Source organism: Phascolarctos cinereus, unplaced genomic scaffold (genome assembly GCF_003287225.1).
Source record: "Phascolarctos cinereus isolate Bilbo 61053 unplaced genomic scaffold, phaCin_HiC Scaffold_726;HRSCAF=1367, whole genome shotgun sequence".
Lineage (NCBI taxonomy): Eukaryota > Metazoa > Chordata > Mammalia > Diprotodontia > Phascolarctidae > Phascolarctos > Phascolarctos cinereus.
Window position 1 is genome coordinate 9,347,141 of NW_027556098.1, and position 72,089 is coordinate 9,419,229.

A 72,089-nucleotide genomic window follows, 5' to 3' on the forward strand; every position below is an offset into this window, starting at 1 on the left:
AAGCTCTCTCTATGTCCCTCTTGATCTCTGACTTTATATATACTGTTATAGACAGACATCATATAATGCAAGGCCTAGACATGCGATTTCATTGTTATGTGGCATTCCCAGGTGATGAAACTCCCTAAATCAATTTAGGTGCATACCTTATCTGAAACGCAAAGTATTAGAGAGTTTCTAGAACAATAAGAGTTTAAGTGACTTTCTCAAAGTCATGCAGCTAGTATATATCAGAAATGGAGTACGAACCCGGGTCTTCTTGACTCTAATCCCATCTCTCTCTGCACTAAACTATATTGTCTCTCAATAACATTTAACATAACATAGTATATATTATATAGAATAGAATAACATTATATATAATATACTATGCATACTTTTATATTTCTATGGATTGTGTGAGCATTTCAATGCATTTATTCCATCTGGTGATGCTAATTACAATTGAACCATGCCATCTCATCTCATGTTACTCCTATCCATATTGTTTTATAAGTCCTTCACTGGGCGGGGAGGGGAGGGGGAGAGGAGGAGGGAAAATTCCTCACCAATGTTTTTTTCTAAGTTTTTGAAAATGAAAATTATGTAAACAGTGCAAAAAGAAGGCTGTCCATTTGTTCTCTATTTTTTAAAAGTATATTAATTTCAGTGCTTCTCTTCAATTTTGTTAATGTATGGTTTTAGACACATAATTACCCCCTGAGTACTGTTTTAGCTGCATTCCAAAAATGTTGGCATTTTGTTTCATCATTATCATTTTCTTTCACATTACTATTCACTGTTTCCATGTTTATTAATTTCTTGTTCTTTGGCCCACTAATTATTTAAGATTTCATTGTCACAGCTCCATTTGGGTCTATGTCATTTGTCTATGATCCCTGAACTGATTACTGTTTTATTATGTTATGGTCTATAAAGGATATATTTATTATTTCATTTTTTTAAAGATTTATTTTCAGCATAATGCCCTAACACGTGGCCAATTTTTGTACAAGTTCCATATGATGCTGAGAAATGTGGATATTTTTAGCAGGCCCATTTAAACGCCATAAGTTTTGGGGGTTTTTTGTTTGTTTTTTGTTTTGAGGCTATGGGGTTAAGTGACTTGCCCAGGGTCACACAGCTAGTGAGTATCTTGTGTCTGAGGCCATAAATGCCATAAGTTTTTTAGATTTAGTTTATTTAGTAATTTGTTCAATTCTATATTTTCCCTTTTGTTATCTTTCTGTTATTTTTGTCCAAAACTGAAAGAGAGGTGTTTCTTCTCCCAGTGTAACTACTTTGTCATAAACCTCTTTGGCGATTCCATTTATTTTACCTCTTACACACAATTCATCATTTATAATACGCTGCAGCCTATATGTATACATCAGGTATCTCTCCATTGTTCTTTGCACAACCCACAATTTGAATCTCCTATGTTCTGGTCTCCAGCCCAGGTAAAGACCTCTCTAATAAGCCTCTAGAAATTCAAAGCCCCATACAAGACCCTTGTCCAAGTGTTACTTAATGGGACCCAGGGGCCAGCTAGATAGCTCAGTGGATAAGAGCACTGATCCTGGAGTCAGGAAGACCTGAGTTGAAATCTGGCCTCAGATACTTACTAGCTGTATTACCCTGGGCAAGTCACTTAAACTCTGTTAACTCTGTTGACAATGTGGTCCATGGGGTCATGAAGAGTTGAACATGACTGAACAACAACAAATGTGATCCATGGCTTAATTATTGAAACTCTGTGACAAGCATGTACATATTTGAACAGTTTAGATTTCCTTCCGCAGTTATTTAAAACCATCATGATATGAATAAAGCAATTCTGGTATCTGTACAATGATGACATCAAACTCTACTTCTGACTAGATGTATCACATTCTTATGGTTTCTCAACATGTCATCAAATTATTCCCAAACTGCAACCGGAGTTCAAACTTTGCAAACTCATTGCCAAACGATAATCAGTTGCATATACATATACATACATATGCATTATTTGCATTCTGCCACTGCAACAGAATAGCTCTCTCATTCTCTGTTACCCTATAATCTTCATTAGCTATGTAAAGTGACCAAGATATGAACATTTGCATTCTTGCAGCGCAAATGTCAAGACAGCAAGCTACATTTTTAATCTAATTGAGTAATTATTTATTGCTTAAGTCACCATTAAAAAAATTTTTATGGTGAACCCTTTGGACTATCATTGTGAACTCTCAAGGGGTTCTTGAACAACTAACTGGAAACCACTATACTATAGCAAGTGTTCTTTTTGTGGCCCCTATGGCAATCTGGTGAAGTCTATGGGACTCTTCTCAGAATAATGTTTTTTAAATGCATAAAATAAATCAGTTTACAAAGGAAACCAATCATATTGAAATAGAGTTATTGAAAAAAAATTAAAGTTTATAGATTCCAAGTTAAGACCCTTAATCTACAAGAAGAGACTCATTACTTAACATCGATTGCTAATCCTTCTTTTCTTTCTCTGTGTCATATTTTTCTATCCTGGAGCCTGCTAGCATAGGTTGGAATTTTCAACAATCTCTTCATCACTCTGAATACTTGTTGGAAGCCAAATCCTCATTCATCTATAATTTTTGCTGGTAGATTAAATGGATGAGTCTTTCAGCAAACTACTATTACAAATATCTATTTAACACTTTTATGTACTGACCTGAGAAATTAGCCAAAGTCTCCTAAGGAAGTCTTTCTTTAAAAAAAAAAAAAGCAAGCTTCCTACCTTATCTCTCCAAAGAATACTAACTTGCTCACTTACTTTTGATTGGAAATTAATACATTCTTGAGAAAACCCCAATGAAAAAAGAAATTGACTAAAACTGTTGTAAAAAGGTATTAAAGAAAAACAACCCATGTGTGTGCCTCTCCTACCTATCCTGATCTTAATTTTTTTTAATCCTTCTTTTTAAACCCTTAAAGTTGTTTCATTACTTTCCTGGAAAGACTGTGCCAAAAGAATGGCCAGGAAAAGAGTAAGAGAGGAAATCCTTGAGAGAATAAGGAAGCTTTAGAGACATTCTGTCCCCTACCCAGGAGTGGCAAGCAGAGATTATCAAGTGAAGAGAAGAGTTTGTTGCTTTTTCTTGGTGGGGAGGAAGAGCATAGTGAGGGACTCATCTAAAATGAGGGTTCTAAGATATAAATACTGTTATTCTGGGGATTTTCAATGTGAAACCCTTGGGACCAATAGTTATTCATTCAAGCATTTCTGTTTTGTTTTCATAGCATCCTGCATATAGAGCTTGAAGGGACCTTAGAGGTCGATCCAGATCCATTTTACAGATGAGGAACTGATGCTTAGAAAGGCTAAGGTACTTCAAACCCAGGTCTTACTGACTTCAAGTCCAGCATAATATCATTACACCACACTAATTCACATAGTGTGAAAAAAAAGTCTATGATATTGAGAACTTTTTGAAAGTAAAAATGGTCAGCCTTGGGATTTGTTTAGATTTTCTTGGTGCTAATTTACTGATCAATAAAAGAAGGTAGTGTGCTAAAGTGAAAAGAAAATCGAATTTGGGGTCAACGTGCCTGAGTTTGCATCTCACTTCTGCTACTTATTGTGTGACTTTGGGCAAAGCACTGTAAAATCAGAGATAAAAGCCAGAGATTATTGACCTGGAGTCTATAAGCTTTTTTTAAAAATATATATATTTTGAAAACTGAATTTCAATATAATATGCTTTTAAAAAAAAATTATGCACTTGAAAATTATTCTGAAAAAGGGTCTATGCACTTCACCAGACTGACAAAGAGGTCCATGGCACAACAAACATTAAGAACCCCTAGTCTAGATGATCTCTGAGGTCCTTTCCATTTCTATGATCTTATGATGAGCAAGAAAGTTACCCAGAGGGCATGTAGACTTTCATTGGCATGACAGTCCCTCATATAAGAGTTATACACACACACACATATAAAATAAATACAGAATAATATAAGACAATATAATATCTTATAGTGTTGGTAAAATGTGTGCTATTTGAACTATAAGGGTTACAGAAAATCAAGGCAGGGAGAGATTGATGTTCAGGAAGGCTTAACATAAATCACATTAGTTAAGGAAGGTTTTATGGTAAAGAACAAATCAAGCTACTAAAGGTGGGGTCTGGACAGAAAGATGCAGTCCAAGTACACTGTGAAGGAGTATTATCATAGGGTTCAGCATGGCTGAAAATTTGTCCCTGTTCCCCAATCTGAGAAGCTTCTGAATAAATAATAATCTCTATCATTTGTTTTGCACTCGTTGCAACCCAAGCTTCAGACCTTTGGAACATCAGAATTTGAGCTTTTTCTAACTCTGATCTAGGGTACTTGGCTGTCCTATAAACAACAACTTAAGGTTAACAAGACATACAATGAAAGTATGGAAAGTTTTATTAAAACAAAACCACAAGTACAGAAAGAACTTGTGTCCAAATCCATACACGGTTAAGAAAACTTTCTCCTTTAACAGACTCCAGCTTCCCCCAGTACCTAGATAGTCATTTCAGACTTTCAGTACTAGCCTGGGGTTGAGGCCCTCCCTCTTCTGAATCTGAATGGTAATGCAGCACTGGAAATGAGAGAAAACGATCTCCTCACTTTGTTATGTATGAAAAAGATAAAATGTTGCAAAAGCAGCTAGGTGGCAGTTGAGAGAGGGCTGATCTTGGAATCAGAAAGACCTGAGTTTCAGTCTTGCCTCAGATACTTAATAGTGGTGGGACCCTGGGCAATTATTGAACCTCTATCTGCCTCAGTTTCCTCACCTGTCAAATAAGAGTTGGACTCAGGGACCTCTTAGGTCCCATCTGGCTCTGAATCTACTACTCCTGTGAAACAGCCTGTCTATCTCTTAAATTGCTCACCATAATCAAGGCAGTGTGGACATGTAGTATACAAGGTGATGAAAGAAACTGAAGACACAGCTCACACTTTCAAAGAGGTTATATTCCAACAGAGAGAGAGAGTACACAGAGAACAATCTCATAAATAAGTAGAAATAAATAAATAACTCTCCATAAGGGACTTGCCCCCAAAGCTTTTAAACTAATAGAGGGAAGAGCAGCTAGGTGGCACAGTGGATACAGCACAGGCCCCGTGCTCAGCTCAGGTCAGGAGGACCTGAGTTCAAATGTGGCTTCAGACACGTACTAGCTGTGTGACCCTGGGCAAGTCGCTTATCCCCAATTGCCTCAAAATTTAAAAAAAAATAATGGGGGGAGAGGGAAGGTATAAGCATTGTTTAAGCACCTACTATGTGCCAGGCACTGTGCTAAATGCTTTACATTGTCCTATTTGATTTTCACTATTAGAGTGAGTAGAATTACAAAAACAGCATGAAGAAAAGAACCTTCAATTTTTAATATGAGAATCTATTCATTGAAGCAAGAGGTTTAATACCAGGGTTAAAAAGATCATTGACATTTGAAGCAAATGATATAAGGAGTAGTGCACTGCTCCATCGATCTCCCGTTTATCTATATTGTTGTCTAAGTATCTAATCTCTCCTCTCTCTGTCTCATTGTCTCTGTTACTGTCTTTTTCCTTTTTTTTCACTCTCTTATTCTCCTATTTTTCTTTTCTCTCTTCTAAACCACTTTCTCAGCTTTGAAAAAAAGGAAAGCCAGAGCACAGCAAGGTACACAATATATGGTAAGTGGAAAGCAAAGAACAGAGCACAACTCTGACTTTTTCATTGTTGTTTAGTCCAACTCTTTGTGATCCATTTTGGGGTTTTTGTGACCCCATTTTTGAGGTTTTCTTGGCAAAGATATTGGAGTAGTTTGCCATTTCCTTTTCCAATTCATTTCACAGGTAAGTAAGGAAACTGAGGCAAGCAGGGGTAAGTGATTTGTCCAAGGTCACACAGCTAGCAAGTGTCTGAGGTTGGATTTGAAATCACAAAGATGAGTCTTCATGACTCCAAGCCAAGCACTCTATCCACTGCACCACCTAGCTGCCCCCAGCTCTGACTTACCAAATATTTTTAAAAATAGAATAATGCTCATGAGTTCTGTAACTTCGTTAGTTAATCCACCCACTTAAATATCTTAACAGATGTACCCCACCCCCCAGAAATGTAAAAAGTACTGAGATTTTTTTTCTTTGTACTCACCTTCCTTTCAATTTCCTAAATGCAAAAAAAAAAAAGGGGGGCAGGAGGAGGTAAGAAAGTAGCTACTACTTGGCATGGCACTACTGTAAATGAAAAATGACAGATTCTTTTCTCACATTTTGTATTTTAAATATTGCTGTCAGACTAAAGCTTTGCCAAGTTTCAAACCAGAATGAAATGTTAGAGGGGAAACTAAGTGTGTAAAAAATGGAACTATCTAAACCTAAACATATATGTTTTTAAAGGGTCATTACTACTTCTTGAAAAAAATAGATAAATTATTAGCCATAATTATATTTGTATTTCCTATTTCTTTCCTAATTCCTTTTATCATGGATATATATATATATACATATATATATATATGTGTGTGTGTATATATATATACATATATATGTGTATATATATACGTATATATATATATATATATATATATACATGTATGTATGTATGTACGTATGTATGTATATGCCAATAGAGGGGGAAGGGTGTGATATTTTATCATTTGAAACCAGACAGCATAACTACAAGGATGTTGGTGTTTTTGAAAAATGGGTTTAGGGGAGAAATTTGGAGACAGGGAAAGCATCTTGAAATTTCCCAAATTCAAGCCAGCCCTATTCTCTTCCTGTGTAATTCTGGGCCCAGTTTACCATCCACCTTCTAAGGTTACCATCCACCTCGTCTAAGACAAGTGCACTAATGGACCAGTTCTATAAACTGTCCATCCAATTATGTATCACAGTCAGGACAACAGGCTTTCATCAACTTGTTTGTTTGTTTTTTCTTGTGTAGATTGTTAAGCAAAACTCTTCAAAGATTGTGAATCTCTTTTCATAGACTCTGAAATGTTCTCGGGCTTAATAATTTAAATTAGAACAGTATCATAACGTCCTACACAACTGGAATATTTTAAAGTCCTTACAAATTATAGGAAATCCCTTTTCAACTTGGATATTGCATTGAATCTCCTCCGTGAGAGGGGCAAATACCTTTGCTGGGTATAAATTTTTTTTTATACCTCACTTAAAAATCAGAGAATTGAAAAACAAAATTATTTGTAGTGTTGCATCTTTAAAGTAATCTTATATGATCTAAATATATTCAAACTAGGAATTTTATTTGAGTAAATGTTTTCAAGGTTAAATTTTGTTCCACCTAATTATTATTATTTTTTAGAATCACACAATAAACTGACTAGGATTTTGGGTTGTCTATACCAGGGGTGGGGAACCTGCGGCCTTGAGACCACATGTGGCCTTCTAGGTCCTCAAGTGTGACCCTTTGAAATTTGGATTCAGTCAAAGGTCCACATTTGAGGACCTAGAGGGCCACATGTGGCCTCAAGGCTGTAGATTCCCCACCCCTGGTCTACACCTTTCATTCAACTATGTGACAGTAAAAATATAATCTACTGTAGGTTATAGTTTGAAAAAAATCTGCTTTTTCCCTTCTCATTTTCATCAAGTATACCTTCAAAATGTGTGTACATTATTATGATGTAAAGGTCCATGCTCTGGAGCTCCTCTCTGAGTTCCCACTTTCACAATGGCAGATTGGATTCCCGGAGGGTGGTCATTACTTCTGCCTTCAGGGTTCTAGGTATAACTCCTTAGAGGTTCAAGCTCTCACTCTCTCTCTCTCTCTCTCTCCTCTCTCTGAAAATACATATATGTATGTATATATACACATACATATATAAAATACATAGATAGATACATGATAAATTCCGCATAATCTCAGGGAAAAAGCACTAAAATTAAGGAGGACTGGGGGAAATGCTTTATGCTACTCCTAAAGTTCAATAATTTTTTTCTCTCTGTTGTATTCTTTTTCATCCCAGCCTCCTTGCAAGCAGAGATTAGACTTCCCTTCTGCCCCCTTTTCCTTTCTTTTTTTTTCCCCATTGAAGTAGTCCTTCCATTCTTTCAAGGGACGCTTCATCTTTCCTGGTTCTCTGGAGAACAGAGAGGTATACCAAGCCACTCTCTCCCAAACTCTTCTACTTTCTCCTCTAGCAGAAGCCAACTTACATGTTGTAAACATGTCATTGTGAGGTGTGAGAGATTTTTTCAAAGTCCGATAACCCCAAAGTTGGGATATGGGAGAACGAAAGTGGTGAACAGTAGTGCCACTAATAGAAATTAAGAAGTCAGAAAAAGGAGCAGGTGTAAATGAAAAGATAACCAGCTTGATTTCAGACATACTGAGTTTGATATGATAGTTAGTCATCCAGATGAAGATGTGCTGTGGAGCACCGTCTTGAGTGTGTGGGATGGAGGAGCCCTTGTCTCTCCCAAAACTTCAGCTCAGGCTCTGATATCCTCTGGCTGCCTCCCATCAGCTTTGATGACACTTTTAGTTGGCTGCTGAGCTAGAACTCTGTGGATATAATAAAGCAACAGGCCCTGCCCCTCAGGCCTCTCCCTCCTGCCTGCCTTGAAGTGTGGGGATGATTCTCTGAGTTCCAGAGTATCAGCCTTTCCCCCAACTGGACTACCAGCCCCTAGCTCATGGCCTCCTGGACAAGCCTATGTCTGGGATGGGACCACCTGCTGTTTTTCCTTTGGCACAGAGCCTTGTGGGATCTCAAATGGTAGCTGGCATCTTTCCTCTTCCTGGGTACCGGAGCAGTGAGGTTCCAGATACTGTGAACGTTGTGATAAGAACAAGATGACTGAGATGGAATGAAATGACTAGAGGGAAAACCCACATGGGAAAACAAAAATGACCAAATTAGTATTGATCAGACTGAGCAATGGAGGTGAATTGTAAAATGGCCACCCAGCAACACTGACCTACTGGCATTTCCTCAACCACAATACTTCATCTCTTGTCTCGTGATTGTCCCCCATGTCTAGAATTCTCTACCCCTTCACCGCAGTATCACAAGCTTCCTTCAAGTTCCAGGTCAAATCTCACCTACTGCAGGAAGTCTTTCCCAGTCCACCCTCACCCCCTAGCTGTTAATGCCTTCCTTCTTTCAGATTACTTTCATGCACTCTGTCAATAGCTTGTATGTACCTAGATATTGACTTGTCTCTCTTATTAGAATGGATAATTCTTTGTTTTGGCTTGTACTTATATTTCCAGAGCTTAGCACAGTGCTTGGCACATACAAACACTTAATAAATATTTGTTTTGATTTGACTGACAAACATCTCCCCATGAAGCCTATGTCATGGCCTGTCAACTGATTATGATCATTCCATGATTCTTTATTATTTGTCATTCCCCTTTCCGTGTGGGATAATAGAACTCCCTGTTCAATATTTGATTCATGTTTGTATTCTGGGTACATTTACTTCTCGTCCACCCACTGGGGAGGATCCCTTATATCAGAGCCCAAAATAGAACAAATCCTCAGGAACCTGAGGCAGGAATAGAATTGGAACACTGGCTAACCTAGCTCCCCCATTGTGGAGACAGGCAGCCCTAGAGTAATGATTCCATAGCAAACCTTGAGGACAGGTAAAGGACAGTGATTGGGAATGTCTCCAGCCTCTATGGCCACCACATAGTGGTGTCTGGCTAGCAGCCTCTGTGCTAATGTCCTGCATTCAGCTGAAAACGCATGTCAGTATCTCAAATAAGAGTCAGCTTTTAAATTGTTGCCTACACAGACTAATTCCAATTTATAGATTATACATTGTGTAACAACCTACCTTCTTTCATTAATCTAGAGAAATACACATTAATCACTATTTTCATATTTCTAGTATATTAATATTTTATTATATGACATTTTATTGTTATATCATTACATATTTTAATTTATTATAGATTATTATTTCTCAGTTAAAAGTTGTTATGTTATTAATAATTATTATTATATATGTGGCTCCTCCTATCTATATATACATAATACATAATATACAATATAATAACATTATATTTATGTAATACAGTACATTTCTAAGCAGTGTATTTCCATAAAATGCAAAAAAAAATAGATCTATAAGGTATAACCAGTCAAAAAAGAAACCTGAAACTAAAATAATTAGAGAGTAGTAGAAATAAAGTAATCACCCTATTTCAACATCTAATCCATCTGTTCTGACTTCATGAACTTCTAGTCTAACATAAAGACAGGAGGTAGGGGAAACAGGCCGTTTAAAAATCTTTCCTACTTTATTTAAAGGGATATGACTGTTATGCTTTCCCATCTAATGACATTGATTTTTAATCTTTTAGTATGAGAGATTGATTTTTTTAACCTTTATGTTAGAAACATTTATTAAATGGCTTCTCCTCAGTAGGATGGCCAAATGAATAAATAGGAACTTCAAGTAACCTTCCTTCAGATCCACTTTGAAACAACTTTATAAAATGGCGACAAAGCCAGAACTCACTGGAGATACCATAAAACAAAGACTGAGACACCCTGAAGCAGAGAAAGTAAAGGTTAGGAGCTATATTTCTTAATCAATGACACCTTTATTATTTCTACCCAAAGATCTCTCTGCTTTTGTCTTCATTTTGTCAATGCCTTGAAATAGATTTTTGATACGATGTCAGCTCTTCGAGAATAAGAGATATTTCATTCTCTGTATGTGTATCCCCAGCACCGAGCACTAACCTCGTATATGATAGTAATGGTAATGTTAGTGTAACAGCATTTATATATCACTTTAAGGTTTGCAAAGTGTTTTACACATATTCTTCCATTTTGTCCTCACAACAACGCTGGGCTTGTTGCTTTTATGATCCTTATTTAACAGATGAGAAAAGTAAAGCAGAAAGCAGCTGAGGCATACTGCAAGTAAGTGAGACTGGATTTGAACTCAGGCCTTCCTGATTCCAGGTCTATTTCTCTATCCACTCTGCCTAGTAGTGGTTCATAAATGTTTATTCAATGAACATTTGAGAAATATTTTGAAAACTAGATAAAAAAAGAGAAAGGAATTAAAGTGTTCCCAGATAAGCTATTTTTCATTGATCATTGTTTCTTTTTTAATATCTCTTTGAACCTGTAGGTTGTGTTCTGTTTATTTGTTTTTCAATCACCGCTTCTTGTCAGCATTTATTAAGTGCTTTATTATTGCCAGGAACTATGTCAAGCACTAGGGACATACATATAAAAAGAAAACAGTCCCTGAGCTACCATATCACACCTATCAAATTGGCTTACATGACAAAACAAGAAAATGATAAATGTTGGAGATGTGGGAAAATGGGAACACTAATGCATTGTTGGTGGAGTTGTGAACTGTTCCAATCATTCTGGAGAACAATTTAGAACTATGCCCAAAGGGCTATAAAAATGTGCATACACTTTGACCAAGCAATAGCACTTCTAGGTCTGTATCCCAAAGAGATCATGCAAATGGAAAAAGGACCTACATGTACAAAAATATTTATAACATCTCTTTTTGTGGTGGCCAAGAATTGGAAATTAAATAGATGCTCATCAATTAAGAAATGACTGAACAAGTTGTGGTACATGAATATAATGGAATACTATTGTTCCATAAGAATTGAACTGATGCTGAGTGAAGTGAGCAGAACCAGAACATTGTACACAGTAACAGCAACATGGTGCAATGACTGACTTAGCTCTTCTCAGCAATGCAATGATCTAAGACAATTCCAAAAGACTCATGATGGAAAATGCTATCCACATCCAGAGAAAGAACTATGAAGTCTAAATGCAGATCAAAGCACTCAATTTCTTCTTTTTTGTGTGTGATTGTTTTTTGTTTTTTCTTTCTCATGGTTTGTCCCTTTTGTTCTGAGCCTTCTTTTACAACATAACTAATGTGGAAATATGTTTAGTATGATCATACATGTATAGCTTATATTAGATTACATGCCATCTTGGGGGGGAGAATTTAGAACTCAAAATCTTATAAAAGCAAATGTTGAAAACTAAAATTAAATAAACGAAGAGAGAGAGAGAGAGAGAGAGAGAGAGAGAGAGAGAGAGAACAGCCCTTGCCTTCAAGGGGCTTACATTCTAACAGGGGAAGATGACTCATGGAGGAGAGTTATGGAAAGAGAATTATGGTTTAGGGAGCCATGGAGATTGAAAGTTGATATTTGTGGCAATTAATCACAAGCCCTTTCCAGATGCAATGGATTAAGGTGGCGCGCTAGCCTAGAGAAACCATCATCAAAATGCATCTCTTCCCACCACCCCCAACCCAAGGAGCACTCCATATAGTGAGATTAAAGAATTTTGAACTCTGGAGACATGCCTCACCCCTCTTCCAAAACATCTGTATCTTTCTGGTTCTCAACTATAGAATGAAGGGGTTCAGCTATATAACCTTAAAACTCTCTTCCTTTTAAACATTCTGTTGTGCTAAGTGCAGCTAATAGGGAATACTATTCTTACTCTATTAATCCTCCAGGACTCATTTGTTTGGCCAAACCCAGCTCAGAAAAATCTGAGCAAAGACTTGAGCCTCAAGCATTAGTAGAATAGCTAAAATGTTATTTGATGCCCCCTCCAAACTCTTACATGACCCCAAATTTTACCTATATACTAAACCTTCTATGCCAGTATAATCCCTCCTTCAGAGGAAGATGCTGATTACTTCCTGAAATCCATTATTAAAATGAAAATGTATCACCTAGTAAAGGTAACATCTTAAACCATTAGAATGCATTACCACCCACATTAACACAGATTATAGAATCAGAAAATTTTAGAGTTTAGATTTTTATCAGATTGCCTGAGAATTACACTTAAGTTTGTTGAGGAGGAAAGGAAGGTTTGAGAGCATAATAAGTATGGCTCTCCAAGACGAAAACTTTGGGTATGTTGCGATAAGGAGTCCCTGGTCACTAAATTTTTAGCAAGAGGATCCAGGCTACCTGAGGTTGAGTTAAAGAAAGTAAACATGTTCACATCGCAGTTGTGTATAGGTCTATCCCTCACCTCAAACTTTACAAACAGGGTAGTCTTTTTTTTTCTCTGTAATTCTTTTATCTTTTTTTTTAGCATTTTTGTTTTAAGTGAGCCTTTACTCAAGGATGTCGTTTTAATTTCTCTTCTAGGTTCACTCATATAGAAAGGAATTGATATTTGACTTGAGAAGAGAGACACTGTCTTGATTTCTCCTGGGCAAGGCAAAACTAGGCATAGCCGTGCCTGAGCCAGGTTAAAATGTAATTGAGAAATGTTTAACAAAATAAATAAAGATACAGTATAACATAGACAATATTAATTTGTGGTTTTCTAGGTTAATATGTTACCCATAAGGAACTTCTATTTGAGTTAGACGCTGCTGGCATAGTGCAAAGAGTATTAGAGTGGGGCCAGGAAAACTGGATTCTAATAATACTACTAGCTATAGCTGGTATTTGTATGCTTTAAGTTTTACAAAATTCTTTACATTGTCTCCTTTTGTGCTGTACAACAATCCTATAAGGAAGGCACCACAGGTAGTATTTTCTTAATGTTATGGATTAGGATTAGGCTAAGGAAGATTAAGTGACTTGACCATGAAGACACTGTTAGTAAGTTTCCCACTTTGGTCATGCATTGGGTAAGTCATCTACTTTTCCTGGCCATCTGCTTCCTCATCAGCAAAACACAAGGGCTGAATCAAAGGATCCAACTCTAAAATTTCACAATTCTATAAGTTTCTTCTTGCTTCAGTTTCATCTAAAAATGAGAGGTTTCTCGTAAACACCAAGGTCTCTTCCAACTCTCATATATAACTCCATGATTATGATATATCTGGTTATAAAGATTATGTTATCAGACTCCCAATTTCTTCCATATTCTCTTTCCTTCTGAATTGATGCTGGCTCACTTACCCCACGTTATGTTTATTCCAGCAGGTTGGGGTGGTTTCCCGTGGGACAACCACATAACTACAACTCACTCTAAGGATCCTGCCTAGATTTGGGGACATACACCTCTATGCTTATGACTCTAGATTCAGAGCTCCCATCTGTGTACTTCCCATTTACACAAATCAGGAACAATGATATTTAACTCCTTTTAAAAATTAATTTATTTATGTTTAGTTTTTAACATTCACTTCCATAAGATTTGGAGTTTTTAATTAGTCATGTTATAAAGAAGAATTAGAATGAATGGGAAGAATGACAAGAAAGAAGAAACAAAACAAAAAAGAGAGCAAAAAGCATGTTTCACTGCATTCAGACTCCATAGTTCATTCTCTGGATGTGGATAGCATTTTCCATCATGAGTCTTTTGGGAGTTGTCTTAGATCCTTGCATTGCTGAGAAGAGCTAAGTCTGTCAAAGTCAGTCATCGTACAATGTTGCTGTTACAACATTTAACTCTTAAAAATGAAACATTTACTAAACAGGAATGTAAAAGTAAGAATAATCATAATAAAGCATAGACTAAATACAAAGCAAAAGCAGAAAAATTGAGACATAAGAGACTATTCACAAATCTGAGACACACTGTGCCACCAATGTACACAATGTCTATGGATGGGAGTCGGCAGAAAGTCAGGCAGCAATAAACACCTGAATGGCAAAACCTGTACTCCTGGGCACACTGTGAAGTGTGCCTGTATGTATTCACCTGGTCTCAGCTTCTGTAAGCCTCCTGGCTCATCAGATTTTCTCTCTTTAAATCTCTGTGCTCTTGCTTCTGGCTTCGATGTCTTGGGTTCTATGAGCATCTTCTTTCAATGCTTTCTCTAATCTCCTTCTCTGCTCAAATTCTTTGTTTGCTTATTCCTGGTCTGACTAATAATCTCCCAGATCAGGGTCTCCTTGTATCAGTGATCTATCTCAAACTTAGGTTAAAAACTCCAAATCCATATTTATGCCAGATATTATCAGGGGAAAAGCATTTATCTGACGCTAATTTATTTCAGGCACTATGCTAAGCACTAGGGTTACAAAGAAACCTCAAGAAGGTCACATACTAAAGGTTGAGACAACATAAAATCAAACATATAAGAAAAATACAGGGTAAATAGAAAGTAGTTATAGAGAAGAGACTCTAGTCAGAATGAGAAAAAGACTCCTGATGAAGGTGGCATTTGAGCTGACTCCTAAAGGAATATTTAGCAATTGTTTCTGTTTGTCCAGAAACCCTGAGGGTCTTCCCCTCCCAGATTGATTTTTTTTTAGAATAGGTAAAAGAAGCCATTCTTTCCCTCATTTCTTAATACTTGTACTAATATTAGTCTTAATCGCTAAACAGGCATTGCCTCAGACAAACTGAGATCTGAGAAAGACCTTAGCTTAAGAAGACCAAGGTCTCCCACTGCCTCTGGGGCCACCTCCAGTTGTCCTGATCTATGTCTGGCCACTGGACCCTGATGACTCTGGAGGAAAGACTGAGGCTGGTGATTTTGCACAGCCCTCTCTCATTTAAATCCAATTCACTTGCCAGTCACAGCATCTCCTTCCTGATGTCATGGTCCTCTTCCAGAAGGAAGGACAATCAACAACAAAGGAATACAAAGAAGGCAATGAGGTAGAGGAGAGAAGGAAGAGCATCCCAGATACTAGAGAGAACTAATGAAAAGGCTTGGAATATTTTGTTTAAGGAATTGCAAGAAGAGCAGAATTGCTGGACCATAGTACATGGAATCTACTGAAGTGTAAGAAGACCCCAAAGTAGGAAAGGGTCAAGTTATGAAAGGCTTTACATAAGGCCAGACATAAGGCTTTTTTTTTTAATCCTGGAGACAAAAATGAGTCACTGGAGTTTACTGAGCATGGGAGTGACATGGTCTGACTGTGTTTTAGGAAAGTCACTTTGACAGATGAGTATAGGGTGGATTGAAGTGGGAAAGACTTGAATCAGTGAAGCTACTTTAATAGTCCAGGTACAAGGTCATGAGAGCATGCACCAGGATGGTAGCTCTGTGAGTGGAGAGAAAGGGATATAGATATAGATATAGATATAGATATAGATATAGATATAGATATAGATATAGATATAGATATAGATATAGATATAGATATAGATATAGATATAGATATAGATATATGAAGGTAGAAACAAGAAGACTTGACAACAGGTTGGATGTATGGGATAAATTCAAGTGATCAGTCAAAGATGACATTGAAGTTATGAGCCTAGTTGCCTGATGACAGGTTGGGATTACCTTCGACAATAATGGTTTGGAAGAAGGGCTGGGTTTTCAGTTCTATTTGTACACGTTGAGTTTGAAATGTCTTCAAGACATCTAGTTTGATATGACCAAAAGTCAGTTGATGATACAACACTGGAGCTAAGAAAAAGGTTAGGGCTGGAGAGGGGGGAAGAGAGAGAGAGAGAGAGAGAGAGAGAGAGAGAGAGAGAGAGAGAGCAAGAGAGAGAGAGAGAAATCTAGGAGTCATGGGCATAGATACAATAATTGAACCTTTAGGAGCTAATGAGATCACCAGATGAGACATTATAGGGAGAGAAAAGAAGAGGGTCCAGGACGGACCCTTTTGGGACACTCACATTTAATAGGTGTGACCTGAATGAAGATTCAGCAAAGAAGACTGAGAAAGAGCAGTAGTGAATGGTGTCAAAAACTTTTATAGAAAGGAGTGTCAGGAAAAAGGGGTGAGACCATCAAAGTCAAACAACACAGAAAGGTTGAGAAAAATTAGGTTTGAGAAAAGGCCATTGGATTTTGCAATTAAAGCAAAGGTAACTTTGGAGATATGGCACAAATAGCCATATGCCATAATCCTAAAATCCCCAAACAATTCTTTGATTCAGTTTCCTGGCAATAAACTCCAAGGTCCTGAAAATGGTAAAATTTAAATTAACTACTGGGAGACAATGCACTGCAGACATCTCTAACATCAGTTAATACATGTGCTTCTGAGCTACTGTTCTGTCTTAGGTCTTAGGTCTTTCCAAAACTTTTATCTGAGGGGCTGCTTTTCTTTCATTTTCTCTCAGGACACAGTCTATATTCCTCTTCAAGCTGTTTTTCTCTGTTTCTCTGTTCCGCCCTTTGTAGTCCACACAAAAAAGGGTAGCAGCTTATACTATGAAAACTCTGCTAATGTCTTTTTTAAAATTTTTATTTATTTTTAACTTGTGGAATGAAATCAGCACTTCCATAATATAGTATAATTTTAAAAAAAGATTGCTCATGAAATTATAAAGCTATTATGTACAACTTGTTATTCCTTTTAAATATATAACAAAGTTACCATGTAAATTTCTTTTTTCTCCCTTTTTTCCCTCCCTACCCCCAGAGATGGCTACCATTACACACAAATATGCATCCTTGTGTGTGTGTGTGTGTGTATATGTACATATATGTATATGTAAAATCATTCTATACATGCTTCTATTTATCAGTTCTTTCTCTGGATGCAGATAGTGTATTCCTTCTTACATCTTTTGTAGTTAATTTGGGTATTTATAATAGTCAAATTGACTTATTCACTCAAAGTCATTCTTAAAACAATATTGCTGTTACTGTATACAATGTTCTCTTGCTTCTGCTCATTTCACTCTTCATCATTTTGTGCAAATCAATCCATGTTTTTCTAAGATCATTGAGTTTTTCATTTCTTATAGTACACTAGTATTCCATCACCATCATAAACACAACTTGTTCAGCCATTCCCCAATTGAAGGGTATTCCCACAATCTTCAGCTCTTAGCTACCACAAAGACAGCATAAATTCTTTTCCTTTTTCCCTAATTATCTTTGGAAATAGATCTAGTAGTGGCATTACTGAGTAAAATGGTATAGGCAGTTTATTATGGGACATAATTCCATATTGCTCTCCAAAATGGTTGGATCAGTTCACAATTCTATCAACAATGATTTAATGTCCCAATTTTTCCACATTCCCTCGAACATTTGCTGCTTTCCCCTTCAATCATTTTAGCCAATTGTCTTTATAAAGTCCATGTCAATTAATTGGGCAAATAGTAAAAGTATACCTAATTAGAAGAATTGAGAATATTTAGTTAAAAGATAGTACCATTTATGGATTGCATTATCATAAGGCCTTTCCAGTACTTTGGGTAACAAAGTTACCTTAGGTAGGGTCCATCTATATTGATTTTCCATAATATAATGGGTCAGTCCAGCGCCATCAAAAGGCAAATATATTCAAGTAAATGAGTACTAAAGAAGTAAATGTTGATGAGGATGGGATCTGAGGCTATAATCCTATCAACTGATCTTTCATTGTGGCTACACCCAATCTCCCAATTCTGTTACCCTTAACCCAGCCTAGCCATCCATTCTTATCTCCCTATGGCTCTCCCATTTCCCACCCTTAATCCTAGCTAGGCTCCATTCTCCCTTGGCCAGTGGTCCAGATCCTTGGCATTCACAGACTACTTGGCCACTTCTAGATCCCTCCCATAGTCTTTCTGCATATAAGGTCCATCTTGTCTCCATTAAGATGTTTGGATTCTTATAATCTAGCCACTGCTCAGATTTTTACAATCTAGCCAATAGCTCACAGGTACTCAGATTCCTTAAGACTCTGGCTAATATGGCAAATCTTTAATAAACCTTGTCTTTGGCTGAAAGAAGGCTTGGGTCGAATTCTTGCTGACAGGACCTGTGTGTCGTGATTTTGGTGTCCCAGCACCCCTAAACCTCTAGACTTCATCAGATGTTACACTTGTCTTCATGGACTTTGAAGGGAGAGGGAAGACACACACACATAACTCATGGAGAATTTTCACACTGGAAGGACCTCAGGGACAGCTAAGTCCAACCCCCAACTAAAAAAGAATTCCCTTTACAGCATCAATTAATCAGTAATTACTATGTATCTACTAGTATCTATAGTATCTACTACTACTACTATGTGCCAACACGTACCAAATAAGTGACCAACCATGCTTTGCTTACTCCCAAGGAGGAGTAGTAACCTACCAAGGTAGCTCATTCTACTCTTTGGAAATTCTAATCATTAGAATTTTTCTTACATCAGGTTTCAGTACAGCTTCTCATAACTTCCACCTTTATCCCTAGTCTTTCCCTCTGGAATGAAGCAGAGCAAATGGAGTAAGATTCTTCCACAGACTCTACAATCTAGCTACAGTAACTTCCTTGATATTCCTTAAACCCAATTAACTCTGGATCTCATGGATTGAACAACAATAGGTCCCTACCCAAGCATCACTTAATGGTTATATTTTGGGCCCTCTAGGGCTCAGAGTGAATGTAAATAGTAACTATTTCTCTTTTGGCCAGTAACCCTAAGGTTTTCCCCTCCCAGCTTGATTTTCTTAAAGACTTTTTTTTTAATTAAAGGGGCCATACCCTGACTCACTTCTTAAAAAGGCTTATTCACTGAATGGGAGTTGCCTCACCTGAAAGGATCTCAGCTTAAAAGGGCCGAGATCTTCCATTGCATCCTGGGTCATCTTCAGTTGTCCTGGTGAATATCTGGGCACTAGACCCAGGTGGCTCTAGAGGAGAAAGTGAGGCTGGTGACCTTGCACAGCCCTCCCTCCCTCAAATCAAAGTCAACTGCAAGTCATGTCATCATCTCCCTGATGTCATGGTCCTCTTTGAGAATGAAGGACAAACCACAAACACATTTACAACATATCATCTCTTGCCATTGCACAGGCTACATTTATGCGTGGAACGGTCTGCCTTCTTACCCTTGTTTCTTAGTTTCCATAGTTCAGATCAAATCTAATCTTCTGCAGGAGCCTTCTTCCTTCACACCAACTGCTAGTACTTTCAACTCTGAAATTACACTCATCTATTGTGTATATATCTTGTATGGGCATTGTTATCTACAAGCTGTCTCTCTTATCATAATATGAGCTCCTTGAGGTCAGGTACTATTTTATCTTTCTTTGTATCCCCAGAACTTAGTACCTGGAATACAGTAGATATCTAATAAATGCTTATTGATTGATTGATTAATTGATTGATTCCACATGATAGCTTTTCAAATGCTTCAGGACACCTGTTACTTTAGATAAGTCACTTGATTTGAATCATGAGAAAATGACCCTGTAAAATGATGAAGTTAAAATTAGATGACCTCTAAGATTCCTTCCAGTCCTTAATCTGTGATCTTTGGTTTACTGAGTGTGATGTTGTTAAGCATCAGAATAGCTTGTTAAGGAATATGATAAATTATCTTTACCCTGAGCAAATTACTTAAGTTACTTAAAGTTACTATTTGCTTCAGTTTCCCTGTCTGCAAAATGGGAATAATAATAGCACCTATTCCCAAAGTCGTAAGGATCAAATGGGATAATAATTGTAAAGCACTTATTAAATAATTATTAAATAATATTACTATCAATTTTAAATAATTCAATTAAATTTAATTAATTAAATTAACATTAAATAAATATAATTATCATTATAGAGTACTTAGTATTATTATTATTACAAGGTGTCTCAAAAGTCTTAGGGTGGTTTTTAGATTTTTAACAGCATTAAGGCTTTCGGTACTACTTGTTCGTGGATTCTCATGTATTTTGAATGTTTCAGGGCAGTTCTGACTCATCAGATCATTCTGTTGACTTCAACTACCTAATCATCCAGCTATACACAGAATAAAAGCATCATCTTTATCCATTTCCCTGGACCCTTAAACAAGTTGCTGGGGTCTTAATATTACTCTGTTCCCTCGCAGGAAGCATTTTTGCCATGTACATATTAACTGGCAGGTCCTGGAAGAAAAGCTGAACAAGCTTTGAATATAGAAGAGACAACTAATAGAGGTACTACCAAGGAGAAGTTTTCCCAAGCAGATGGCAGTGTAGAAGAAGCCTGGGGAGGTAGGAGCGACTGGGAGGAAAGCAGATGTTCCAGTAAGGATTCATTTGAAGCTGGTCTTTATGGAAAAAAAAAAGACTGAAATGTCATTTCCCTTAAGGTTTAGGGGAGGGAGGTTGGACCCATTAGTGAAAAGAACTGCCATGTGGAAATGCTCTCTACTGAGTGATTGGAAACATATAGACTTAAGGTCCCTAGGGCCCCTCCCTCTCTCTGATTAGAGAGGGTGGAGGATCAATATTGGAGACCTCCTCCCATATCCTCCACATTTATGATGGCACCCAGGGACTTACCATTTCCCACTTGACTACTTTCCATTTTACATCATCTATTATCTCCAGAAACTTACCGTTCTGTAAGATGAAATCGATTCAGAATCTCATGCCTCCTCAGATCATTTCCCACCCCAGCCAGCTGCAGGACTTCATCATGCCCCATAACTAGGTAACTTTCCTTACCCCCTTTTTGGCTTTTTTTTAAATGTATTATCTTAGATCGTGAGCTTCTTGAGGGCAAGGCCTGTCTTATGCCTTTCTCCATGTCTATAGTGCTTAACACAGTGCCTACCACATTGTTGTTCAGACATGTGTGACTTTGGGGGTTTTCTTGGCAGAGGTACTGCACCAGTTTGTTATTTCCTTCTCCCAGGCCATTTTACATATGAGGAAACTGAAGCAAGCAGGATTAAATGACTTGTCCAAGTCACACAGCTAGTTAAGTGTCTGAGGCAAGATTTGAATTCCGGGTCCTCCTGACTCCAGGCCCTGCACTCTATCCACTGCACCACCTAGTAGACTTATAATTAGTCTACAGATCTCCACTCCAACTGTCATCAGCAATGCACAGCTAGACAAGCAATCCATTTTCCATTGTAAACATTCTCCCCTTTGGTTGAATATGCTTGAGATTTCCTTTTATCTTCTAATAGCCCCATTATTTTCATTTTAACACAGTTCCAAATATCCAATACATCTAAGAGTCAATATAGGGAGCTTCTGGTGTTGGAATATTTTTAAGTCTACAGATTGCAACCATCTGTAACAGTTCAGTGGTCCCCGAAGTGTGGGCTGGGACCACTGGGGTCTCTAAGATCCTTTCTGAGTCTCCATGAGATCAAAACATTTTAATTTCTAACATATAAATATTGATAGATTTAATGCACACAAATAAAAGATGTTGAAGATCCTCAATCATTTTAAAAAATGTAAAGATTTCTTGAGACCAAAAAGTTTGATAATGGCTGACTTAATTGATTAATAACAATAATAATAACAATGCACGCAAATAGGTGACTCAGTGATAGAGTGCTGGCCCTAGAGTCAGGAAGACCTGAATTTAAACTCAACCTCAGACACTTACTAGCTGTGTGAACCTGGGCAAGTCACCTAACCCTGTTTGCCTCAGTTTCCTCATCTGTAAAATGAATTGGAGAAGGGAATGGCAAAGAAAACCCCAAATGGGGTCAGAAATGACTGAAACAACTGAACAACAATGATAATGATAGCTAACATTTATGTGACACTTATATGCCAGACACTGTGCTAAGCCCTTTACAATTATTATTTCATCTGATTCTCATAACAATCCTGGGAGGTAAGTGCTATCATTATCCCCATTTTACAATTGAAGAAACAGAAAGAGATAGGGGTTAAATGACTTGCCCAGGGTCACACATCTAGTAAGTGTCTAAAGCTAGATTTTAATTCAGACCTTCCTAAGTCTAAGTCCAGCACTATGCCACTTAGCTGCCTAGAGTAGGAAAAATAATGGGTTAGGGAAAGGGATTAAGAAAAGTAGTAGCCTAGAATAATTTGTGTATATAACTATTTATTAAGAGTAAAAGGTTGTAAATATTTTAATTATTATTTAATTCTTTAATTTAATTAAATAATTATTTAATTATTAATTTTTTTTCCCTCTTAAATGAAAGATAGCTCATTGTAGGGGATTGAGTATTAGACTTGTTTGAATCCTGTTTGAGATGCTTGCTGCAGCTTCATCTCTCTGGGCCTCAGTTTCCTCATCTGCAAAACAAGAGTGTTGAAACTGATTATCCCAAAGGTCCCTTTCAGCTCTAAATTTTGGCCCTTTTCAAATAGGATCCTAAATTCCCACTGAGAAATCATATTTAAAGATAGCTATGTAAGTGTCACATGAAATACAGAGAAATTAAGCTGATCAGTGAGATTGTTTTTTGTTCCTTCTCAGTTGCTAATTCTTTCTCTCCTTGGAGTTCAAAATAAGTGTTTTCATAAATAAATAAATAAACTGACCCATTTCTTTACTTTGGTCTTTATTATGGCTAAAATAGTTTCTTGCTGGAAGCAATTCAACCTTAACAAGTGGTTTTTCGGCTAATAAACTCTTTCTACAAGAATTTCTTTGGCATTCTTTTTGGATGCATTTTTAGTAAAATAAAAATCTAATTCTGAAGATTTTATCTTTCAATGTTAGGAAAGTTCGCTGGCTTTGCTTTTTTGTTTTTGTTTTTGGGTTTTTTTGGCTAGGCAATGGGGTAAAGTGACTTGCCCAGGATCACACAAGCTAGTAAGTGTTATGTGTCTGAGGTCAAATTTGAGTCCAGGGCCAGTGCTCCACTGTGCCACCTAGCTGCCCCTGCTTTGCATTTTTTACATCTCTGAAAACAAAGAACTCTGGTCTTGGTAACCTCTAATCCTGGTCAAATAGTGAAGCCGGTGGAGAAGTACTTACCATGATAACCCTGGACAAAAACTAGTATTTTCTTTTCAGGCAGGCAATCAAGTATCACTTCAGTTTACTATTTTCAGGCACAGACTAATATGAAGTAATGGATTCCACTTTATTTTTGAGGACAAACCCAAGCAGGGATTCTTATTATTTTTTTCAATCATGTAAGAATTACCCTTAAGTTTGGAACATTGCATATACTGTCAAGCACAATTGCTGTGTTGATTAAGTTTGACTAACTGATTTTTTTTTCTCTTTTTTAATCTCTGTTACAAAAGAAGGCTCACCAGATAGGAGAGGAGGGAGAAATATATTTGGAAATATGATATTAAAACAAATAACAGCAATAAAAATAAAATAGTTTTTAAATTAAAAAATCACCCTTGAGTTAAACTAGTTTTTATTATTTATTCAAAGGAATAAATGGAAAAGACAAGACAGATCTTTATTTAAGAACAAGATTACAAAAATTAAAAGGAATGTCACACCACCAAAGAGTGAACATCTTCTACCACCTGCCTGGTAAATACCTAATCATTTGCAGATCTGAGGGCATGGCATGACTGAAGAGAAAACAAGCACATCATCTTCCCTCCAGGAGTGTGGTCACCGTGAACTTTTACGAAAGAAATTTCTTCAGCCTTAGGTTCTGTTCACTTTGATTAGACTACATGTAATTCACCTTACGTGTTGAATCAGTTTTTCTCTTTTTTTCACGAATATAACATTCATTAGCGATGGATGACTATTGGCAAGTAGAAACTAGGGTTTCCCTCCTCCAATAGACTGAGGAATTGAGAATCTGGGGCCTAGAACTTGACTGACAATCTAGTCATCCAAACCTAAGAGAGAAAAAGGGAAGAATTCAACAAAGATGAAGCAACTTGGGGCAGCTGGATGGTGCAGTGGATAGGGCACCAACCCTGGAGTCAACAGGACCTGAGTTCAAATCCTGTCTCAAGCATTTGACACTTACTAGTCGTGTGGTTCTGGGCAATTCACTTAACCACAATTGCTCTGCTCCCTCCCAAAAAAAGAGGCAATTTAGGAGATCACCTCTGATGAGCAATAGAATTGGTTATGAGAAAAAAAAACCATTGAGATCAGCTTTATAGAAGCAGAAATGATACTGCATTGATGAAGTCAAGCACTATAAAATTGTGCACAACCTTTGATCCAGCATCCCAAAGAGATCAAAGGAAAAGGACCTGTGTGTACAAAAATATTTAGCAGCTCTTTCTGTAGTAGCAAAGAATTGAAAATTGAAGGGATGCCCATCAACTGGGGAATGGATGGACAAACTGTGGTATATGATTGTGATGGAATACTACTGTGCTACAAGAAATAATAAGCAGAATGCTTTCAGAAAAACCTGGGAAGACTTATGTGAAGTGATGCAAAATGAAGTGAGAAGAACCAGGAGAACACTGTACACAGTAACAGCAATATTGTGTGATGATCAACTATGAATGACATACATTCTCAGCAATACAATAATACAAGAGAATTCCAAAGGACTTATGATGAAAAATGCTATCCACCTCCAGAGAAAGAACTGATAGTGTTTGAATGCATATAGAAGTACATTTTTTTACTTTATTTTTCTTTTTTTACTTTCTTTTCTTCCTAGCTTTCTTTCACCTGTGTTCTCTTTTACCACATGGCTAGTGTGGAAATATGTTTTGCATGACAGCATTGTATAAGGAAGGGAAAGAAATTAGAATTTACAAAAATTATTTTTAAAAATGAATGTTAAAAGTATTTTGCACGTGATTGAGAAAAAAATAAAATAAAAGCATTTTTTTAAAAAACCGGAGGCCACAAGTCATGTCTAGGAGGATTCTAGTTTTCCTTAGCTCACCCAGAGTACTATACCTAGTGATTACTCACTCCCCACCATTCTTTTCCTTTCTGTTCCTTCACCTGAAAGATGAGTTTGTTACTAAAACACATCTCTTTTCTTTAAAATTTATTTACCATCCTATTTATCTTATCAGTCAGTTTTTTAATGATATCTGTGTTACTTAAATTACTGTGCATTACTTAAACGCAACTGAAAAAGACAATAAGAACATCTTGGAGGGAGAAAAGGAAGAATGGACAGAGGGAAGTAGGAGGACAGAAAGACAGAGACTGAGAGAGACAGAGAGAGATTTTACAACTGTGATGTATAATCATTAGGACAGTTTTCCTGGCCGGGGCTTAGAGCTTTGCATAGGAGAATTATTTGTTGAATTTTTACAACCTCCCCAGAGCAAAGAAAGAAAGTGAAATCTGGATAATCCTCCCCACTAGATTTAAACTACCTAAAAGCAGAGTCCATGTCTCACTACTCTTTGCATCCCCAGGAACATCCAGCAAAGAATTTCATGTTCACTGTTAGATTCAGAAGCTAGGTGGTACAGTGGTTAGAGTGCTCAGCTTGGAATCAGAAACTCGTCTTTTTAAGTTCAAATCTAACCTCAGATACTTACTAGCAGTGTGTGACCCTGGGCAAGTCACTTAACCCTGTATGCTTCAGTTTCCTGATCTGTAGAATGAGCTGGGGAAGGAAATAGCAAACTGCCAAGAAAACGTCCAATGGAGTGATGAAAAGTCAGACACAACTGAAACAACTCAACAACAACAACAATAACAAGATGAAAAATAAGTATGCAACTTTGGTTGGAGAGGAGTTAGGCTAGGTATGGGAAGTGGGCCTTGGCTACATCCTCTTTCCATATCTTTCTTTTTCTCATATCCAGTTGGAAAGTAAAACCAAGCACAGACACAAAGGACAGAGCCAAGGTAATGGCCATCATGAAAGTAACACCAATGGGACAGGAAGTACCAAAGGATAGAAGGAATTGTATGCCCCCCCAAAAGTGGGGCTTGGTAAGAAGTGACCAATACTGCTCACCAGGCCCAACACAGAGCCAATCATAGCTACATATAGCTTTCATAGACTTTAATAAATAGAGACATTTGATAGTAAAAGTTTTGTATTCTGGTTTAAAAAACAATGTTATGGATCATCTATTGAATCACATTAACTAGAGACAATGGAAATGGTTAAGAAGTAGATAGGAGTTAGTTACTACTCACTTGTTTCAGGATGGAGGGTAGAAAACAGGTGGAGGGCTGGGTCATATGGGAACCTAAGAAGAGATAAGACCATTCAAATCTCTCACTTGGGAAGATTATCATGATAATGATACTGATGGCATCAAAAATGGTACCATCAATCCTCAATTGTCTCTAATAATGGAGGAAGATAATGACATAACTAAAAGAAACAGTATCCTCAAATCATCTCATTTAAACTGTAAACCCAAGTATTCAATTTAATTTAACAGACATTTATTTAAATTGTAAATCTAATTATTTAATTTAATTTAATTTAACAGACATTTATTAAGTGCCTATTTTACACAAAGCTCTTTGCTGAGTGTTCCAGGAGATGCAAAGATGAATAAAGTGTGGCTGCTACCCTCAAGAAACTTAAAGTCTAATAGGAAGAATAAAGGCATGGAGATATATGTAGATATATATAGAGAGATATACATATATACACACACATAAATAATATATGTGTGTTTTACATATATATAATACAATTATTCTAATCAGCACATTTACTTTCCTACTTGTTTTTTGCTTAGGGAAATAGAATATTGAAATTAACTTTCTCTTTTAAGGATATAGGTGCCCAATGGAAATGGGATATAGTTACCCATTGTCTTAGGCAACCAGGTTCCAAAGACCTTTGATTACACATTCTTGGGAGATATCAACATTAAGGATTATCCACATGTAGGTCAGTGAAGCTTTATTACCTTGAGAATCAGGAGGCTGCCTGCCCTTCTTCTCATCAAGCTTCATTTCATCACAATATTTCAGCCTGATCCTCCACAAAACCTTGTTTACCACTCATAATTCCTTCTGAAGTCATTGATTTCATGTCAACTTGTACTACCAGTTTTATTAAGCCCTCACAGAATTATACCAATTTATGTTCCTGAAGATGTATTCCTTTGTAACCCTATTTAAGGAACAGAAAGAAAAAAATGATATGTCCTTTATCTGTTGCCATAGTATTTAAGTGCACAGACCACACACTATATGAAGACAGTGAGGTCATCAACTGGGTAGCCACGGAAACATAAGAAGGCAGCCAGTCAGCTGCTTTTTTCAGAATTATTTTTTAATTTGATCTCGTGGAACTAACTAAAGAAAATGACCGGTTTCATCCCTAGCTATTGTCTTCCTTAACTTTTAATTCTTTTTTTAAAATATAAATTTATTTATTTGTAGTCTTCAACATTCATTTCCACAAGTTTTTGAGTTCCAAATTTTCACCCTGTCTCACCCTTCCCCCATCCCAAGATGGCATGCATTCTGAATATCCCTTCCCCTAGTCTGTCCTCTTTTCTTTCTCTCTCCCCTTCTCTTATCCCTTCCCCTTCTATTTTCCTGTAGGGCAGGATAGACTTCTGTACCCCATTTCCTGTATTTCTTATTTCCCAATAGCATGTGAAAACTTTTTTTTAAACATATGTTTTAAAACTTTAGGTTTCAAATTTTCTCTCTGCCTCCCTCCCCACCCATCCTCATTGAAAAGGCAAGCAACTCAATATAGGTTGTACGTGTGCTGTTATGCAAAACACTTCCATAGCAGACATGTTGTGAAAAACTAACTCTATTTCCCTTAATCCTATTCTGCCCTCCCATTTATTCTATTCTTTCTTTTGACCCTGTTCCTCCTCAGAAGTATTTACTTCTGATTACACCCTTTTCCAATCTGCCCTCCTCTCTATCATCCCCCTGCTCTCTTTGTCCCCTTCTCCCCCTATTTTCTTGTGGGGTAAGACAAACTTCCATACCCAATTGAATGTGTATGTTATTCCCTCCTTAAGCCAAATCTTATGAGAATAAGATTTACTCATTCCCTCTCACCTTCCCCTGCTTCCCTTCCACTGTAAAGATTTTCTTTTTTTTTGTGAGATAATTTACCCCATTCTACCTCTCCCTTTCTTCTTCTCCGAGTATAATCCTCCCTCATCCCTTAATCTTCAACTCACCCTGTGCCATCTATCTATCTATCTATCTATCTACATACATATAATTTTTTCCTCCAACTACCCTAATACTGACAAAAGTCTCATGAGTTATAAATATCATCTTTCCATGCAGGAATGTAAACAGTTCAGTCTTAATAAGTCTCTTATGATTTCTTTTTCCTGTTTACTTCTTCATGTTCCACTTGAGTCCTGTATTTGAAAGTCAAATTTTCTATTCAGCTCTGGTCTTTTCATCAAGAATGCTTGAAAGTCCTCTATTTCACTGAATCATTTTTTCCCCTGAAGGATTATACTCAGTTTTGCTGCGTAGGTGATTCTTGGTTGTAATCCTATCTCTTTTGCCCTCCGGAATATTATATTCCATGCCCTACAGTCCTTTAATGTAGAAGCTGCTAAATCTTGTGTTATCCTGATTGTGTTTCCACAGTACTTGAATTGTTTCTTTCTGGCAGCTTGTAAATTTTCTCCTTGACCTGAGAACTCTGGAATTTGGCTATAATATTCCTAGGAGTTTTCCTTTGGGGATCTCTTTCAGGGGAGATCTGTGGATTCTTTCAATTTCTATTTTGCCCTCTGGTTCTATATCAGGGCAGTTTTCCTTGATAATTTCTTGAAAGATGATGGCTAGGCTCCTTTTTTGATCATGGCTTTCAGATAGTCCAATAATTTTCAAATTCTGTCTCCTGGATCTATTTTCCAGGTCAGTTGTTTTTCCAGTGAGATATTTCACATTGTTTTCTAATTTTTCATTCTTTCGGATCTGTTTTACTGTGTCGTGATTTCTCATAAAGTCACTATCTTCCAATTGCTCTATTCTAATTTTTAAGGAAGTATTTTCTTCAGTAAGCTTTTGGACTTCCTTTTCCATTTGGCCAATTTTTCTTTTTAGGGCATTTTTCTCCTCATTGGCTTTTTGGACCTCTTTTGCCATTTGGGTTAGGCTATTTTTTAAGGTGTTAATTTTCTTCAGCATTTTTTTGGGTCTCCTTTAGCAAGCTGTTGACTTGTTTTTCATGATTTTCTTGCATCACTCAGTTTTTCCTCTGCTTCTCTTACTTGTTTCTCAAGTTCCCTTTTGAGCTCTTCCAAGGCCTGGGACTGATTCATATTTGGTCTTGGAGGCTTTGGATGTAGAAGCTTTGACTTTGTTGTCTTCTTCTGGTTGTATATTTTGATCTTCTTTGTCACCAAAGTAAGATAATACAGTCTGACTCTTTTTGCGCTGCTTGCTCATGATCCTGGCCAATTACTTGAGTTTTAAACTCTTTGTTAAGGTAAGAGTCTGCTTCCAATGTGGAGAATGTACTGTCCCAAGCTTCAGGGGTTTGTACAGCTGTAAATTTTCAGTTCTTCCAAGGTGGTATGATAAGGGACGAGGTGTTTACTCCTTTCCTGGCCTGTGACCACAAGTACTCCTTTCTTTCCTGTAGCTGTGAGGAGGGGTTTCTCTCCACAGCCACTACAAGCTCCACCACGCCAGCATTCCTCCTCACCCCCTCACCGCTGCCCAGAACTGTGACCCAGATCCACACACGGGCAAAGCAAGAGATTCCTGCCTCAGCACTGGCAAAGAGATCCCTGCAATCCCTCTCTGATCAGCCACTAGATTCCCCCTCAGTCTGTGGGCCAGAAGCTCAGGAAGCAGCTGCCCCCCCCCCCGGACTACGCTCTTGGGGAATGAAGCTGAAACCCTGCTTTCCTTTCTCAGCACCGACAGAAACAGGCTTTTCCCACTGACCTTCTAAGTTGTCTTTGGCATTGGTGGATTGAGTCTGGAAACCTCCACAGCTGCCTGCGATTCAGTCCTCTGAGGCCTGCTCCAGGTTTGCTGAGGCCTGCGCGCCCACACAGTACTGCTCTGCGCTCCCAGCCCGACATACACCTTTCTGATCAATCATCCAGGTTGTCTTGGGCTGGAAATTTGTTTCACTCTGTCTTTTTGTGGGTTCTGCTGCTTCAGAATTTGTTTAGAGCCATTTTTTATGAGTATTTGGAGGGGTTTGGGGGAGAACTCAAGCAAGGCACTGCTTTCACTCCGCCATCTTGGCTCCGCCCCCCTTAACTTTTAATTCTTAAAACTCAACCCTCTCATGAAGTCTTTTCTGGTTAACCTCTCCATTTGTAAAACTAATCCTTTAATTTCATAGAATTTAGACCTGAAAGGAGCCTTAGAGAATATCTAAACCCTTCATTTTACAAATGGGTAAACTGTCCAAAAGAAAGTTTAAGAGACTTGCCCACCCAAGTTCTAAAAACATAGCTAGAATGTGAACCCAGGCTGTTGTTTAGCCATTTCAGATCCTTCATGACTCCATTTTGGGTTTTCTTGGCAAAGATACTGGAGTGGTTTGTTATTTTCTTCTCCAGCTCATTTTACAGATGAGGAAAATGAGGCAAACAGGGTTAAGTGACTTGTCCAAGGTCACATAGCTAGTAAATGCCTGAGAGTGGATTTGAACTCAGGTCTTCTTGACTCCAAGCCCAGTGTTCTATCTATTGAGTCACCGGTTGCCTCTCAGCAAGTTATAAGTAACAGAGCTCAAATGTTAGCCCAGGTCCTCTACTCCAAATCTAGGGTTCTTTCCACCCTACCAGACACTGTGTTAATTTCCTCCAATAACTGTAAATCATTTGTGGTTAATTCCACAGTGCTGTGAAGACTGGTTTGTTTACTTCTGGATCTGTTTTTCCTTTGAGATTTTCCTTTGAGCATACATTCTCCCCATTAGAACATCAGTTCTTTGAAGGTGTGGGCTTGTTTACTCATTCCTCTTCACCTCTGTATGGTGCCTCTATAAAGCTTTGTTTGAAGTAGCTACTTAGACATAACTAACTGAAGTCAGCCTTTTATGTGGCATGACCTCAAGCATGCCCTATCAGACAGATAGGCAAAGGAGAGAATGTTTGTCTGGAATTTCCAACAGAATGTTATGGGGATGGAAAAAATCAAGCACATGAGTAAAGTTCTTAATGTTCAAAAGGAGAATGCAATCATTACAAATAGCAATTATATTGCAGCAAGATATCTGTTAACAAAGAGGATGAGCTCTTATACTAGACTTCTTTGTCAGAATCTGCATTGTCAGAGGTAGGAACAGTAGAGGAGACAAGGGGAGGTATTCCAGGTTGTCGGATATAGAGGGTTATGGTCTCCTTCTCCTCTCCAAATAATCAGACTCATATTTTAAATAATCTGGAAAATGTAAAATATATATCTTGAGATCATGGAAAGAACTAGATTTGCATTATAAAAGGAGAGGAGGAGGAGGAGGAGGAGGGAAAGACAGGAATATGCTGGTAAATATTTAACAGGGGGCTTCCAATCAACCAATCAATAATTATTAAGCTCCTACTAAGTGCCAGACACTGCTAAGTGCTGGGGACACAAAGAAGGCAAAAGACAGTCCCCGAACTCAAGGAGGTGACAATCTAATGAAAAAAAAAATAAGCCCACAAAGAACACTTTTAAGTTTAATCTGCATTATTAACATTTTCTCTACCACTTTTTCTTTTTTTCCCACTTAATAGTATTTTCTTTATTCCAATTATATGCAAAGATAGTTTTCAACATTCACTTTTACAAGATTTTGAGTTCCAAATGTTTTTTCTCCCTCTCTCCCCTCCCACCTCTTCCAGAAGGCATGAAATCTGATATAGACTATACATATTAAACATATTTCCATCACTTTCTTAAGTCTAGAGACAACCAACAAAACAATAAATCCAGCCCTGGTTTATAATGTTTGCCAATTTCCAAGGTGTAAATGCTAGCACTGAAAATTTAACAATTTATGCAAACCATATGTAGCTGGCCCCAGCACATCTCCTGGGTGACAATATGGAACCTGGACCTGTGCTAGATTAGGGTGGTTTCAGTGATAGCTAGGAAGTGAAATTTGCCACTTTGTTTTAGGATCTGGAATTCACCTTCTTTGTTACCCATACTCTATGCATTTGCCATGTAATCTGTGAGCCTCCATTCTTATCAATGTCTTCGCTTAAGTTCACCAGAGAGCATGAACCTCATGTGCCAGATGCCTCCCACAATTTCTGCTAATATTGAGAGGGTGCCAGTGGAATACTCTAGTTCTCTTCATAACATCCCTCATTATTACTATGTGATCAATCCATCTTTTTTTACCCTACAATTCCATGGCATCATTTTTTACTCCTGTTATTCTTAGAGTTCCTCACTGGTTATATATTGCATCCTGCTCTCACTCGACATGTGCCTCTCCATTTCCCTCTCTGTTATGCTAATTTTTGTTCTTCCAAGACAGTTGTATTCCACAGCTTGCTGTCTTATAGCAACACTGGTAGAATGTTAATATTAAAAATAGGGGCCCATATGTCCTTATGTATGGGCATATGAGTATATGCATCTATATGTATGTATGTGTGTCTATATCACATATGACAAAGTATTATCAAGGGAATTCAACCAACTTTGGGGATCAAGAAAGGCCTTCTGTGGGAGGTGTCACATGAGCTAAACTTTAAAGGGTTCTAAGATGTCTAAAAGGCAAAGGTGAGGAAGAAGTGCATTGCAGACACAGGGGAAAACCAGTGAATATGCTTGGAGAGTAGAATGTAAACTCCTTGAAGTCAGAGGTCCTTTTATATAACCAGCATCTAACATAGTTTCTAGAGCATAGTAAGCGCTCAATGAACATTTGATGAATTCAGTATCATAAAATTTAAAAAATCCAAGATAATTGAAGTGTTTTTGAAGCAGTTCCAAATTTTTTTTTTAATTTCAGGGCCCTTTTATAATCTTAAAAATTATTGAAGATCTCTCCCCCAAGAGTTTTTGTCTTTGTGAGTTATATCTATTTTTTAGCCATATTAGAAATTAAAACATCTTAGTATTATTTTTAAAAATAGTTTTGACCCCATAGACTCACTGAAAGTATCTCGGGCACCCTGGGATTCCTCGACCATATTTTGAGAAGTTTTGTGTTATTAAATAACATTCTTAGCAAAAATCTACCTCTTCAAAGTTTCCATCAGTAATAATAACTAAGAAAATTACATTTGTTGTTTAGCAAGAATCTATTCGTGGTACTCCCATTACATCTACCATATACAGTATAGTTCAAAAAGTTTATTTCCCAAGATCTCCATTCTCAAACTGAACTCTTTTAAGTGCCATTGCTTAGAAAGTGTAATATGGATCACTCCAAATGCCTGACTTTCCTTAGCATGAAAACTTTCCTTGACACCTATTAGGGGATTCACAACACGTAATTTGGAAAAGAAAAGGATTGATGAGTAGCACAGCATTTCTTCTGAGAAAGAGATTTCAAAAGCCCTAACCATTTCTATAACAATGAGACATTGATAAGGAATTATTACAAATTGCAAAGTGCTTCTGGGCAAAAGAAATGCTTGTAAAACCTCTTTGGTCTTTTGTTACTATCAACTGAATACATCTAGATAATCTTCCCCAAATAGTTGCAAAGAGAGTTTCCTATTAATTAGCTAGTTCCCCCAACATCAGAAAAGGCAGCTGATTTACTAAATCACTTGCTTACTAACATAGATCCATAGAACAAAAGGCCACCTTGAATCACTCATTTTTAAAGAAGCATTTCACAGAGAGATACAGACTAATTTACCTGACAATACAATGCCTTGTGGAAACAATAAAATCTCGAAGCCTGTCTGTATGGAGGTAGGGAATAAAAACTCCTTCATAAGTCACTCATAATATATTTTTCATTTTCTTCTCACTTTTTTAGGGTACAGAATATTTTTAAAACATAACATATCATTTTATAGCTTGCTTGAGTCCAATAATAGCTTAAGAAACAAAGAAGTGAATCTAACAATTACAAAATTGTTTCTTTTCTTTAGAGAGATGAAATGGGGATCATAAACATCCTATGCAATTGTTGAAGTGTTCTTACACACACTATTTAACTTGATATATCCAGGTGCCTTTACAGATGACTTACCCTATGCCACATGATTGGTAAGGGAACAAGCTGGATCCCTGGAACAAGAAACACTGCTCCTGTCTCACTCTACAAGAAGTGAACTTAAATTGTAGTTATAGAACAGAGGTTCCTAAACTTATTTGGCTTACTGCCCCCTTTTCAAAAAAGAATGTTACTCAGCACCCTCCTGGAAATCTATTTTCTTTAACCTTTTAATAATTTTTTTTAAATTTGCATCATTTCAAAAATATATAAAAATTTTTTAAATGACACATCTTAAATTTAATAATTTATTGTAAATTTGTGGGTTTTTTCCTGCATTGAAATTTTTATGTTGTAGTATTGTATCCTGTAACCATATAGTCTCGAATTGTAAACAAGTCATTACATGCACATGTTACATGCCAATGTATCCTGGACTTCCTGACAAAGTGTGACACACTCACTTGTCAACACTTACTTGGTAAGACCTGTCCGCACACTTAACCACTGATGGGTTTTAACCTGCATTTTGTGTGTTTATTTGGAAAATAATGTAATCACTATGACTTTAACTCTGTTACGTAACACATGAAACATGTATGAATGATTCTTCAAAATTTTCTTATCTTCTTTTCTTTCCTTATGTTTCCACTACTCCTTTATTTTTATTCAATGCTCCCCATTTGCATCTGACACTACTCCTTCCCCCCTGGATCATTCCAGCACCCCACAGGGGGCAGTATCATTCACTTCAGGAATCTCTGTGAGAAGATCCTTATTTGTGGATGTCAAAGATATTAACTCATCTTTTGCATGGAAAAGAACCTGGGAGCTGAGGTTCAGTTCCATAGTCTCAGTGAGGCTTCCCTGTTGTTTGGTTCCCAGGAAAAAAATTAGTTCCCTTCTAAAAATTTGCTTTATGTGTGTCTTATTTCTGGGTCTAAAGTAGTATTTAAAGCAAGAATTCTTAACCTATTTTTGTGTATCATGGATTCCCTTGAAGTCTCGTGAAGCCTAACTTCCCTATCTGGACAGCTAGGTGGTATAATGGATAGTGCTGGGCCTTGAGTCAGGAAGTCATCCTCCTGAGTTCAAAGCCAGCCTTAGACACTTATTAGCTGTGTGACTTTGGGCAAGTCACTTAACTCTGCTTGCCTTAGTTTCCTCATCTGCAAAATGAGCTGGAGAAGGAAATGGCAAACCATTCCAGTGCCAAGAAAACCCTGAATGGGGTCACGAAGAGTTGGACTCAACTGAAATAACTGAATAACAAGAAAACTTCTCTATTACTACGGAGGGCAACACCATCCTCCCAGTCCCTCAGCCTTCCAACCTAGGTGATGCTCCTCACTATCTCTAACCGCCGCCCCCCCATATCCAATATGTTACAAAGCCCTGCTGATATCACCTTTGCAACACCTCTCAGAATACTGGCCTCCTGGCTGTTCCATAAATAAGACATTGCATCTCTTGACTCTGGGCGTTTTCTGTGACTGAAACGTTCTTCTTATCCCCCCTATTAACTTCCCTGGCTTCCTTTAAATCCCATCTAAAACCCCACCTTCTAAAGGAAGCCTTTCCCAGTGCTTCTTAATTCTAGTGCCTTTCTTTTTTTAAAATTATTTCCTGTTTGTCCTGTTGGGCAGCTGGGTGGCACAGTCAGGTAGGCTTGAGTTCAAATCTGGCCTCAGACACTACAAAAATTTTTTAAATGACACATCTTAAATATAATAATTTATTTATTTAGCTGGAGAAGGACATGGCAAACCATTCCATTATCTCTGCCAAGAAAACCCCAAATGGGGTCACAAGGAGTCAGACATAACTGAAATGACTGAAAAACAACAAAATTTATCCTATATGTAGCTTGTTTGTACATGTTTGTTTGCTTGTTGTTTCCCCCATTAGACTGTGAGCTCCTTGAGGGAAGGGACTGTCTTTTGCCTCTTTTTGGATCCCCAGAACTTGGCACAGTGCTGGCATTGTGGTACCTAATAAATATTTATTGACTATAGACCCCTAAAGACTTATAGACCCCTTCTTAAAATAAGATTTTTTTTAACATATAAAATAAAATATATAGGCATACAAAGGAAATCAATTATATTGAAATAATTTTATTAATTTTTAAAAATGAAATCATACTGGAAAATAAAGGAATGCCCGTCGATTAAAAAATGGCTAAACAAATGATGCCATATGATGTAATGGAATATCACTGAAATATATAGAAATGAATGAATAGATGATTTCAGAGAGACATGGAAAAGCTTGTATGAACTGATGTAGAGTGAAGTGAAGAGAACCAGAAAAACAATGTTATGCTAGAACATCAATATTATAAAAATAAACAATTCTGGGGACTTTTATAAACTGATGAAGAATGAAGTGATCAGAACAAGGAGAACAATTTATACAATAACAACAACATTGTAAAGACAAATGACTTTGAGAGCTGTAAGAACTGATTAATTCAATGACCATTCAAAATGCCAGAGGACTGATACTATCCAATTCCTAACAGAGAAGTGATAGATATAGGGTACAGAATGAAACATATGCATTTTTATATACTGTCACTGGGGAAATTTGTTTTGCTTGACTATGAATATTTGTTACAAGAGATTTTTTTTTATTTTCTCTTTTGTGGAGTAGAAGGTAGGAAGGACAGAAAATAGATTTCTGTTAATTTTTTTCAGTAGGGAAGTTGGAGTATGTAGAATGTTGCATGTACTTTCAGATGAGCACGCTGTATTTTTAGTCTTGCTTAATTGTTTTACTTTGTCACAAGAGAACACTCACTGAATGGAGGTAATTTGTACATGTTTGTAACACAAAAACAAAATGCATCAATAAAACTTTTAAAAATAAGATCTCAGGCCCCAGGTTAAAAACATGATTTAAAAGCTGTGACAAAATGCTTCCTTAGACACACACACACACACACACAGACATACCTATACATACCTATATCTATATCCATATCTATATATTTATATATCCACATATCTATAGCTAACTAGCTGGCTATAAATTAAGAGACTTTCATAATCTTTGCCAATGTCTTAATTACCAGTTTATACTTCATTATCTCTCTTTGGAATTAGTTGGTAATGGAGGAAGTAACCTGGCTTCCCTTTCTCTCAGGCTTAAATGGATCTCGGAAAAAGGGAAAGCACTATATCATGTTAATGAATTGTGAAGGAAGCTTTCTGTTGTCATGAGTGTTGGTTTTCTTTGTCTCTAAATTGACTCGCCTCTTTTAAAAGGGTCAGCGCCTCTCAATCAACTCTCAGATCTTGTTTAGGACTTGGAAAGCAGAAAATATAGATTTTGTCTCCATCACTTAGCTGGTACTGAGAAGCAGGCTATAGAGATACTAGTAAGGAAAAAAAAAAGTAAATATAGACTGGAAGCAGTAGTAATGATGTAATGATGAAAGTAATGATTAAAGAATGCACAGAACTTCCCAACTCTTCTTCTCCACCCTTTAGGAATTCAGTAAGAATCAGTCCCTCCTTCATCTCTCTCCTCCATCCTCCCTCTCCACCTTTCATTGCCCCTCCCTCATTTTCCTGATTGAGGCATCACTTCTCAAAATGTGGTCCACAGACCCCCAAAGGGTTTCTTTTGGGGAGTCCATGAGGCCAAAATTGTTTTCACAAAAATAGTAAGATATTATTTGCCTACTAAAATGTTCCCTTTTTCAATTATGTACCAATAAGAGGCCAGATTTTCTTAATATACTTTAACCAAAACAAATGTCACACCAGATTGAATGCAGAACCAGAAATGGTAATCCAGCTGTCTTCTATTAAGCCAGACATTAAAGAGATTTGCAAAATACGTATAACAATGTCACTCTTTTCACAACTTATTTTTTTGATTTTGGAAAAGGTAGGGTTTTTTAAATTAAAAAAAAATGTTAACATGTAATGGGTTTGTTATTAGTATTTTAAATGAATTAATAAATTAAATATATTAAAATATCCAATTTAATTTCAAATACAGTAAATATCAATAAACACAACTCACATAAACAAAAGCTCCTTGGATTTGTCAATGTTTTAGGACCACAAAGAGTTCTAAAAACAAAAAAGTTTAAGAATCCTGGTATACAAAGTATGGAGGGTTATGATTTTAAACCAGCGGTAAGTATTCACATCGTTAAAACCACTGACCTTTGGTAGTATTGAAGTACATGCCCGCAACAAGGCAGGCATAGCAGTGATCCCATAATACCCTGCACTGGTAAACCCAGCTTTGTAGTAGTGTACTCAGGGATATGTATTGATAAACTGAAGTTCATCCAGAGAATGACGAGCAGAATGGTAAGGGAGACGCAAAACTATGTCACCTGAAAAATTGTTAAAGGAACTAGTGTTGGTTAGCCTAGAGAAGAGAGTATGTAGTGAGGAGGAGGACTTAATAGCTTTTTCCAAAAAATGTAAAGGGCTGTAAGGCAGAAAAGAAATCTCTGCAGATTCAGAGAATAAAAATAGGACTTATGGGTAGAAGTTATAAGGAGGGAGATTTTAGCTCAATAGAAGGAAGAACTTTTTAACAAGTAGAGTTCTTCAAAAATAAAATGGGCTATCTTATTAAGTACTGAGCTCTCCCCCACTGGGAATATTGAAGCAAAGGCATGACAGCTACTTGTTAAGGGCATTTCAGAGCAAACTTCTTTGTTAGATGGGGAGTCAAATGGGATGACTTCTGCAAACTCTTCCAACTCTTAGATGCTATTATTTTGGTTTCTTCAACAATAAAAGTCTTTAAAAGTCATTTTGAACCTTTAAATTGAAATATTTGGATTATGGTATGACAGCAAACATCTCTAAGTGTCATTTAAAATAAAAATTATTAAGGTTAAAAGCTACTGTGTAACCCAGTTATATACAATGTGTCCTTATTTGAGATCCTGTAAAAATGAAAACTGTTTTGTGAACACTGCTAAGTTCAGAGAGGTGCATCATCAGGTGGTCTTCAAGGGATAAATGTCTTGCCTGCAGAAACGCTCAAAAAAATCTATTGCAAAACAGAATCTGCACCAAGAAAATTCTTTAAGAACTGAAATTTCACCAAAAAAGTGAGTCAAACTCAATAGAGGATAGATGCATGATATTTTTATTCAGTTTTGTCTTAATCAGGGTATCCATATCTTAAAGGCAAATTTCTTTAAAGTATTATTAATTCCATTTGCCCACAGGCATAACTAAGTGGTTTGGAAGATTGCCAAGGAGAAAGATCTGGATAGAGAAATCACTGATCTCTTTACAACCTACAGATTTTTTTTCTTTCTGGTATGAACTCATTGTAAAGAAGTTAAATTCCTTGTCTGCCAATGAAATATTCCAAATCATTATTTGTTGAACAAAAGCATGAAAAAAAATGGTCTCCAACCTGTATGTCTGCATGGAATGAGTTGCAAGAACTATCCTTAACACAGAGAAAAAATCCAAATAAAAATTTCCATAGGATGCTATGTAAAGTATTGTCTATAAATTCTATTCAACAAATACTTATTAAGCTCAACAACTAGGGATATAAAAAATTTGAAAATGCCATAGTCCCTGACCAAGAAAATTACCATCTAATACAGGGGATATGGCATATTAATAAAATCTGACATATATGGTGCTTTCAAAATTGCAAAACATTTTACAGATATTATCTCAATGCTCACAAAACACTGTAGTGTATGTTTTACTATCCCCAGCTTTAGAGATGAGAAAACTGAGTCTCAGAGAGGTTAAGTGACTTATCCATGGTCACACAACTATTAAGTATCAGAAGCAATTAAACTCAGTTCTTTCTAATTCTAAGTTCAACATTCTAGTCATTATGTTATATGTCAGAAAGTAAAATGTAATAGGAGAAAGGGTAAATACAAAGTGCTGTAGGAAAATTGGAGGAGGGAGAAATTTATTTAATCTGGGAGATCAGCAAAGATCTCATAGGAGTATCAGCTAAATTGACCATTAAAGAAAGAAAAATATTTCAACAAGCAGAGATGAAAAGGGCATGCTGTCTAGCCGCAGAGGGGTGATGGCCTGTGTGAATGTACAGACACGAAAGAAAACAAGATGAAATCAGGTAACACCTTATGGTCCAGTTTTCTGCAATTTACAATGCATGTAACTATCAGAGAAATGCAAATTATAATAATTTTTACATTTCCTTTCACACACATCAGATTGGAAAAGATAACAAAAGTGGAAAACGAGAAATGTTGGAGGGGCTGTGGGAAAGCAGACACTTTCTTGCAATGTTAGATCTGTGAATTGGCCTAGCCATTCAAGCAAGCATTTTAGAATTATGCCTAAAAAGTTATTAAACTATGCATACATTTTCTGATCCAGCTATGTAAGGACCACGCCTATACACCAAAAAGATCAAAGGAAAAGAACCCATATGTCCTTTACTATGTCCAACATTTGTAGCATATATATATATACATATATATGTGTGTGTGTACATATATATACATACATACATACATACGCATATATGTATGTATGTGTATATATATATATATATTATATATAGTAGCAAAAAAAATGGGAACTAAGGTGGTGACCATGTATTAAGCAATGGCTAACAAATTATGGAATATGAATGGAACGGAATATTACTGCTTCATAAGAAATGACAAAACAGACTGTTTCAGAGGAAACAGTTTCAGGTCTGAGGAAGACCTCTATGAATTGATGCACTGTGAAATAAGCAGAATTAGGAGAATGTCTACAAGGACAACAACATCATAAAGAAAAAGAGCTTTGAGAACTTTGAAAGACATTAGATATCCAATTAATGTAATGATAAACCATGACTCCAAAGGACTAAAGGTGAAGCATGCTACCCACCGACAGAGAGGGGATAGACTACAAATGCAGGATTATATATTCATTTTGGAAAATAGCCAAAGTGAGAATTCATTTTGCTGGACTATGGCTATTTGTTATGTGGATTTTTTTTCTAAATTTCAGTTAGGAGGAAGGGGGAAGGAGATATGATAAATGCTTATGAAAAATTTTTAAAGAATTTAGAATGCATAAAAGGGAATGGGGTGAAAATAAGTAAAAATAAGATCAGAATCAGTTTCAGGAGAGACTTTACTCCCAGGCTAAGGAGTGCGTATTTTATTTAAGAGACTCTGAGTAGTCACTGAAGGTTTTTGAGGGACATGACCAGACTTGTCATGTTAACAGATCTTTGAAGAACGGATTGGAAAGAAGGGGCAGGTGATTCAGGGACATGAGGTAGCACAGAGAATAGAGCACTAGGCCTAGAGTCAGAAAGACCTGAGTTCAAATGACACTTACTAGCTGTGTGACCCCTGGGAAAGACACAACCTCTGTGTACCTCAGTTTTCTCATCTGCAAAATGGGGATAATCATTGCACCTACATACCAGGGTTTTTGTGAGGATCAAATGAGATAATAATTGTAAAGTGCTTAGCACAGTGCCTGACACAAAGTAAGTGCTATATAAATGTTAGCTATGACTACAGTGATTCAAGTGAGAGGTAATAAATGCTTGAACCAGGATGGTGGCAGTGTGAATGGAGATGAGGGGATAGATAGGAAAGATCATGTGGAAGGAGAATTAACAGAATTTGGAAATTAATTAAATATGGAAGATAATGTAAAGGGAAAAGTCAAAAGTGAATGAAGTTGTGAGCATGAATAACTGGGAACATGGTAGAAGCATCAAAAGAAAGGAGAAAGTAGTGAGGTTGGGAAGAGAGGCAGATTTAGGAGAAAAATGTTGGATTATTTTAGACATAATAAGGTTTAGGTGCTGGTGGAGCACTGAGGTAGCGACATATAGGAGGCAGATGGAGATGTAGGATTGAAGGTTAGAAGAGAGATTTGTGTTAGATATGCAGAGTAGATAAATAAAGTCATGATAATGAGTGAGACCTCTAAGGGATGGTATATTGAGATATAAGAGAAGAGGACCTGGTGCAAAAATTTCCACTTTACCAATAAAAATACTGAGACTTTCCAGTTGAATAATTTCTCCATGATCACATCCCCAGCAAGTACAGGAGGTGGGATGGAAACCTACGTCTCTCAGCTTCAAATCCAGGATGCTACCCACTAGGCTTTTCTACCTCTAATTTTTCTCCTTTAAAGGTAGTAGTTGACTGCCAGTATAAAATACTAGTGTGAAATATTCCAGGAGAGCCCAGCTCTCTAACAAATATACCAACAAAGTTATAAAAGGGTACCAGAAGGACAATGAGCAAGAAAAACCAAGAAGAAACAAAAGTCAGATCCTCCATCCAGTTTAGGACTTTACAAGAAGACAGCTAAAAACCTGTAGTAACTCAAGGGCAGGGTGGGGTGATGGCAATTTTGTTCAGTTAGTTAGTAAACTAGCATTTATTACATTCCTACTATGTGCCAGACACTGTGTTAAATGCTGGGAATGCAAAGAAAGGCAAAATACAATCCTTGATCTCAAGGAGCTAACATTCCAATAATATGTGATAGAAGCCAAATTTCAAGGGACTGAGTCAAAAAAAAAAAGAGGTTTGATGTATGTTTTATATTTTTGCTTCTATGCAAAAGAAATTCTTGTAGAAGACAAGAAAAGAGCCAGTAGAAGTGGAGGGAATGAAAATTAGTGAGAGGAATGATCAATAGAGTGACATCCTAGAGGAAACCAGAGGGATCGAGGACACAAAGTGGAGGAATTAGTCTTGAAGGCAAAGAAGGCTACTTCATCCTAGAAAAGTATAGCAAAGGAGGGAAAAAAAAAGGAAGCAGAGGTCTTTAACAGAATGGATGAAAATGCCTTAGAAATGGCCAACACTGGAAAGAGTGACAGAGTATGAGATGGGATAAGATTTTGAGAGGATAACCATGTTTTTGATAGTGCTAAGATGTGAAAGTGTCCATGAAGGAGAGTGTCTTAACAATAGGGTACAGGTTCTACAGGGATATAGCAGAAGGATGGACAGAGAAATAAAAGGACTAGGGAGAGGTAGGATTGAGGTAGATAAAGATAAGGTTATTGGGAGATATATCAGAAATCTCATCTCAGCAGGTAGAGGTTGTGAAGAATAGGGTTTAGGAGGATTGGGATTTGCTAAGGAGAGGGTAAAGGGTTGTACGAAATAAATAGAAGTTTCTAAAATAAATCAACCCCATGGTTTCAATCAGAATGCTGGTGAGCTGAAACCTTTGCAGAATTCTATCTCCAAAATTCTTCCTACTCAGATGATTTCCAAGGGGGAGGACTGAAGGTTATATCTCTTGGGAGGGTGCTTGATATGGAAGGAGGTCTTTGCCAGCCCTTCTGCATGACAATTTCCATAGAGATGATTGCCCAGGAGAAGGCCAATATTATAAAATTAAATGGCTCAGAGCTTGGGGAATCCTGAAACAGTGTAAGGAAAAACTTGTGTTACTAGGTGAAATGCAACAAGCTGAAGTTACTATTCCAAAGAATGAAACTATTACAACATTAATTTTCATCCTAGTCACTGAACCACTACAAAGGAAGAAAATGTGACTAATCAATTATAGCAGCTGAAATTGAATATTGTATTGCTTGTAATCTTTGAAGCTTAAAATAAAATCTGGGTTTTTTTTAATCCAGAGATAGATCAAAATGACAAGTAGTATAGAAAATACCTTCATTTTCAATTAACACCATTCCAGATTTTAGAACAACATTACCTCCCTTTCCCCCTCTTCTCTAGCTCTTCTTCCTCCTGTCCAATTTGACCATAAAACTGTCATGGAAAGAAAATTGATGTGATGTTTACAGACCAGACAGCTTCATGGGATACTATCAACATGTTTGGACTCAAAGATTTACCCTTCAGGAGGCACATAAATTATATGCAGTGGCACGCAGAGTACTAAAGGAGAAATGCGTTAAAATACATTTTGCAGAATGAATAAAGTCAGCCACAGTGGTTACTGTTGGTCAGTATTTATTGAGTACTCCCATGATGCTTAGGCCTTTCCCACTGAGTCCCATACTGAAGAAACTATTTGCTTTCACCCCATCAAATGGTTTGTGATCTGCTTCAAGGATGAATAGAATAACAAAATGCAATATGTCACCAGAATCAGAATCAACAAGGACAAAACCAGACAGATTTTGTTTCTGGAGTAAATGACAAAGATCCTGGGGTCACCATCTTCTCACACCAACAATAGCGAAGAAGGGTATCTATTTATCTCCAAACAAAACCCATTTTCTGGATTCCTATAATGGAAGTGACCTCATATGGAAAATAATCTTAGTCAGTAGAATTAGGAAACCTACTCACCGTTGAGATGACCCACAGTCATTTCTCTCCTTTAAACTGACTCTGCCTTCCCATTGAGACTCTCTGGGGATAGTATTCACATTTATCCTTTTGTGATTTACTGTCCTGCCTAGAACAGAAAGATTTCTCCCCCAGGAGTCCTGTCCAAGATTCACACCCCCTCCATTTCTACTTCCATCACCTCTTACTCAGTGTATAATGGAAAAAGGACTGAACAAATAAGACAAGTTGGGTTCATCAGCTCTGATATCTACTTACTATGTAATCCTGAGCAGGTAATTTAGCTAGTCTATATCCACATGAGCTGTCTAAAAACGAAGATGCAAATTATGGGTGGTGTGGATAGATATGATCTGGGACTTGGTCAACACTTGGTGAAAAGAGAACCAGGAGTGGTACCTATACTGCCAGCATGGGGTAAGATGGAGGTATGGATGAAAGTAGACCACAAGAGTGCCACAAGGCTGAGCATCCTTTACTCTCTAAGGGGGGGAGGGGTAGAATCATACTAGATTTATATCTATCTGACCCCACTCAAATATCTCTGAGTCTACAGGTATGAGTCTGAATTCAGAAATGAATCACTTACCTGACCAATCTTAAAGGGAAAAGGCCAAGCTCTTAGATTACATTTGCCAATTTAGTTCCTTCCTACAAAACAGGAGTAATGTAAAAGACTATCGCAAGTGGCAAAGAGCAAGTAAATGCATTTGTCTGAGCAAAATAGTAAGCAGAAATTGGAGAAATTCTACATATTAGAGCATAACAGAAAATACACAAAAGTGAATGAGCTCTTCAACTGGGAGTGAGATAACTCAGCTAGGAGAGAAAGCCAGATCTCGCTCAAGAAGGTCTATTCTAACCTCTAGGGAGATAAGCTGGAAATCAGGGGAGTGTCAAGAAGCTAGCTTCCCCTACATGTCTATTGCTTCTTTCTCCACGTATCTCTCCTAAAGAGAATCTGAAGCCCCATGTATCTATCTCTCTCTTTGAGGTAGCTAGGTGTTACCATAGTCCATAGAGTCAGGAAGTCGGCAAAACCCAAGTTCAAATATGATCTCAAACATTTGCTGGTTGGGAAACTTTAGGAAACTCACTTAACCTCTGTCTGCCTCAGTTTCCTTAACTATTGAAATGAAGAAAATAACAGCACCTACCTCACAGAGTTATTGTAAGGATTAAATGAGATAATATTTGTAAAGCAGTTAGCACAGTGCCTGGTATCTATTCCCTTCTTTTCCCTGAAGAAATTCTACCCCCTCTCCACAAGGGTCTTATACAGGTATGGCTTTGAGTCCATCAATACTATTTTCTCCACCAATTCTTTCATATAAACAGCCTTCTTCCATATACACAGCAGCATTCAAAATATTCCAGGTTTGGTTGGAAGCTCAATTACATCTGGAAAATGAGGGTAATAATACTTGAACTATCTATCTCCCATTGTCAACATGAAGAAGTCAATATTTATGCTATAAAATGCTATCTAAATGCCAACTCTCACTAGTAGCATTATTATTTTAAAGACATTGACTCTTCTGGCTACATAAGACTGTTTCTAATCACCCTATAGATCAATGCAGAAAATCCATGCATGGTCCATTCCTCTAGTGTTCTGGAAGCTGGTCTCCAGATGGCATGGATGACACCATCTTAGTGAATGTAAAGGTATAAGACGCACAAGAATCTGCAAACAGGATAGAATTAGTTTTCTTCTTATTGGTCCAAATGCCCTACTTTGAAATGAGACCACATATCCCAATCAAGAAGAAGGAAAGTGAGTAAAAGAGAATGATAGAAAGACTAAAGGAATGAGAATTATATCGTTCAGGGGCAACTAGGTGGCTCAGTGGGTAGACCATTGGCCCTGGAGCCAGCAGACCTTAGTTCAAATCTGGCCTCAGACACTTGCTAGCTGTGTGACCTTGGGCAAGTCACTTAACACTGATTGCCTCAAAAAAAAATTAATTATACTTCTCCTGTTTCTCCACTCAGAAGAAAACGAAGGCAAAGACCCTATGCCTACTACTTTGTATAATAGGAAGACAGCAAAGAGAGATGTTCTCTATTTCTTATTTGATCAAAAACTCTTCTTCAAAGGTGTTTCTATTAGGCTGAAAAAATGCAACAGTTTTCAGCTCCAGTTAAACTGCCCTAGTTAAGGTTTTTTAGGGGTAAAAGGAACAGGGAAAGATGCTTCAATATTTTGTGGATATAGAGTGAAGAGCTGAAATTGTCCAAATAGCTTAAGAAAGAAAGACCTTTACTCCTTTACTCTTCTCTTGGTCCTGACTCCCTACATTTCTTTCTCCACAGTAATCTTGCAGCCTTCCCTACCCGCACCCCACCCTCACCCCAGAAAATCCTTCCTCCCCTTACAGCCCCTTCGTCTGATTGGTCAGTTCCTCCTAGAACACTCCAAGAAGTGCCCAGGCCAGCCATATGCACTCCTTCATTCCTCTCTGGGCTCTGCTCCTGATTTTCCAGGCTTCTTTCTCTACCTCCTCTTTTCAACTTCCTTTTTTATGTTGCCTTAACCTGTTAGGGTATAAGCTACTTGAAAGCAGGGGCTGTCTTTCTTTATTACTTCTATTTGTATCCCCAACACAAAGCACAGTTCCTGGCACATAGTATACACGTTTAATAAATGTTTGTTGACTGAGTGACTGACTGACTGACATCTTTATCTTGAACCCTTCAGAAGGCAGAAAAAAAGAATAGCTTGGGGTGCAGTGAATAAAGCTCTGGCCTTGGAGTCAGGAGGACTTGAGTTCAAATCCGGCAGCAGACACTTAACACTTACTAGCTGTGTGACCTTAGGCAAGTAACTTAACCCTGATTGCTCACCAAAAAGCAAAAAAAAAAAAAAGAATAGCTCACATATCAAGAGTGCAGATAGGCCATGGGATCATTGCTTTAGAGCTAGAAGAGGCATACTAGATTATCTAGGAAAACCTCTTCATTTTGCAAAGGAGAAATCTTAGGTCCAGAAAGAGTAAGCAGATTTCCCAATTTCAAGAGTTACTAAGTGTTAGAATCAGGATTTGAACTCAAGTCCTCTGACTCTATATTCAGTACTCTTCCAATTCATACCATACCAGAATTAAGGAACTATTTTTCCCCCACTACTCCATATATCTTATATGTACCTAGTTATCTTCATGTTGGTCTCCCCTTTGGAATGCAACTTCCTTGAAGGCAAGGATTATTTTTACCTTTTTTTTTTAATATCCCCAGCACTTAGCACAGTGTCTGGTATATAGCAAGTACTTAATAAATGCTTATTAATTTACTGACTTCATCCTCTGTTATTTACTGTGACTTGCAGGGACATATCCATCGCAAACAATAAGGATATACAGGGCCTGTGTTGAATTCCACACCCTGACTTCTTCTTCATCTGACATTGTGATGGTCACAACATTTAACAATACTTCCCCTTTAAGGAACAGAAGGGCTCATGTCTAGCTCATACCAACTTAGGGGAAAAGAATCCACTGACAGAGCTGTATGTTGATATATTAGACTATTCTTCAGCCACTAGGCTGATTCCTGCTTGTTGAGTTTGTCCTTTATTTTCTAGACTCTTGGCAATTCTACTCCTGTTCTGAGCTCCCTTTCCCATGTGTTGACTCATCCTGTTCACTTGAAGCTAAGGCTCTTCTTCCTTCTACTGGTAGGTACCAAGCTTTGGATTTGGACCATTCAGTTAATCGATAATCTGCATTGTGACCCAGCCATGATCCTGTCTCCTCCACTATCTCCATGCGACACGTAGTTGTACCAGTATCCCAGTACCCAAAGGTTAAGTCTTACCTTCCAGATGTAGTTGGCCTCGATGAAACAAATATCCCCTTTACCTCTGAGCTGGAAAAAGAAAGCACAAAATTAGGCAGAACACTGAAACTCAGACCACTTTGAGTTTTGAGTGAAAGCATTTAAGGAAGTCAGGCTTTTCTCCCTAACATTATACCCAAGTATCTAAAATATTCCATCAGCAGACTTTAGTCCCTCATTGCTTTATTCATGGAAGGTATTTTTTTAATCTGAAATTGGTCTTATAATCACTTCTTACTTCTCTGTGAAAAACTACTAATGCTGACTTGTTCTTCTTGCAGGTTTAAAATGTGTTTCTACAAAATAATTGGGGCCCCAAGCTATCATAAAAATAGACCACTCCTCATAAAGCAAATCCTGTTGAGCTTATATTTAACAGAAAAAAACAATAACTTGCTAATAAAACATTTATAAACAACAGTCAATAAAAGGAATAGCATACTGAAAATAAACCACTGTGCAGTACCAGAAACTGTGGTTGAAACGTGAGGTGAGGTATGGAGAAGAGGAAATCAGAAATGACCTTGAGGCCACATGGAATGCTTGGGTCTCCAAAGATGCGGCACATCATAAGTGTGTGGCCAGGGTGGGAGAATAAACTGCCAGTTTCATTGAGACAGACATCACCAAGGTGATCCTGATTAAAAGGTAAATCTAAAATTCATGTTCAATTTATCACTTTTACAGTTACTAAAAGAAAAATTACCCACTGTCACCTTAGGTTAAATGAGGACAGTCTCTGCTCTACAATATTATTTCTGATGAAGTCTATTGTATTGCTACTACATGACTGCTTTCCCCTAGATCTTACACAAATAGCTATTCTTGTGTCAAAGAAATAATAAATCATACCAAATAAAATCTGGTCTAAAGCAAGAACTTAGACTTATAAGAATGGATGACAGAAGCAGATGAATCAAAGTCACCTTATTTTATACATGGTTCTAATAAGTTTGGTTATCCAGTTGCCCAGCACACAGCAAATTAGAAAACAGAGCTTCTGAGCATGTTGCTAGAAGCAGCCACAATGACAGCAAAGAAAAGTGACAGTGGACATCAATGGAGAAGACAGAAGAACTATTAAAAACAGATGCAAGAACTATAAAAACACAGCAGTCTGAGACGATTAAGTTTAGTAGTAAACAGCCCAAAGACCGTGATGAAAAATGTCATCCGCCTCTGAGAGAGAAGCAATGAACTCTGAGTGCAGATTGAAGTACACTTTTTTACTTTATTTTTCTTGTTTGTATGTGTGTGTTTGCATTTATTTTCACAACATCGCTAATATGGAAATATGTCTAGCATAACTTCTTTGTATAATTGATATATTGCTTGCCTTCTCAAAGGGTGGAAAGGAAGGAGAGAATTTGGAATTCAAAATTTTTAAAAATGAATGTTAAAAATTTTTAAATGCAATTTGGAAATATCTAGTGAAATGAAAATATATTAAAAACAAAAAGAAATGAAATGAAATAAAAAATAAAGAGAACTAAACAACCCTATACCACCAGGAATTTCTGGTGAGGAAATTCAGTCAACCAATGCACCTGGTCTCCAACTTGTAGCTAAGAAAGTTGCCTGGAACCAAAATGTCATACACCAAGAAATATGCAACACTCTCAAGTGCCTCTGGAAGCAGATTAAAATGTAATTGGGAAACATTTAACAAAATAAATTCAAATGCAATAAAACATAGACAATGGTAATATGTGGTTTTCTAAGTTAATGTGTGGCCAGTAGAGACCTTCATATATGATTTAGTGACCCCATTTTGTGTTTGAGATGGACACAGCTGGCCTAAAATACTAAGGAGTTAAATGTTAGCTTGTCCTTTGTTTTTGAAGAGGACCAATGACATCATGGGGTTATGCTTTGACTTGGGCATGAATTGGACTTAAGTGAAGCAGAGTTACACAAAGCTGTCACTCTCACTCAGTTCCAGAGTCATTGAAGCAAGGAATTGTAGCAAGACAAAAGTCAAGATGACTGGCAAATGACTTGGTGAAGGTCACACAGCCAGTATGAATCCATATCAGTCATGTTGTTAAGAAGAATTAGAAGAACCAAAGGGGAAAACCAGGAGAAAGAAGAAACAAAAAAGAGAGAGAGAAAAAAAAGTACACTTTGATGTGCATTCAGACTCCATAGTTCTTTCTCTGGATGTAGACAGCATTTTCCATCATGAATCTTTTGGAATTGTCTTAGATTATTGCATTGCTCAGAAGAGCTAAGTCTATCAAGGTTGGTCATTGCACAATATTACTATTACTGTGTACAAAATGCTCACTTCATTCAGCATCGGTTCACACAAGTCTTCCCAGGTTTTTCTGAAGTCCTCATCATTTCTTATGGAACAACAGTATTCCATTACATTCATATACCACAACTTGTTCAGCCATTCCACAAATGATGGGCATCCCCTCAATTTCCAATTCTTTGCCACCACTAAACAAGCTGCAGCTGTTATAGTTGTTTTAGAGTAGGTTAATGGAGGAAGCTTCAATTTTCCAGAAGATTACTTGTCCACATCACTGGAGAAATGAGTCCTTGTTGTATACTTTCCTTTCTTTGCTTAGACTTCATGGCAGCATTTTGGAAGAATGTTTACCCACATTGATCACTTTAACATTTTATGGCAATGAGCAACAAAACCACCACCCACAAGAGTTTAATGGCTAAAAGGAAAATGGATGTTCAATACATCTTCTCCTTTTGGAACACTCCATTATTGTTATTCATTATAGCATTTCATAGAACATCCCAATCAATGTCTTCCTGTCTTGTCCATTTTGTATAAAATCAATTAGTCTTCATGGTTTTAAATTTTTTAGTGCCTTGGTAAAAAACTGATTGGTTCTAAATTATTGTTTCTTTTACCATTTTTATTTGCTGAATACAAAGGCTGCAAACTAAGACTATAAACAAAAAAAAAGAATATTCTACTATCTATGCAAGAGTAGAGAATCATAATTTTCATCTATGGAGCCCAGAAGATTCCTGAAATGGCTTGCTTTGTGTAAGCAATGCCTTTTTGAACTGTCACTTTTTTGCACTTATAGTCACCCAATGCATTTCATTGAACAACACTTTAGAAGTCAACACTGTCAAAGAATTTGCTCTCTGCTGCAACGTAGGAGTAGTCAGTTCAGTGAAGATTTATTAAGGGCCTACAACAATGAAAGGCCTCTAGTTAGGTACCAGTTACACAAAGAGAGGTAAAATCTTACCTTGTCTTCAAGAAGTTTACAGTCTCTTGGTGGGAGAAGAGCAAATGAGGGTTGAACTAGATGACAGTATGATCCTCTGATTAAAAAAAAAAAAAGCTTACAATGAGCACAAGTAAAACCAAAGTTGATTTCCAAAACAATCAAAATGGCATCCTACGAAATTAGATGGGTTTGTTTGTTTGTTCATTTGTTTTTAAATCAGAATGGGTCCAGGCAAAGTCTTGTGAGAGATTCGAGGAGAGAAAGATTGCCTTCCCTAGGGAAGGCCAGAGAAAGTTTTATGATGGCTTTTATTTGGGCCTCAAGGAAAAGAGAAATTTCAAAGGATGGGGATGGGAGAAATCTATTCCAGGCAAGGTTGACGGAACAGACCAGGCCTGCACAACCTGTGGTTCACCAAAGGATTTCAGGCAGCCCCAAAAAAATGTAGAGGAAACATCCTCTACAGAATAAACAAAGTATGAAGATAGGAAAGGCCAGGAAAATAATGGACAAAGAGCAGCACAGTTTGGCTGGAATGTAGAAAACATGAGGAGTACAATGAGAAGATAAGTAGTGTGAGGATGGGCTGTGGAGGGCCTTGAAGTCCAGAATTAAGAGTTTATACTACAGGGTACCTTCCACCTAGTTGGTAGGTACTAAGTAATATTGATTGAATTAATGATTTTAGAGAAAGCTGTTTTAGAATTGTGCCCCAATGAGGCCTGAAACAAAATTACAAAACGCCAAAGACAGGAAACCACAAGAATACTTAAAGTGCTGTCCGTAGGCTTAAATTCTTTAATTGCACATTATTACAGATTAAATACTGTATCTGTTTATTACTTAACTTCCATTTTGGTTATTGTATTCATTTGCTATTGCTCATAAGTTCCCTGGAAAATGCTACACTTTTTGCTAACATTTCTACTTTTCACATTTGGGTAATCTGTTTCAGAAAAAAAAAAAAGCTCTTGCGGCTTTGGGAATTTCTGAAAACAAACTAAAGCTCATTTTAAAGCAGAAAAAACAAAAACAAAATCAATTTCCAAGACAACCAAAGAATGGAATCCTGTGAACATTTAGACTGGTTTATTTGTTCTTAAATAGAAATAACAAATGTGGTTTTGATTTTCACTGTCTTCTTCAAGGGCTCCTTTTCTCTTGGTTTCCTGCTAATGCTGGGATTCCTTAATGACCTTCTATTCTCTCCATCTAGCCTGTCTCTTCCTAGGAGATGTTATCTTTAGTCTTTCACTCTTTTCTTTCTATGCCTGTTTCCTTTGCCAGTTCATTCACTCCCATGGCTTCCACTCTCTGTTCTGTGCTGATGATACCCAATCCTCTTTATTCCAACCTATTTATATTCTGACCTCTTTTCTGAGCTCCAGTCACATCTCCAATGACCTCTCAGACATTTTCACGCTGATATTCTGCTGCCATCTCAAATGCAACACATTTTAAACTGAACTCATTATTATGCTCCCTAAATGATCTATTCCCCCATCACCACTCTTTTTTCCCCCTCTATTTCCATCAATAGCTATACAAGTGTTTCAATCACCCTGGCTTGAAATCTTAAAAACACTCTAGCTCCCTACTTTTCGCTGACCTCCCCTATCCTATGACTACATCTTTCCAAACTTTCTTTTGCGATAGCTGTCATATCCATCCCCTTCTGTCCATTCCTGCTAGTGCCACCCTAGTGTATATAGTCACTTGAAACCAGATGGTAACATAAACTGGTCTTTGTGCTTCTAGCATGTCCCCTCTTCAACCTATTCTGTATATTCCCATTAGTCTAATCTTCTGAAATAATGCTTTTATAATCTCATTTTTGGAAACTTTCAATGATCGCCCAATGATTTCATGCTCAAATCCAGACTCTTTGCCTGGTTCTCCTTCTGTAGAATGGCTTCAACTACAAGTTCCAATTTTGTCTTCTCCTTGTTGTTGTTGTTTGTCTTTCTTTCTCGAAGAGGATCATGACATCAGGAAGGTGATGGCATGACATGCAAGTGAATTGGATTTCAGTGAGGGAGGGCTGTGCAAAGTCACCAGTCTCACTTTATCCTCCAGAGCCATCTGGGTCCAACGGCAAGACATACATCAAGACAACTGGAGATGGCCCTGGATTCTAATATAGCAAATGCAACCAGACTTATATACTTAATAGACAAACCCCTTAAATATTCCTTGTACAATCCTGCCTCTTTGCCTTTGCATATCCTTTTCCCTTCTCCTGGAATGCCACTCCCCTCTGTTCTCTTCATCTACATCATCCTTCAAGAACCACCAATTAATTGAATCTGAATCTGATCACCGGAGCTCACAATCACTTTTTCCTTCCCTGTATTCCTTTAGCATTTATTGTCTATAACACTTATTTGTCATTTATCCAATACCGCCTTATATTGCCAGTTATCTTGTGTGTGTGTGTGTGTGTGTGTGTGTGTGTGTGTGTGTGTTTGAATCATACCTGTGATTATTTTGGTATAAGAAACTGCTGGCACAGAAAACCCTATCTACTAATGAAAACTGGCACCTGTTCTGTACCTTAGAGTCTTAGTTTCCTGAAGAAGAAAAAAAAAGATAAGTGACTTGCCCAGAGTCACACAGCTAGTATATATCAGAAGAAAGACTTGAACCCCTCATCCTGGATCTTTTAGACACAGATAACTTCTCATTTGGGCAACTAGGTGCTACAGTGGATAGAGTACCAAGGCTAGAGTCAGGAAGACTCATCTTCCTGAGTTCAAATCTCACCTCAGACACTTACTAGCTGTGTGACACTGGGCAAGTCTTTTAATCCTTGTTTGCCTCAGTTTCTTCATCTGTAACATGAGACAGAGAAGGAAATGGCAAACCACTCTAGTATCTCTGCTAAGAAAACTCCAAATGGGGTAATGAAGAGTTGGTCATGACCATGAATTGGTTAGACTATCTTGCCTAGACCACGATTATCTTTATTTCTCTTGCAGCTCTGTATAGTTCAGAGACAAACGATCATATAAAGAATATTGAGATAGTCCAAAAGTAATAAACAAAATTCCAAAACATTCTCCCTCTGGGTTTTTGCATTTCCTGGATAATTTTATGATAACACAAATAAATTTTTTTTTCTAATTTCTAATTTCTCATGTAAAATCAGTTTCTAAACCCCTCCACACTGGTTTTCTTGCTGGTCCTTTCAGACTGAAAGTCAGTCTCCAATCTGAGTGTCTTTTCTCTGGTTGAAATGTTCTCGCTCTTTATCCCCTGGCTTCCTTGGCTTCCTTCCAGATTTGGTTCAAATCTTACCTTTAGAAGGAAGACTTTCCAGGTTTCCCATTCCTTTTGTTGAGGTTATCTTCCACTCACACTGTGCATGTATGCACATACATGTATGTGTGTGTGTGTGTGTATATGTGCACATATACAGTACTGTATATATGTGTATGTGTGTGTGTATATATATATATATACATATACATAGTATGTGTATATATACATATACACACATATGTGTTATTTGCTTGTTGTTGTTTAGTCATTTCAGTTGTGTCTGATTCTTCATGACCCCATTTGGGGTTCCCTCGGCAAAGATACCGGAGTGGCTTACTATTTCCTTGTTCAGCTCATTTTATAGATGAGGAAAGTGAGCCAAATAGAGTTAAGTGACTTGCTCAGGGTCACACAGCTAGTAAAATTTCCAAGGCCAGAGTTGAACTCAGGCATTCCTGATTCCATGCCCAGCACTCTATTCATCACACTACCTAGCAGCCCATTATCTTATATATACAGTTTATAATACTAATACTAAAAATAAGAACAACAATGTTGTCTCCTCCATTAAAATATGAGCTTCTTGAAGACAGGGACTAGGTTTTTGACTATCTTTTACATCCCTAGTGTTAACGTAGTGCCGGGAGGATAGTAAGTGCTTAATAATTGCTTATTGACTACTGTTGATTGATGACTGACCATCCGGTCATAGTATTCTATGATTCTGTAATCTGTGATCTAAACTCCTTGATGGCAAGGATTTTTATCTTAGATAACCCACAATATAGGTGTCAAACAAATAATTGTTGACTAGAGGGTCAGAGCTGAAATCTGGAAGACCTGAGTTCAAACCCAGCCTCAGACACTTCCTAGCGGCCACTTTGGGTAAGTTACTTATCCTTTGTCTATCTCAGTTTCCTGTCAGTAAAATAGCAATAATAATAGTACCTATCTCTAAAGATTATTATGAGGATAAAATGAGATATTTTTAAATCTCTGAAAATTTTAAGGCATTATTTAAATGCTAGCAATTATTGTTAATTTTATCTAACATAAGTTTCTTTATGAAGGATATAAATGCCCCTTAGTTTGATCATAATTAATCAGTTAGAGAAACATTTATGTTGGAAGTATAATAATAATATTTTAAATTACGGCTTTTGTGCTACCACTTTCAATCATATTGACACTATAGAAAGTACTTCTTTAATTGATACTCTATTCTGTAATGTGTATTAAGGAGTTTATCAGGGGCAGCTAGGTGGCACAGTGGATAGAGCACTGGCCTTGGATTCAGGAGGACCTGAGTTCAAATCCGGCCTCAGACACATAACACTTACTAGCTGTGTGACCCTGGGCAAGTCACTTAACCCCATTGCCCAGCCAAAAAAAAGAAAAAAGAAGGAATTTATCAAACATTAAATAGAGGGTGTTGTTTATGGATGAAAATTCTGAGAGGCATATTTTCTGAGTAATAAACAATTTATTAATTATGGCTAGTAAATAATAAAATGAGCAGTGTCTCTCTCAGAAGCCAAAGGCAAACCTTGGTGGCCCCTGAACATTTAAATACCCTTGGATAGTAGGTGGTCCTAATAGGTAGATTGGCTAACAATTAATGAAAGAATGAGTATTGTAATGAGAAGTGAGCTTATTCTAATAAGGAGCTATTCTAATGGAGGACATGACTCCGATCAAGTCATTTTTGTTTTGTTTTTGTTTGGGTTTTTTTTTTTTGGCTAGGCAATGGGATTAAGTGACTTGCCCAGGGTCACACAGCTAGTAAGTGTTATGTGTCTGAGGCTGGATTTGAACTCAGGTGCTCCTGAATCCAGGCCTGGTGCTCTATCCACTGTGCCACCTAGCTGCCTCATTTTGGACAAAAAGACTCATCTCCATCCAGATCTCACACACACACACACACACACACACACACACACACACACACACACACAAGTATACACCATCCCCCCCCCACCCCCACCTCTGTTATCAAAAAGTGTTTGCAATGGGGAGGAGATTAAGTTTTCTAAATAAAGAAATGCCAAAAATATACTCAATTAAATTAACCTTATCATAACAACCCCTAATACTTTAACTTACAATTTTCATAAATGATAGCCAAATGATTTTAGGTGACACTTTCTTTTAAATATAGGCAAATCTGGATGCTTGTAACTTCTTAAATTACAGTACTTCAGAATATTACAACACATGGCCATCAGGGCTGATAGAATGACGTAACAGTGTCCCAAAAGTCCTAGCACCATTTTAGGTTTTAATAGCTTAGTACAATTTAATAGCCCAAAACAGCCCTAAGACTTTGAGGAGTTCCTGAATAATTTATTTCTATCTAAATCAAATGTTACTAAAATAAGCATGTATGTATTGAAAGAGTTCTGCTTTCCTGTGGTACTTTCCCTCACCTGAGTAATTAAAAGATTCACTCTGCATTCTTTGTGATGATAATTGCTAACATTTATATAGCCTTCCTTTTAGGTTCTCACAGTGCTTGAGACACTTGTTTTCATCTGTGATCCCCATAACTTCCCTGTGAAGGAGACACGATAGGTATTATTATTACCATTTTACATCTGAGAAAACTGAGGTTCAAGAAACTATATTACTTGTTTGCACACTGTTATGCAGAGGAGTAAGACTTGGAGACCAGATTTAAAACCAATTCAGCTGCTGCCTCCAGGTCTGATTCTCTTCCTAGGTTAACAGGTGACCTTCTTTCAGCTGAAAAAGCAAATATTACCATCCTATTTTTATAAAATGCGAAAGCCCTTCTGTTAACTAGATGGCAGTTGCATTTTCTTTATTATCTGCTTTATAACTACATTAGTTCAACTGTTTAAACAGTTTATGTTTTAATTTGGAAATATCTCTATTTTGTTTCGGAAGTACACAGATTCTACCTCCCTGTTATGCCCAGAGTCATTGCATGGTATGAAGTCAGGCAGCCACGAAAGACAAAGTTAGAACGCTTAATTAAATGTAATCTAAAGCAGTCTCCAACTCGATACAGACACCACAGCACATCAAAATATGAAAAATGGTGCAGCAATAAAAATGGCTCAAGGATGAATTATTTATCAGACTGGTGATCTTGAAGTCCATTAAGAGCTGGGTGCACAAAAAGCATGAGGGAATTATTCAAACTGTCAGTGCAGGCCCTCAGTCTTTTAAACCAGAGGAGAAGCTACAGTCCTAGCAAAGCATAAGTAAAAAAGACAGAAAAGCTATTTGTTAGTGGTTATGATATGATACTGTTCACATAAGTAGCTGAACATCTTAAGGTGTTTAAATAAAAACAAATGTCATGAGTTCAGCAGATTTCATTGTACAAACATCAACATTAAAAAATATATTTTTCCATTTCCTCCAGTTTTCATGTCTCTATAGCAAGCCAGTTTTGCAACTTATCCTAGCAAATGTGGAAGTGATTAATATATTAAATTTAATTTAATGTAGTCCAGAAAAATATCAAAAATAATAAAACATTTTCAAAAAATTAATACTACTTATTTTTGCTTATTTTGTTTTTTTGGTCCCAGTGATTTTATGGGTGTAGAGAAGTCCCTTCATGGAAACACCCACCATCAGTGGAGATCAACAGTTCCTCTGTAACATAACTTTGGACACCTGCCTGAACACTTAAAAGTTAAGAGACTTGGGGCAGCTAGGTGGCACGGTGGACAGAGGGCTGGTCCTGAAGTCAGGAGGACCTGAGTTCAAATTTGGACTCAGACCAAACACTTGACACTTACTAGCTGTGTGACCCTGGGCAAGTCACTTAACCCCAATTGCTTTAAAAAAAAAGTTAAGAAACTTGATGACTGTCACATAAGTAGTAAATGTCAGAGACAGACTTAATTCCAGAGTTCCCTGACTCTTAAGACCAGCACACTATTCACCATGCCAGGCTTTCTCTCTCAGGAACATTTATAGGATCCTAGATTAAGAACTGGAAGGGACCAAAGTTCATTTAGACCAACCTCCCTCCTTCTACAGATGTGTAAACTGAGGCACAGAAAAGTTAGGTACTGAACAAAGTAATCATAATGAGTCAATAAAAGGGAGGAAGAGGTAAGAAAAACCAGTTTTTGAAGTGAATATGCTGTAGGGAAAGAGTAAGTTTTTTTTAAAAATACCATGAAGCACACATTGGAAAAAAGAAATTAATGATTCTTTGAAGGCAACTGGATGGGAAAGTAAATGGAATACCATAAAGTGTTCATTTTCCAAACTGTAAGATTTGGGTCATTACTGGGGTGGCAACCCTCAAAGTAATATAGGAAATAGGAATGAAATAACTATCATTTATAAGACTTCCACAACCTCATTGCTAGAGCTTTCAGAGTACTTTATGGCATTTATAAAATGCAAGGAAAAGGTTGTTTTGTTTCACAATGCATTTGCTACTAATCCCTCCAGCCCTGTATTGCCAACATAACCCACCAACTTCATGGTATCCATTTACCTTCTCAATTTGGGCCACCCTTGAGGGGAAAAAAAATTTTTTTTAAAAAGAGAACCTAGAAAAGGAAAGGAGATGACTGCAAAAAGGGGACAATTGGGGAGGGGGTACAAGGAAAGAAGTCTCACCTTGACATATTAGTTAGAAACTGAGAACAGATCCATGGGTATGAGTCAGATGCTTAGCCATAAAACAAAATCTGGTGAGGTGTATTATTGTATATTTATTTCCCAGAACAAGAGTGTGAGAAAAGAATGCCCAGTTTCTAGAAGGGTCAAAGGAAATACCACAGCTTTTAAGATGGTCCACCTACTGTTAGCTATAAAGAAGCATCATGATCCAAGACAATTCCAAAACACTCATGATGGAAAATGTGATAGAGTCTGAATGCAGATCGAAGCTCAGTATTTTCTCTTTTTGTTTTTTGTGGCTTTTCCCTTTTGTTCTGCTTCTTATTTTACAACATGACTAATGAGGAAATATGCTTCATAATTACACATGTATAACTTGTATTATATTGCTTGCCATCTTGGGGAAGGGAGATGGGAGGGAGGAAGGGAGAAAAAAATTGAAACTCAAAATCTTATAAAAAATGAATGTTGAAAACTATCTTTACATGTAATTGGAAAAAATAAAATGCTATTAGCTGAAGAAGAAGAAGAAGAAGAAGAAGAAGAAGAAGAAGAAGAAGAAGAAGAAGCATGAGAGGCAGGGTAGCATATGGACAGAAAGGTTATGGCATGTCCTCAGAATCAGAAAAATGTGGATTCAAGCCCTGCTTCTGACACATGACTGCTTTTGTGACCCTGGGCAACTCACTTAACTTCTTAGAGTCTCAGGAAATTTCCTAACACTATAAATCACAGAAAAGTTGATATTCATCATTGACAGAAGGTGTTTTCTCACTGGAAGCCCCCCCTATGCAATTGAAATCATAGGTTTTATGGAAAAAATGCTACCAGATTGACTAATATGAAAGAAAAGGGAAATGACAATTGTTGGAGGCGATGTAGGAAAACTGGGAAACTAATGCTCTGTGGTAGAGTTGTGAATTAGTCCAATCACTCTGGGGAACAATTTGGAACTCTAACCAAAGGGTTATAAAATTGCACATACCTTTTGACTCAATAATACCACTAGTAGGTCTGTATCAAAAAGAGATTTTTTTGAAAGGAAAGGACGTATATGTACAAAAATATGTATAGCAGCTCTTTATGTGGTGTCAAAGAATTGAAAATCAAGGGGATCCCCATCAATTGGGGAATGACTGAACAAGTTGTGGCATATGATTGTGATGGATTACTATTGTGTTATAAGAAATGAAAAACAGGATGCTCTCAGAAAAACCTGGAAAGTCTTACTTGAATTGATATAAAGTGATGTGAGCAGAACCAGGAGAACATTGTACACAGTAACAGCAATATTGTATGATGATCAATTGTGAATGACTTAGCTATTCTCAGTAATACAATGATCTAAGGCAATTCTGGAGGATTCATGATGAAAAACGGTATCTCCCCTCCCCCAGAGAAAGAACTGATGGAGTCTTAATGCAAATTGAAGCATACTTTTTTTAATTTTCCTTTTTTTTTGTGGTCTGCATTTTCTTTCACAAAATGACTAATATAGAAATATATTTTGCGTGACTGCACATGTATAACCTATATCAAACTGCTTGCTTTCTCAGTGAGAGGGGAGTAAAAGGAGAAAAGGAAAAATTTGAAATTCAAAATTTTTTTAAATGGATGTTAAAAAAATTTTATGTGTAATTAGAAAAACTAAAACATTTTTAAAATAGCACAAATGCCATTTTTGGAGGTCTTCTAGTTCACACACAAGTTCAATTTTTAGCATTACATGTAACATTACATTGGTTCAAGCAAATACAAGAATAGATGAGGCATAAGAAGACTAGGTCTTCTCATTTTAAAATGTGTCTCTAGACTTATGGTTTTACTGAGTGAGAAAACTCTCTGTACCAATGTAGACCTGTAGCATTACAATCTTAGAGAGTTATCTGAGCTATTGAGAAGAAAAGTGGGCTTTTCAGTTATATGAGTTAAGCTCTTTAAAGGCTATGACGATACTAATTTTTTTCATCTTTGTGTCCCCAATATTTAGAATAAATGCTTTGCTTAGAGCACACTCTCTGATAAAAATACACTCTGTTAACAAGAGATAGGAGTAGGAGGAAAGAGGCTGTGGAGAGGGGAAGAAAGGTCTTGCTAAATCTCTTATCATAAATTACATTCAATAGGGTCATAGATTTAGAGCTAGAAGTACCTCAGAGTCCAGTAGTTTCCATTTAGTTTTTCAAGAATCTCTCATGGGTTCACAATAATATTCCAAGGAGTCCACACTAAAAAGAAATGCCCAATTATGTTGCAAATATACATTTTTCCTTTGTGACAAATGGCATATGCATATATAAATCACTATAAATTTGTTTCTGCAGTAGTTAGAACACATCACATTATACATACAATGAATTTTGTGTGTATGCAGTGATTACATCAAACTCTGGATTCTTCAGACTAGGTGCAACACGTTCTTGCTGTTTCTCAATCTGTCATCAAATTGTTTCTAAACCATCATATAGGTTCAGCATTCAAATGCAAACTGGTTCTCCATGGATGATCAGATGCATGTGTATTTCCTCATTTATATTCTGTACCCTATACCATAGTAACTCTCTCATTCCCCTCTATAACCCTATAATGTATTTTATCTGCTGTGTAATCATATGATCAAGATGTTTCAACATTTGTGTCCTTGCAGTGCAAATTCCAGATTGTTTGAAAACCATTATCTCTGGCCATGAATATTACAAGTCATCTTGGAACCATCACAAATGTTCTGTAGAAAAAAACTTTATATTGTCTCTTATTGCAGTGTTAGGGCCATTTTCACAGTACAAATTGAGTGCTTTTTTTTTTGCTTCAAAGAGCATTTTATTTTTTCCCACAATAACATATCAAGAAATTTTTTAGCATTCATTTTTACAAGATTTTGAGTTCCAAATTTTTCTTCCTCCCTCCCTTCTTTTCCCTCCTTTGAAAATGGTAGGCAATTTGATGTGATTTATACATATGCTATCACGTAAAACATATTTCATAATCATCATGGTTGTGGAAGGAGAAACATATCAAAATGGGGGAAAAACATGAGAAAAAATAAAGCAAGTGAATAAAAATATGCTTCAATCTGCATTCAGAGGCCATCAGTTTTTTGTCTGGATATGGATAGCATTTTTTTTTTCATGAGTCCTTTGTACTTGTCTTGGATCATTGTGTTGCTGAGAAGAGCTAAATCATTCCTAGTTGATCATCACACAATATTGCAGATACTGTCTATAGTGTTTTCCTGGTTCTGCTCATTTCACTTTGCATCAGTTTGTACAAGTCTTTCCAAGTTTTTCTGAAATCTGCCTGTTTATCATGTCTTATTGCACAATAGTATTCCATTACATTCATATTCCACAGCTTGTTCAGCCATATCCCAACTGATAGACATCCTCTCAGTTTCCAATATTTTGCCACCACAAATAGAGCTGCTATAAATATTTTTGCACACGTTGGTCTTTTTCCCTTTTTGATGACCTCTTTGGGATACAGATCTAATAGTGGTATTTCTGGATCAAAGGGTATGTACAATTTAGTTGTCCTTTCAGCATAGTTCCAAATTGATCTCCAGGATGGTTGGACCAGTTCTCAACAACCAAAATGCATTAGTGTCCCAATTTTCCCACATCCTCTCCAACATTTATATTTTTCTTTTTTGTCATATTAGCCAAACTGATTGGTGTGAGGTGGTACCTCAGAGTTGTTTTAATTTGCATTTCCCTAATCAAAAATTATTTAGAGCACTTTTTTATGTGGTTATAGATATCTTTGATTTCCTTATCTGAAAACTGCCTGTTCATTTATCAGTTGGGGAATGGTTTGTAGTCTCATAAATTTGATTCATGTTTTGTTTTCCCTTTTTACCTGTTTATGCTTCTCTTGGGTCTTGATATTGGAGGTCAAGTTTTTGGCTTAGTTCTGGTCTTCTCATTATGAAGGCTTGAAATCCTTCTGTTTTGTTGAATGACCATTTTTTTTTCTGCTTGATATATTATGCTTAATTTTGCTGGGTAAGTGATTCTTGATTGTAGTCCTAGCTGCTTTGCCCTCTGGAATATCATGTTCTATCACCTCCAGTCCTTTAATGTTGTAACTGTCCTGTGTGATCCTGATTGTGACTCCTTGATATTTGAATTGTTTCTTTCTGGCCACTTGTAATATTTTTTCCTTGACCCAATAGTTCTAAAATTTGGCTATAATGTTTCTTAGGGTTCTTATTCTGGGGTCTTTTCCCCAAGGTGATAAGTGCATTTTTTCAATGCCTATTTTGCCTTTTGGCTCCAGGACATCAGGGCAGTTTTCCTTGATAACACTTGGAAGATGCTGTCCATGTCCTCCTTTTGATGATGGATTTCAGGTACTCTACTGATTCTGATATTATCTCCCCTGGATCTATTTTCCCAGTCACTTGTTTTTCCCATGAAGTATTTTTACATTTTCTTCCAATTTTTTCATTCTTTTGGATTTGATTGATTCTTGATGTCTCATAGAGTCATTAGCTTCCACTTGCCCAGTTCTAACTTTTAAAGTGTTGTTTTCTTCAATTAGCTTTTGTACTTTCCTTTCCATTTAGCCAATTGTACTCTTTAAGGAGCTGTTTCCTTCAGTGGATTTTTGTATCTCCTTTTCCATTTGGTCAATTCCACTTTATAAGTAGTTTTCTAAGCTGTGGCTCTTTTTTCTTATTTTCTCTTGCATCACTCTCATTTCTTTTCCCAATTTTTCTTCTACCTCTCTTATATGATTTTTAAGCTCCTTTTTGAGCTCTTCCCTGAGTTCTTTCTGGGCTTGAGACTGCTTCCCATTTTCTCTTGGGGTTTTGCTCGTAGGTGTTTTGACATTGTTGCCTTCCTCTGAGATTGTGTCTTGGTCTTCTTTATCACCATAATAACTTTCTATGGTCAGATTCTTTTTTTCTTGTTGTTATTGCTTGTTGCTCATCTTTTTTTCTGGCATTTTTCCTTTCTTTTAAATTTGATCTCTGCTCCCAGGATGAAAGGGGCTTTGTCTCAGACTTCTTGTGCCAGTGGCTGCAGCCCTGGCTGTTTACCTGGTGCTGTGCTGATGTTGCCCTGAGGCCCACAGGGGACATTGAGGGGGTGGGATGGGAGGTGGTGCTGGAGGCTGTAGAGGTCTGGCAGCTTACCTGGTGATGAGTCCTAGTAGTGGTGTCTGGCATGTGCTGAGGCAAGGTGTAGTTCTTCTGCATTTCCCCAGGACTAGCTGAATGAAGCACATGGTGATTTTCAGAGCTGGAGTCTGCTGATCCCCTCACCCCCCATGCTAAGGCACCTGGAGAGTCCCAGTGTTGGTGTTTGCCTGCTCCACCACACTGGGGCTCAGGGTCTCTAGCTGGTTTGCTGAGGAGGGGCTTGCTGATGGCTTGCTGAGGTGCTTCCTGTCGTGGAAGTTGCTGCCCTTTTCCTCAGTGAAATGGATCTTTCCTGCTGACCCTGCAAGTTTCCCAGGCTAGAAGACATCTCTACCCTATCTTTCCACTGGCTCTGCTGTTCTAGGACTTGTTCTGGGGCAATATTTTATAGTTGTTTCAAGGTGAAAATGGGAGAGTTATAGCAATTTACTGCTTACTCCATCATCTTGGCTCCCAGAAGTACCCTTAAGGCCATTTTCTACCTTCCATTCATGTTACCACCTTATGCTTACCATATTTTCCTTTCTTTTCTTTTTTTCTATCCTTTTTTTTCTCTTTGTTTCTTTATTTTAAGCGTTCATTTTTTTAAAAAATTTGAGTTCCAAGTTCTCTTAATCCCACCCACACTTCCTCCACCCATTGGAAAGGCAAGCAATAGGAGATCAATTATACATGTTGTTGCTTTGTTCAGTCATTTTGGCTGTGTCTGACTCTTCATGGCCTCAGTTGGAGTTTTCTTGGCAAAAATACTGAAGTAGTTTGCCATTTCCTTCTCCAGCTCATTTTACAAATAAGGAATTGAGACAAACAGGGTTAAGTGACTTTCCCAGGGTCACACAGCTAGCAAATATCTGAGATCAGATTAGAATTCAGAAAGATGAGTCTTCCTGAAATCAAGCCTAGCACCCTATTATTCACTGTGCCACCTCACTGCCAAAATAATTATGCACTTTGAAAGACAAATACAATTAAAAATATGCTTGTACCATTTACATTAAAAATGAATTTCAATATATAAGTTTATTCCTTCTGCATTTTCCTTTGTTTATTTATTTGTATCTCTGTGTGTGTGTATGTTATACATGTGAAATCATGCAAAACACATTTCCTTATTAGTCATGTTGCAAAAGAGAACATACACAAAAACCAAGAAAAAGGAAGAAAGTGAAAAAAAAATTCTTCAATGTAGATAGCACTTTTCATGTGTCCTTTGGAATTGTCCAGAATCATCATCTCAATCAGTATAGCTAAGTCATTCACAGTTGATCACCATACAATATTGCTGTTAACTGTGTACAATGTTCTTCTGGTTCTCCTCACTTTACTTTGCATCAGTTCAAGTAAGTCTTTCCAGGTTTTTCTGAGAGCATCCTGTTCTTCACTTCTTATAACACAATAGTATTCCATCAAATCATATACCACAACTAGTTCAGCAATTCCACAATTAATGGGCATCTTCTCAATTTCCAACAAAAAAAGCTACCATATAAATATTTTTGTACAAATAATTCCTTTTTCCCTTTTCTTTAATTTCTTTAGGAAATAGACCTAATAATAGCACTGCTGGGTCAAAGGGTATGCACAGTTTCATAGCCCTTGCATGTAGTTCCACATTGCTCTTTAAAATGGTTGCAGCAGTTCACAACTCCACTATTAGTTTCTATTATTTGCTAATTATTATTATTATTATCTAATTATTCTATTAGTTTCTAATACTACTAGTGTATTAATTTACCTACTTTTCCACATCTCCTCTAGCATTTGTCATTTTCCTTTTCAGTCATGTTAGCCAATATGATAGTGTAAGGTGATAACCTCAGAGTTATTTTAATTTGCATTTCTCTAATCAATAGTGATTTAGAGAATTTTTCATGTGACTATTGATAGCTTTGATTTCTTCTTCTGAAAATTGCTTGTTCATATCCTTTGACCAATTGGGGGATAGCTCTTATTTTTATAAATTTGGATCAGTCTCCTCTATATTTGAGAAATGAGGCCTTTATCAGAGAAATTTGTAAACTTTTTTTCTGTTTCTTGCTTTCTCTTTGGCTGCATTAGTTTTGTTTGTGAAAAACATTTTTAATTACATGTAATCAAAATTACACATTTTACTTTCCATGATCCTCTTTATCTCTTGTTTGGTCATAAAATCTTCCCTTATCTATAGATCTGCCATGTAAATTCTTCCATGCTTCCCAATTTACTTATGATATCACCTCTTATGTCTAACTCATTTGTCCATTTTAACCTTGTCTTGGAATATAGGGTGTGAGATATTGGTCTATGCCTAGTTTCTGCCAAACTGCTTTCCAATTTTCCCAGTAATTTTTCTGAAATGGTGAGTTTTTGCTTCAATAGCTGGGATCTTTGGGTTTCTCAAACACTAGATTACTATGGTCATTTACTGCTGTGTATTGTGTCCCTAATCTATTCCAGTATTCTACCACTCTATTTCTTCTATTTCCAGAATTCTATTTGAGAGGCATGTTTTAAAGTTGTTTAAAACAAAATTTTCAATACCTATATATAAATATATCCAATGCTCATCTGTAGCCTTGGGGTGGTGGGTAGAGGTGGGGGAGAATAAAGTAAAAGTGTAAAGCAGAGAACAAAAGAAAACCTACAAGGAAGCAAAGAAAAGATGGACAGCTTTCAACATAATGAACAGTATTTAATATGTAGGCTTTCTTGAAATGAAAAGTTATCACTATATAAGTTGAGTCCTTTCCTATGTTCTGCTGTGCAAGTGACATTTTTTGTTTTTTTAATTTTATATTTAAGCTTATGTTTATTTTTCTTTTCTTATTATGTATGTAAGTTTTAGCATTTGTCTAAAATTTTTAAAAATAAAATAAATAAAAGGGAATGTTGGGAGAGCTCAGCTATTTCCTCTGTTCTGCCCCCTTGGTTCCATGACCTCCTGTGTGGTAGATTTTCAAATGAACTGTTTGGCAACACTGGTCAATTGTCCAGTACAATTTCTTAGAGAATATAGCCTTCTGAAGTTTTCTTACAAAGTTCAATTTGTATATAAAAATTGCTAAAATGGAAATAATGTGTGCAATTTGAACTTTAAGTGCATTCATCATTTAATATACCACTTATTAACCAGTGAAAAGGAAATTTTTTTTCATATCATAACTAGCCAATAATTTTTATTAGTTGGCTGTGTGGCTCAAAGTTACACATGCATTTCCATCTCCTAGGAAGAGATCTTATAAAATTCTACTCTAATTTTCCATCACATATTTGTATGAGTGGGCATGTTCACTTTACTCCTGTTTGAAGTAAAAATACAGAATAAACTTAATGCAGAACCAGATTGAAGACTGTGTCTGATGTTGAGTCCAATATTACAAACCTTTGTTCAAATAAAAAAGTCAATATCAAAATTAAGTTTATGTATAATTATTATATTATGGCATCTTCCAGGTTTTATCTTACATCCTTTACATTTATATTCAACAAAAAATAAAATAAAGAAATTTATTTTCCATCTTAAAGATAATAGTAAGAATATTTCATCTTGCAGGATTATTTTTGAAAATTCTCATAGAATATCCCACATAAAATAATGATTTTATAATTAGAGTCTCATAATTTTATTTAAAATTTTCATAATTATATCTAAAAAACAAGTGTATATGTTGTAATCACAATTATATCATGTACGTTTTAATTTAGAGGTTGTAGCAGACAAAAATTATCATTGTAGTTAACAAATATATCTAAAAGAATATTGTGAGTAACATAGTAAATTGCTCTTGATGTACACAAACACTTTTTTTTCATAGAAAGGAGTTTGCAGAACAAAAAATGTTAGAAACTACAGATTTAGTGTAACCATCTCATTAACAGTTGAGGGAACTGAAGTTCAGCAAGGAAAATGACCTGTCCAACATCACACAGTTAGTAACTTTTGGGGCCACTCTCCAATGCTTAGCACAGTAGCTGGTCCATACTAGACACTTCTTAATGCAATGATTGATTGAGCAAATGAGCTTCTACACTACCATAAATGTTCACCTCAGAATAAGTGCCTAGTCTACAAAACATGCTGTTATTGACACTAGAGGAACATGTGGAAAACAAGACATTCACTACCCTTAAGGGGCTTATAATCTAATTAAGTGGAATTGCAAATAGAGGATGTAGTGGAAAATAAAACATGATGCAAAGTATATTATGATCTGGGCAAAATAAAGGTTTAGACAAATAGCTATTTTGAAAGAACCATGCCTGTAGTTTGTGGTGGCAAAGAACTGGAACTTGTGGGGATGCCTGTCAATTGGGGAATGGCTGAACAAGTTGTAATATATGATAGTAATGAAATATTACTGTGCTATAAGAAATGATGAGCTCGATGATCTTAGAAAAAACAAGGATATGGGGGCAGCTACATGGCACAGTGAATAGAGCATTGGCCTTGGATTCAGGGGACCTGAGTTCAAATCCAGCCTCAGACACATAACACTTATTAGCTGTGTGACCCTGGGCAAGTCACTTAACCCCATTGCCTAGCCAAAAGAAAAAAGAAAAAAAAAGAAAAAGAAAAACAAGGATAGACTTGCATTAAATAACAAAGAGCAAAATGAGCAGAACCATGAAAACATTGTGTACAGTAACAGGAATATTGTTTTAAGAACAACTTTGAATGAACAAGTCATTTTGACTATTATAAATACCCAAATTAACTACAAAGGATATGAAGGATGATGCTATCTACATCCAGAGAAAGAACTGATAAATAGAAGTATGTATAGAATGGTTTTATACATACACACACACGTGTACACACACACACACACACACACACACACACACACACACACACACACATACACACACCCCTAATGATCGTCATCTCTAGGGCAAGGGGTGGAGGCGAGGGAGAAAAAAAAGAGAGCTATCTGATAACCTCATTACATATTTGAAAGGAATATCTACAGTTTATGTACAATCATCTTCTTTTCTATTCTACTATGTTACAGAAATGCTTGTTTTATTTCTTAAATTTAGAATATACATATACAGGCACATACACAATATACATAATATATACATATACATAAGAGTATGCATATGTGCACGTGTGTATGGAAGTGTGTGTATATGCATGTACACATGTACAGTATGCATACATATATGTGTGTATATTGTTTATGTATGTGGATGTGGATGTGTGTACATATGTACATACTTAGATACACACAGGTAGGTGGTACAGTGAATACAGTGCCAGTCCTGGAGTCAAGAAGACTCCTCTTCCTGAGTTCAAATCTGGTTGTGTGACCTGGGCAAGTCATTTAACTCTGTTTGCCTTAGTTTCCTCAATCTGTAAAATAAGTTAGAGAACCACTGAACAATGACAACAAAAATTAAAGGCAGACCTCTGATTTCACTGATATAAGCAACTCCCTGTGACAAAACTCCCTCTACTGATGCAGATTTGCTTCTCTTCTGCAATTTATTATCTTAGAGAATTGCCTAGGACATTGAGAGCATAATTGACTTGCCCAAAGTCACACAGCCAATATGAGTCACATACAACTTGAAAATAGGGTTATTTGACTACCAGGCAGGCTTGCTATCCACTACATCATGTTGCTCTGAAGAAAGACTTCCAAAATAATTAATATTGCACCTGCTCCCTTGTCATTGTCCCAAGTTTAAGAATTCAGGGGTTGTGTTTCGTATTAAAGCTGCCCTCCATCACTTAAACAAAATCTCTGTTATAAAAGCCATTGATAAAATACAAAACCAAGCAACTTTTCCCTCCATCTGGCCCTCCTTTGAATATTTAAAAACAAGGCTCCACTAATTTTGCGCACTGTTCCACTAAGCCACTATGCAGTCTGCAGAAAATGTGGCCTTTATACATACATGTAGTTACATGCATAGACATTTATTGACCTTTGGAAATTAGAAGTTGTAATAGAAATACTGATAAACTCAGGCCCAGTAATAGCCAAGCAGCCATTGAATGGTGACCTCCAAACCTCTTTAGAAAATCTTCTCAAATATAACAAAATGTGCAGAATGACTAAAAAAAATCCATCTTCAATCTTGAATTTTTATCATGTCAAAATTTAAAAATTCTAGTGCTAAACACACTTTCCCTCGCAATTACTTCAGTTAAACAAGACATGGTCAACACTGTAATTATTATTATTTTAAATTTTGTGTATATTTCTTAGGGCAGTTAGGTCATAGAATGAATAGAGCACCAGATCTAGAATCAAGAAGACCTGGGTTCACATCTAGAGTTAGACATTTATTATCTGTGTGACCCTGGGCAAGTCACTGAACCCTGTTTGCCTCAGTTTCCTCATCTGGAAATGAGCTGGAGAAGGAAATGGCAAAACTCCAGGGGGCAGAGCCAAGATGGCAGAGTAAAAGCAGTGACTACTCGAACTCTCTCCCAAACCCCTCCAAATACCTGTAAAAAATGGTTCTAAGCAAATTCTAGAGCAGCAGAACCCACAAAAAGACAGAGTGATACAAATTTCCAGCCCAAGACAACCTAGGTGGTTGATTGGAAAGGTCTATTTCACCAGTCTGGGAGTGGAGCGCAGTTCAGCGTGGCCACACAAGCTGCACAGGCAAAGACCAGGCCATAACGAACCTAGAGCAGCCCTCAGGGGATTGAATTCCAAAGGAAAACTCCTAGGAATATTATAGCCAAATTCCAGAGTTCCCAGGTCAAGGAGAAAATCTTACAAGCAGCCAGAAACAATTCAAGTACTGTGGAAATACAATCAGGATAACACAAGATTTAGCAGCTTCTACATTAAAGGACCACAGGGCATGGAATATAATATTCTGGAGGTCAAAGGAGATAGGATTACAACCAAGAATCACCTACCCAGCAAAACTGAGTATAATCCTTCAGGGGAAAAAATTGACATTTAGTGAAATAGAGGGCTTTCAAGCATTCTTAATGAAAAGACCAGAGCTGAATAGAACATTGACTTTCAAATACAAGACTCAAGAGAAGCATGAAAAGGTAAACAGGAAAAAGAAATCATAGGGGACTTCTTAAGGTTGAACTGTTTATATTCCTGCATGGAAAGATACTTGTAACTCTTAAGATCTTTGTCAGTATTACGGTAGTTGGAGGGGGGAAAAATTATAAGAATAGGTAGATAGATAGATAGATAGATAGATAGATAGATAGATAGATAGATAGAGGGCACAGGGTGAGTTGAAGATGAAAGGGTGATATCAAAACACTCCAGTATCTTT